Genomic DNA, 72,089 nt, shown 5'->3' with positions numbered 1-72,089 from the left:
CTGAACCTCTCATGATAACATTTGTCTGAGGGACAGTGGAATCCTTTTTTTTTTAAGAACATCTATAAAATTGATTCCCAGTATATCACCATCTCATCAAATTAAAGATGACACAGCCCTGGGCGTAAATATCAAATTCAGGGTAAATAAGATTAAAATAAGATTTAGGACACAAACTGTAACAAACTGGGGCTATTTTAACCAAACTCATAATGCTTGTGGTACTGTACTGTATATTTAAGGGGAAATAATCAATAAATACAAAAATACATTTTTTTGTAGTTTGTGTATATACTATTGTCACTGTTAGGCCTAGTTATATTCCATTCTCTCTCTCTGCTGAAGACAAGCAACCTGAACCACATGAACACTGACCTGGAGCTCTCACCACAATGATCTCTCTCTCTCTCTCTCTCTCTCTCTCTCTCTCTCTCTCTCTCTCTCTCTCTCTCTCTCTCTCTCTCTCTCTCTCTCTCTCTCTCTCTCTCTCTCTCTCTCTCTCTCTCTCTCTCTCTCTCTCTCTCTCTCTCTCTCTCTCTCTCTCTCTCTCTCTCTCTCTCTCTCTCTCTCTCTCTCTCTCTCTCTCTCTCTCTCTCTCTCTCTCCTCTCTCTCTCTCTCTCTCTCTCTCTCTGTCTCTGTCTCTGTCTCTGTCTCTGTCTCTGTCTCTGTCTCTGTCTCTGTCTCTCTCTCTCTCTCTCTCTCTCTCTCTCTCTGCGCATCTAAACCACACTCTCTTCTCACCAATCAGGCCTCACATCTCTTTCCATCCATACCGCCAGACTAAAAATACCTGAACAAAACCAAACTACCCCAGGCTCTAGACTACGTGGGAGGAGTACAAATAAAGACAAACACTTATCTACTGTTGTTATCAAAATACAGTTGGATTTAATTGAATGCATTACGTACAATAATACTGTATGGTGGACACCTGGGGTTTGGGACACCTGCACACCGCCATCTTCTGTTTAGTACAATTACCATATTTAGCGGGCTATGTTCAAAAAGACCATAAAATATGTTATATTCGAGATCTTGAGCACTAGTAGGTCTACTTTAATCACAGTGAATTCATCCATAAACAATAGACCTACTGCTCTAATGTTGAGTGTACAGAGGCAGGTGTCAATGCTCTCTGCAGACTCTCATCTGATGCATTCGCTGCAGACACAACATCCTCGACCTGTGGTCAGTGTCACCTCGCTTGTGTGAACAGGGATGGAAAACAACACACATCAAACAAAGATCTCTGTGGTCCGAAGTTTCCACTCAACAACTAAACAAACAGACATCATGCCTTCGCACATTTGGCATATACTTTTCCTTCTTAGGTACTTTTGAGTTTACACCTCATATTTCCAGTGACATTGTGTTATCGTTTGCTACCAAGGCAGTTTGATGACATATTACACTTACAGCCCATGGTTTTCATGTCATCATTGTTTAGTAGAATAGGAGGGTGCATTAAGGCCATGCACTTATCAAGGCTTAGTTTACTTTTTCTAAAACCGTTATCTACCTACAGCATCAACCAAATGACAAGTTTGCTTCCAAAATAGCACCATATGTGCCCTGGTCAAAAGAAGTGCACAATGTACTGTAGGGCAGGGATCATCAACTAGATTCAGCCGCAGGACAATTCTTTCTTGAGCGGATGGTCGGGGGGCCGGAACATAATTACAAATACTTTGTAGACTGCAAATTGACCGCAAGAAGCCCAAACAGATATAATGTTTGCCTTAAACATAATCATTTCAAACCTTGCTTACATTTGTATACAATCATTTTGTGTCCCTTTCTTATGCATGGGCATATTTGGTAACAGAGTTCTTCAATTAAAATCACTTGGAGCTGATTTCCTGGTGTTTTCTTACTATTTTTTATGTCCAACAATGAAAATTCCACACAATATTTATTATTTTTTATTTTTTGTATTGCTCAGAATACTTGGGGAGCCAAATAAAGCCAGATGGGGAACCCTGCTGTAGGGAATATGGTTCCCTTTCAGATGGAACCAAGGTCTCCAACACAGTTTCACAAACTCTCTGAGCTGAACCACACTCATCCCACATGTTTAAAGAACACAACCTGTTGTTGTCATGACTTTCATCTTGCAGATGACATAGTATGGTACAAATGGCAAAACTGGAGACAGTATTGGGAGTATATAAATATGAAGGAGTATCCTTATAGGTGTAAGCTATAGAGTAGATTTGAGGGAGCATAGAGCAAGATTCCCCCTGTTGGTGAGGGCCTATATTGGTAATTTTGAGATCAATAGAGGGATAAATCATGTAAGGAATTGTGGAAACACTCCTCAATGTATGCATTCAACCATATAATATCACAAAAAACTGCATGAATAGTAATCTTTCTGTCTGATAGAAAATAATTTTCCACAATGTCCAAGACTCTTGATTTAAAGTACTGGAGAAGGCATTCATAAGCAGTTGTCATTCGTATGAATAATGTTAATGCTACATTCAAGAACTGAAATGAGGACAAGGATATTTCATTTGGTCCATATGGTGTTCATATCTCGATAGCTTTTCTGAAGAATATGGAAACTGTTGTTGCGTAACATGAGGACAGAAAAAAGTCAGAGGGGAGGGTAAAGTTGTCCTGTTCCGTGTCTTTATAGTTCACAGAGCAGCCAATCAGCCCTGTGGACCATCACCCAACCCAAGTATAAAAAGACACCCGTAACCCTCTGATTCTCACTCTCATCTGACACACAGGATGACTAGTCTACGCATGAGATGCTATCATCAGAGAAGGAATTATACAATGACCCAACTATTTCTCATATTTCTACTGATGTTTAAAACAGGTAAGGCTGATCTTGGTTAGTGCATAAGGTTGGGGTTCAATTTTCATTCGAAATTGCAGACACAAACCCTGTAAAAAGTTGGTAAGAAAAAGTAAGTTGTGAATGTTTTATTATTTTTAAGGGTCTCTTGCTAAGATCAGCCAGAGTGATGCCTTAAAGACTTTCCTGCCTGGAGACAGAGTTCATTTGGAATGCCTCATATCAGAAGAAGATGGCAACTACTACATCTGGATCAAGATGATAATAGGACGAGCCCCAGTAACGATGCTGTCTCTTTACACTCACTCCAACACTGCAAAGTTGTTTGGAGAGTTTAACAACAGCACCCGGTTTATGGCAACTAAGAGTGGAACCAGTTTTGTGCTGACTATTTCAGATGCTAGACCATCAGATATGGGGATGTATTACTGTGCTGCACGCGATTATGATGCCATGACCTTCGGGAAGGGTGTGTTTCTGATGTATGGGGGTAAGTAACATACTGAGTGTACAAAACATTAGGAATATCTTCCTAATATTGAGTCGCACCCCCTTTTGCCCTCAGATGAGCCTCAATTCGTCGGGGCATGGACTATACAAGGTGTCGAATGCGTTCCACAGGGATGCTGGCCCATGTTGACTCCAATGCTTCCCACAGTTGTGTCAAGTTGGCTGGATGTCCTTTGGATGGTGGACCTTTCTTGATACACACGGGAAACTGTTGACCAAGAAAAACCCAGCAATGTTGCAGTTCTTGACACACTCAAACCGATGCGCCTGGCACCTACTACTATACCCCATTCAAAGGCACTTAAATATTTTGTCTTGCCCATTCACCCTCTGAAAGGCTCACATACACAATCCATGTCTCAAGGCTTAAAAATCCTTCTTTAACCTGTCTCCTCCCCTTCATCTACACTGATTGAATGGATTTAACAGGTGAAATCAATAATGGATCAAAGCTATCACCTGGATTTACCTGGTCAGTCATGGCAAAAGCATGTTTTGTACACTCAGTGTATATTTCTTATCATGTGACTATCATGTGGTTATATTGTAATATAACAAACATTTATTAGAACCTTGGTTTTATTGTGTAAAAGGTGCAGATTCCAGGAACCAGCATCTTACTCAGCAGTCTGTGTCTGAGTCAGTCCAGACAGGAGACTCTGTGACTCTGAACTGTACAATACACACTGAGACCTGTGCAGGAGAACACAGTGTCTATTGGTTTAGACATGGCTCAGGAGAATCCCGTCCAGGAATCATTTACACCCATGGAGACAGGAGTGATCAGTGTGAGAAGAGCCCTGATGCTGGGTCTCCTACACAGAGCTGTGTCTACAACCTCCCCAAGAGGAACCTCAGCCTCTCTGATGCTGGGACTTACTACTGTGCTGTGGCCTCATGTGGGGAGATACTGTTTGGGAACGGAACAAAGCTGGATGTTGGAGGTATTTTGATTTTAAACTCTGAATTTAGATTTGAATCTGTCATAATTCAAGAGCAATCAAACTAAAATAAATGTGCTGATGCAACTCTAAATTGTAAAAGGGTCTAAGGCTAAGCTTACAATTGAAACATATATAGCTGTTTAACTGAGAATGAATATCAACAGCTTATTTTAAACCACAGGTCCTAGCCCTGCTGATCTGGTGGACCCCAAGCTCCTGGCTTTAATCGTGTCCAACATCTTGAGCTTGATGGCCATCGTTGTCCTCCTCATCTGTATGAGAAGGAGGAAAGGTTCTGTATCATTAAGGCCCTTTGTTTCTATTAAAATGGCTTCGGCCATTTTGTGTGATCATTCAAATCAAATCAAATCAAATTGTATTTGTCACATACACATGTTTAGCAGATGTTATTGCGGGTGTAGCGAAATGCTTGTGCTTCTAGCTCTGACAGTGCAGTAATATCTAACAAGTAATATCTAACAATTTCACAGCATATACCCTATACACACAAATCTAGTAAGGAATGGAATTTAAGAATATATACATATATGGACAAGCAATGACAGAGCGGCATGGACTAAGATACAGTAGAATATTATAGAATAGAATGCAGTATCTACATATGAGAAGGGTAGTGCAAGATATGTAAACATTATTAAAGTGACTAGTGTTCCATTTCTTAAAGTGGCCAGTGATTTCAATAGGCCAGTGATTTCACATACCTTTCCAATATGATTGCATGCAATGTGATGATCATTACGGTAAAATGTTGCCGCAATAACAACCATAAAAGTGATTGAGGGGTGTTTTAAGGAAGAGTGTGGATGAATTAGCGGTTTTTATCTCAATATACAATTATTTCTGGGTAACAATTCAGCACCATACTGTGATTGTGGTAAATAAGAAACAAAAAATGCTTTTTAGCAAAGAGCAATTTCTGTCAGAGTGGTCTGAGTGGGGAGGGGAAAACAAAAATGTGCTGTTATTGGCAGAGAGGTTTGGAACTCTCTCTCTTATTGATCTATTACCTCATTTACTGCTTGGTGATGTCACGAGGCAGGCCAAAATTCCATCCCATCAAAATAGGCTGACATTTCATGCAGTCTTTTCAAACAGCTCTTACACTAAAAAGGCATTGTTACAATTTTCTGAATTTCAAAGTATTATTCCAAGCTCATAGTGTGGAAATATACACTGAGTATACAACATATTAGGACCACCTTCCTAATATTGAGTTTCACCCGCTTTTGCCCTCAGAACGTCCTCAATTCGTCGGGGCATGGACTATACAATGTGTCGAAAGCGTTCCACAGGGATGCTGGCCCATGTTGACTCTAATGCTTCCCACAGTTGTGTCAAGGAAAAACCCAGCAGCGTTGCAATTCTTGACACACCTTCTATCATACCCTGTTCAAAGGTACTTAAATATTTGGTCTTGCCCATTCACCCTCTGAACGGCACACATACACAATCCATGTCTCAATTGTCTCAAGGCTTAAAAATCAGTCTTTAACCTGTCTCCTCCTCTTAATTTCTACACTGATTGAAGTGGATTTAACAAGTGACATCAATAAGGGATAATATCTTTCGCCTGAATTCACCTGGTCAGTCTATGTCATGGAAAGAGCAAGTGTTCCTAATGTTTTGTACACTCAGTGTATATATAAAACACAGGAAAATCATATTTTTGACTGCACTGGGCCTTTAATAAATCCACCAAGTGTAACTTCTGTGCTATAATGCCATTTTTATAGAGGTGAAAGGCAGTGGCACTGGCACATCCTGTCCCCAAAATGAACACTGTCTTAATAATACTCATTTTTGTCAAGCAGGTTTGCCTCAACAGCCTCAAAGTAGTGTTACAGCCCCTTCCTGTCCTGAAAATGAGGTAGACTATGGTACCTGTTTACTTAAAATGTTATTAACAATTTAACACACTAAAAAGAACATAACATCTGAAAAGGATGTGAAAACTTGTGTAAGTAACAAAATTATATATTTCCACAATGAAATTGCATTTTATCATTTAAATGAAAATGACTAGCAGGCTAGTATTGTAACTCACTTTCACACATATTTTTCAACTGTACACAGCACTCTACCTTGTGAGGTAGACTATCTGACTAATTCTCATCTACAGAGAGACGAGGGAGAGGAGCTGAACTATGCTGCCATGAGTTTCTCCTCGAGGAAGACCAAGAGGAGAGCAGAACCAGAGAGACAGACCAGAGAGAGAGACATGAATGTGGTTTACTCTGGGGTGAGAGGTCATCATGAGTGGAACTGGGATTCATGATTTATAATGCAATAGTTTCATAATGCACTTTTTAAATGCCATTTAGAGTGCATTGTAAAAGTAATATGCTGTGAACATAATTAACTGAAATTCTGCTAAATATTTTAATAAACTTAAAAAACTCTAAAATATATCTATATTTTAGATGACTATTAGTGGGAGCATGTGTTGTGTGTGTGTAAGGGGACTTTGAGAAGGATGTACCATCCAGTGCCAGAGCTGTCTTGCCTTCTTTGATCTGTATGTACACCAAATATCCAGCAGAGGGCAGTAGGCTTCCATAAAGGGAACAGACCACAGACACAACAAAAGGAACTCATCACCTGTCAGTCATATGATGATGGCTACATCTTAGTAATTTAGCAGACGCTCTTATCCAGAGCAACTTACAGTAGAGTGTATACATTTATCATACTATTTCGTACTGGTCCGCCGTGGGAATCAAACCCACAACCAACCCTGACATTGCAAGCACCATGCTCTATCAACTAAGCCACATGTGACCTGCTACAATATAGTGGGACAATATTTGCCATATATATGGGTTTATAGAAAAGGATACTATCTTTAGGATACCCACAAAAGAACATTATAAATTATCTCGACCCTTGTTTGGAAAGGACACTCAAACCAGCGTGAACAATCAAGATCATGGTTTAAAATATTTTATTATAGACTCACTTTTAAAACCAAGTTTTCAGAAGTACAGTTGTACAAAACAATACAACTATTTACAGTATAGGTTTTAATACATATGAATGCTCAACTAATGATATACTGAACAAAAATACAAATGCAACATGTAAAGTGTTGGTCCCGTGTTTCATGAGCTGAAATAAAAGATCCCCACATTTTTCCATACGCACAAAAAGCTTATTTCTCTACGATTTTTGGCACAAATTTGTTTACATCCCTGTTAGTGAACATTTCTCCTTTCTAAAATAATCCATCCACCAGACAGGTATGGCATATCAAGAAGCTGATTAAACAGCATGATCATTACATAGGTGCACCTTGTGCTGGGGACAATAAAAGGCCACTCAAAAATTTACAGTTTTGTCACACAACACAGATGTCTCAAGTTTTGAGGGAGCATGCAATTGGCATGCTGACTGCAGGAATATCCACCAGAGCTGTTGCCAGAGAATTTAATGTTAATGTCTCTACTATAAGCCGCCTCCAAAGTCGTTTTAGAGAATTTAGCAGTACGTCCAACCGGCCTCACAACCGCAGACCACGTGTAACCACGCCAGCCCAGGACCTCCACATCCAGCTTCTTCACCTGTGGGATCATCTGAGACCAGCCACCCGGACAGCTGATGAAACTGAGGAGTATTTCTGTCTGTAATAAAGCCCTTTTATGGGGAAAAGCTCATTCTGATTGGCTGGGCCTGGCTCCCCAGTGGGTAGGCCTGGCTCTGCCCCTGCCCAGTCATGTGAAATCCATAGATTAGGGCCTAATGAATTTATTTCAATTGACAAGATTTCATTATATGATTTGTAACTCAGTACAATCGTTGAAATTGTTGCATGTTGCGTTTATATTTTTGTTCAGTATACTTTTGCAACTTACCAGGGGCCTATAAAATCGAACCAGGGGTGCATTCACTAGGAACCAAGCGTGCAGAAACACGAACCTGAACTTGTCTAATAAGAAAAACTTGTTTTCGTAGCAAAATGTTTAGCTTCCGCGTACACTAATGAATACACCCCCACAACAATATGAACCTGCTGACCTGAAAATACTTTGTGCCTGCTTGCTTATGGATGGATTTATATCTAAAACTCCTTTCACAAATCACACCACACAAATTTCAACCCAAATCATGTTTATATTTAAAGGGAAATCTGGGATTCAAACAACAAAGACCCCGCCACTTCTTTTGGTTAACAGCTGAGGGATGGGGTTGGAGAAATGTAACCACTGAAATCCAAAGACAAGAGTTTTGATACAAGGACTGACATTTACATTTTAGTCATTTAGCAGACGCTCTTATCCAGAGCGACTTACAGTTAGTGAATACATCTTTTTTTATACCTTCCCCCCGTGGGAATCGAACCCACAACCCTGGTGTTGCAAACACCATGCTCTATCAACTGAGCTACATCCCTGCCGGCCATTCCCTCCCCTACCCTGGACCAATTGTGCGCCGCCCATGAGTCTCCCGGTCGCGGCCGGCTGCGACAGAGCCTGGATTCGAACCAGGATCTCTAGTGGCACAGTTAGCACTGTGATGCAGTGCCTTAGACCACTGCGCCACTCAGGAGACCGACCATCTATGAGCTCAACATTATAATTTTGACCATGTTTTGAAGCTATAGTTTGTTTACAATTACATTGTTTAAAAACAATGCTGTAAAACAAGCGTAGAACTAAGGTCATGAGGTATTTCAGTTATATTCTTCAAGAGTCAATGGCTATATACAGTGCATTCGGGAAGTATTCAGACCCCTTGACTTTTTCCACATTTTCTTACATTACAGCCTTATTCTAAAATGGATTAAATAAATAAAAATCCTCATCAATCTACACAAAATACCCCATAAAGGCAAAGCAAAAACAGGTTTTTAGAATTTCTTGCAAAAATATATATATAAAAAACGGAAATACCTTATTTACATAAGTATTCAGACCCTTTGCTATGAGCCTCGAAATTCAGCTCAGGTGCATCCTGTTTCTACAACGTTATTGGTGTACACCTGTGGTAAATTCAATTGATTGGACATTTATCATTATCAAGCATATATCCCCCTTCACATGACCACGACTCAGTAGATAGTGTATTGTGAAGCAACTGATCATCCGCCATTGAATCACTGATAGTGATATAAGAATCTGCTATAAGATTATGATTTAACAAGAAAATATAAAAAAAGTAAAATGACTGTATTATTAAAATCATGTCCTTTGTGATGACAAATAAGAATGTTACACGCCTATGGGGTAACTAGCTACTATCAGCAAACATTTGTCGAACTAACAAATTAACCAACTAGTCGATTGTTGTAGTCCGTCATAGTGGTTTTATTACGCCGTTGTACATTGTCCCAGAGCACAACCTTTCATAATCCATAACTTGTCATAATTTCAGACGTAGCTTGAACAAACGTGCTGGTTTAATTTTAAAGTAAACACATGATGGTTTGTATTAAAATGGGTATAGTCACTATTATTTCATATTAATAACATCCTCTTCGTAATAACGTGTTGCAGATTCCATTCATCAAATGTTGCTGTTAGATTTCATTTTTCAGCAAAATATCGTATCATGTCTCACATTACAGTATATCAAGAGGACTAAATATTGGAACATAAAATAAAACAAGGTAGCTAAAGCACAATACTAAAACAACACAAAACAAAAAGGCCAAAACAATACCAGTGTAATAAAAGTGTTTTAGATGACGGGACGTCGTGCATTACAATTCCTCCTGAGAGTGTTGCAGGAGAAGCAAACGCGCCCACGCTGTGATCACCGACAGGATTTGCGTTTTGTACATCAGAAGTACACTACATAATCAAAAGTATGTGGACACCTGCTCGTCATACATCTCATTCCAAAATCATGGGCATTAATATGGAGTTGGTCCCCCGCTTGCTGCTATATCCACTCTTCTGGAAAGGCTTTCCACTAGATGTTGGAACATTGCTGCTGGGACTTGCTTCCATTCAGCCACAAGCAGTGGTGACCCATCATTCAGGGCCCCTGTTCATTTTGAGCCAGTTTAGCTAACAAACAAAAAAAATCCAACTAAAAATGTTATTTTGGCATTAATACGTGTCACATATCAGTTTGCAAACAATGTAAAAAACAACAATATTGAGTTAATAAAGCCACATACAAACATGGTCTCTTTTTTGCTTTCTTGAGTAAAGCAGCTCCAAAATGCAAGTGTTTCAGCCTAGCTCAGTGCTTTCTGTGGTGGTGGGGCAGCCAGCGGAAAATACAGAGCGTAGGGGTTGGTAATGTTTTCTAGTTGCGCCGTGATTGGCTCAGTGTTCTGTCACTCATGGGGACACTACGTCACTGCAAAATCTACGGGGAGAGCTCGGAAATTCAAGCCCCTTGGGTGCTGCCATAGAGTTACATTAGAAGTGCCCATCCATGAAGGCTCAAGGTCATTGGCCACAGATAAAATGACGTCAAATCACGTTAAATCTACCGTAGCTTTGATTGGACTGATTATGTCAACATAATACTTTCAAAATCTTATCTAGCAAGCTACACAAACAGTCATCATCATGAATCAAGTCGACAGTCTACTGGCAAATCCTTTTCAATTCTTGTCATATGAAGAGAAATTATAGATAAATGTATCGGTGCTCATCGGCCATTGGACATAAACATTACACAACAAGTTGGAAATCGCAAATTCAATAATGAATGGTTTGGAAGGAATCAGTGGCTAATTGCAAGTGTTGCAAAGCAATCACTAGCCTGCCATTCAGTGGAGAGGGTGTATGGTCCAAGTCTGGTTTTAAGGGTCTATTTTCCAAGCTTAAAAGCATAAACATTCAACATTCAACACCATGGGCCAGAAAAGTTTGAATACATTGGCCATGCTGTCAATCCAACATGAATTCTGCCGAGATCACAACAACTGGAATCTCGGAACTGGGAAATCTCAGACTTCAGTTAGTTCAAGACAACTGGGAACTCGGAAGAAACCGCGCTCCGACTGGGAAAATACGCTTTGAACGGTCATCCAACTCAGAATTCCAAGTCGGGAACTCTGGCCTCTTTCTTCAACTCCGACCTGAAGATCACTGACGTCATGATTCGACCTTGTTTTTTTCAGAGTTCCCAGTTGTCTTGAAAGCACCATAAATCCAGAGAATTCCAGACTTCGATGACAAAGTTTGATGACAAAATTTGCCCACAAGAAGGACCTTCCTGTTCAAGTGAGCACAGCACAACATGGTGTGTCCAAAAATGTATTGTATGCTGCTGCATAAATGATGTAATATGCCAGGGAGATATGTATACTATAGCTAAGAAAGTAATATTGTGTGTATGTTGTGTAGTAAGCTGTTAGTAGCCCATGTGCTTCACCCTAATAATTTGGTCACTTTCCCCCTTATAACTTAGCCTACTGTTCTGACTTGGTGGTGCACATGTAGCCTATAGCCTGTTTTGGAGAAATGTCATCATCGAATATTGTAAGAGCTTTCATTGTCTGCTTATATGTCCCATTTATTCATCCTACGGTTCTGACTTGGTGTACAGGGAGAATACTGTAAGAATGGCACATGTTCTGAATTCTGTTGCTGTACATTTCAAAAGTGCTGAACAAATAGTTATATTGGCTACGTCCGTCTTAGCTCGCTCATTAATGTCTTAATCGAAATTACGGATTGCCTCATATCCGCTCATCGTCCCCTTATGCCATAGTTTGTACATCTCAATTGTCAGTAGAAACCACATTTGTTTAAGCATGTCAGCCATATCAGCTATGTTTTTTATGAGGCAGTAAATGAGGCTGAGTGAACTGTTTCGCTGCCAGACAAGGCTCCGCTGAAAGCTAGGTGTAGCGGTGGTAAGGATTCACTCCATGGTGCTGAAAAGAAAGCTCTGCTGTTGGGACAGGTCGGCACTGATGTTGGGCGATTAGGCCTGGCTCGCTGTCGGTGTTCCAATTCATCCCAAAGGTGTTCGATGGGGTTGAGGTCAGGGCTCTGTGCAGGCTTGTCAAATTCTTCCACACCGATCTCGACAAACCATTTCTGTATGGACCTCGCTTTGTGCAAGGGGGTATTGTCATGCAGAAACAGGAAAGGGCCTTCCCCAAACTGTTGCCACAAAGTTGGAAGCACAGAATCGTCTACAATGTCATTGTATGCTGTAGCGTTAAGATTTCCCTTCACTGGAACTAAGGGGCCTAGCCCGAACCATGAAAAACAGCCCCAGACCATTATTCCTCCTCCACCAAACGTTACAGTTGGCACTATGCATTGGGGCAGGTAGCGTTCTCCTGGCATCTGCCAAACCTAGATTTGTCCATCGGACTGCCAGATGATGAAGCGTGATTCATCACTCCAGAGAACGTGTTTCCACTGCTCCAGAGTCCAATGGTGGCAAGCTTTACACCACTCCAGCCGACGCTTGGCATTGCGCATGGTGATGTTAGGCTTGTGTGTGGCTGCTCGGCCATGGAAACCCATTACATTAAGCTCCCGATGAACAGTTCTTGTGCTGACGTTGCTTCCAGAGGCAGTTTGAAACTCGGTAGTGAGTGTTGCAACCGAGGACAGACTATTTTTACACACTAAGCGCTTCAGCACACGACGGTCCCATTTTGTGAGCTTGTTTGGCCTACCACTTCGCGGCTGAGCCATTGTTGCTCCTAGACACTTCCACTTCACAATAACAGCACATACAATTGACCAGGCAGCTCTAGCAGGGCAGAAATTGGATGAACAGACTTGTTGGAAAGGTGGCATCCTATGACGGTGTCACGTTGAAAGTCACTGAGCTCTTCAGTAAGGCCATTCTACTGCCAATGTTTTTCTATAGAGATTGCATGGCTGTGTGCTCAGTTTTATACACCTGTCAGCAACGGGTGTGTCTGAAATAGCTGAATCCACTAATTTGAAAGGGAGTCCACACATTTTTGTATATATAGTGTACATTCATTTTCAATGGAACGCTGCGTTTGTCTTGCAGCATTGCATTGCAGAGGCAGTTGCAGTGCGTTCTGTGTGGTGCATACATTGGATTTATCGAACGTATGCATCAAACTGTATGCGTAGACGGCTTGACAGAAATGGTAGCAGAAGGGGAATGTTGATCTTTTGTTGCACACATATCCAGATGATGCTGCTTCCCATTTTGCGCAATGACGCTATCGGTGTGATCAAGGCATAGGTGTGTTCGAGTTGAGAAGCATGCGGCCACCTTTACGGTCATCCATGTGGAAAAAAGCAAAGTTCTTAACGATGGCGTATTCTGTGACGGCACCGTACTGTGAGAACAATGCCTGGATTTCATACTTGTCAGCCTCCCGAGGGAGGTTCCCAATTTAGATCTTGACCATCCTTGAAGCAGGGTTGTAGAAAGCCTGAGGTGAGAGGGGGGAAAAGCTCAATGATGAGACAATGAGTCCCAACCCCCCCTCCCTAGGGCCACTTATCCAGACAATGTTGTTGGCCCATTTACTCAAAACCTTTCAATTACTTACTGACTAGATAGCTAGCTAACCGGGCGAGAGGAGTAGGGGATAAAAGTGAGGGAGAGGCTGAAAGGTGTGGCTAGCGATCAATCGTTGATAAACAATCAAACTTTACTCGGTTTGGCGGCGGTTCGGCACAGCTGTGCTGTGACTGGGTCAGAGATGGAGAAGAAAGCGAAGCAAGTATGGAGCATTGTGGTACAAATAAAAGGGGGAGTAAGAAAGAGAAAAAGAAAAGGCAGGAGGGGTTTGAAGGGGAGCGAGAGGTCTATGGAGGCAGAGAGGAGGCAGAAAAGGAAGTTTGAGGAGAGCAACAGTTTCCAACGCTAGCGGCAGTTCGGAGGTAGAGAGTGCCGAGGAAGGGCAAGATAAGTGGCGAGGGGAGCATGGAGGTGAGGAGGAACATAAAGTGATTCTGAAGTTTAGGGAGGAAGGGGGAGTTGGGGCGATGAGTCCGATAAGGTTGACGGCTGTGATAAAATAGTTGATTGGGGAAGTTGTCAATGCTAAAGTGTTAAGAGATTGGAGCTTGTTGGTGTTCTGTAAGGACATGGCGTAGAGGGAAAAAGCTGTCAGAGTGAAGCAAATAAAAAAAGTGTAAGGTGGTGTCGAGCAGCTGGACTGATCAAGCAGGTAAGCAGTGGATTAAAGGGGTGATAACAGGAGTGTCTGTGAGTGTTAACACTAAAGAGGTAAGCGACAACTAGAGAGGAGGCGTTCCAGTGAATGTTCAAAGATTGCAAGCAACAAGGGGTGGAGTTAGGGTAGATAGCCTGTCTATTCTGTTACACTTCAAGGACTGGGTACTGCCAAATAAAGTAAACATAGGATATATGAGTTATTATGTGAGGGCTTATGTACAGAAGCCTTTAAGATATTATAGCTGCCAGAGGTTTGGGCATGTGGCAACAGTCTGTAAAGAGAAAAAGAGGTGTGCCAGGTGTGGAGGGGAGCATGATTATGGGAAGTGTGGGGATGGTGTACAACAGCTGTAGCTGTGGGGGTGCTCATAGTGTGGCATATAGTGGGTGTGAGGCAATGAAGCAGGCAGTGGAGGTGCAACAAGTGAGAGTGGAGAGAAGGGTGTCATATGCTGAGGCAGTGAGGGTGGTCCAGGTCCAGGGAGATATAGGCTCAAGAGAGAGATGGGTAGGAGCATCTAGACTGGGGATTACGAGGCAGGTGGGCGGTGATATGGTATACATAGATAAGAGAAAGCTGGTGACGTTCATAGCAGGAGCTATCAATAGCACTGCTAAAGTAGAGTCTAAAACAGAGAGGATTCAGCTAATAGTGAAAGCGGCTGGGAGACATCCGAGTATGACAGGGTTGACATGGGAAGAGGTTCGAGATGACCTCAATCAGCCGAGGGTGGAGTCATGTATTATTGGATCTTAGTTATGGTGGTAGTACAATGGAATCCTCGAAGCTGGTTGGCTAATGGGCAGGAGTTCAAGCAGTTCATTATAGATAAGCCAGCTAAACCTGATGTGATTTGAGTACAGAAAACATGTCTCAAACCGACTGTGGAGTTTATCATACAGGGATATGTAGTGGTTCGTAGGGACAGATATGTAGGGGGGAGCACCCCTCCTCTCAACCACACCTCAACCACACCTCCACCACCACATAAAGCACGGACTTCCTTACAGGATGCTAGGCAATGGTATTGAACAGGAATATGTGGTGGTGGAGGTGTGGTTGAGAGGAGGGGTGCTCCGTGTCAGATATTGGACCTGGAAGTGCTGGCGAAGGTGGAGGGCCAGGATAGAAGTAAGGTAATGTGGTGTGGGGATTGTAATGCCCACAACACGCTCTGTGGGGAGGAAACGGATGTATAGCAATGGCCAAGTGATGGAAAATCTGATAAAAATGAAAGATCTGGTATGCCTGAATGATGGCCGAGGGACCAGGATTGATGTAGCCACAGGGAAAGAGTCTGCCTTGGACCTCACTCTGGTATCTAGTGCGATGGCAGGAATCTGTGAGTGGGAGTTTTTCACAATTCCTGACATTTCATCCTAGTAATAATTCCCTGTCTTAGGTCAGTTAGGATCACCACTTTATTTTAAGAATGTGAAATGTCAGAATAATAGTAGAGAGAATGATTTATTTCAGCTTTTATTTCTTTCATCACATTCCCAGTGGGTCAGAAGTTTACATACACTCAATTCGTATTTGGTAGCATTGCCTTTAAATTGTTTAACTTGGGTGAAACGTTTCGGATAGCCTTCCACAAGCTTCCCACAATAAATTGGGTGAATTTTGGCCCATTCCTCCTGACAGAGCTGGTGTAACTGAGTCAGGTTCGTAGGCCTCCTTGCTCGCACACGATTTTTCAGTTCTGCCCACACATTTTCTATAGGATTGAGGTCAAGGCTTTGTGATGGCCACTCCAATACCTTGACTTGGTTGTCCTTAAGCCATTTTCCCACAACTTTGGAGGTATGCTTGGGGTCATTGTCCATTTGGAAGACCCATTTGTGACCAAACTTTCACTTCCTGACTGATGTCTTGAGATGTTGCTTCAATATATCCACATCATTTTCCTTTCTCATGATGCCATTTATTTTGTGAAGTGTACCAGTCCCTCCTGCAGCAAAGCACCCCCACAGCATGATGTTGCCACCCCCGTGCTTCACGGTTGGGATGGTGCTCTTCGGCTTGCAAGCTACCCCCTTTTTCCTCAAAATGTAACGATGGTCATTATGGCCAAACAGTTCAATTTTTTGTTTCATCAGACCAGAGGACATTTCTACAAAAAGTATGATCTTTGTCCCCATGTGCAGTTGCAAACCGTAGTCTGGCTTTTTTATGGCGGTTTTGGAGCAGTGGCTTCTTCCTTGCTGAGCGGCCTTTCAGGTTATGTCAATATAGGACTTGTTTTACTGTCGATATAGATACTTTTGTACCTGTTTCCTCCAGCATCTTCACAAGGTCCTTTGCTGTTGTTCTGGGATTGATTTGCACTTTTCGCACCAAAGTACGTTCATCTCTAGGAGACAGAACGCGTCTCCTTCCTGAGCGGTATGACGGCTGCGTGGTCCCATGGTGTTTATACTTGCGTACTATTGTTTGTACAGATGAACGTGGTACCTTCAGGCGTTTGGAAATTTCTCCCAAGGATGAACCAGACTTGTGGAGGTCAACAAAACAATTTCTGAGGTCTTGGCTGATTTCTTTTGATTTTCCCATGATGTCAAGCAAAGAGGCACTGAGTTTGAAGGTAGGCCTTGAAATACATCCACAGGTAAACCTCCAATTGACTCAAATGATGTCAATTAGCCTATCAGAAGTTTCTAAAGCCATGACATCATTTTCTGAAATTTTCCAAGCTGTTTAAAGGCACAGTCAACTTAGTGTATGTAAACTTCTGACCCACTGGAATTGTGATACAGTGAATTATAAGTGAAATAATATGTCTGTAAACAATTGTTGGAATAATTACTTGTGTCATGCACAAAGTAGATGTCCTAACCAACTGGTTGAAAAACTAGTGGTTGAAAAACGAGTTTTAATGACTCCAACCTAAGTGTATGTAAACTTCTGACTTCAACTGTATGTAAGATTATGGAACATATGATTATAGAGAGGCTAACTTACTTCCTGGAGAGCAGGGGGCTAGTATAGCCACATCAAAGTGGGTTCAGAAAGGGTAGGGGAACTATGGACCCAGTGCTCTGCTTAGAAGCAGAGGTCAGGAAGGCTCAGGTGAACAAGGAGACTGTTGTAGCTGTCTTTTTTGATGTGGAGAAGGCATATGATATGATGTTGAAGGAAAGGTTGTTAATCAAGCTTGATATTATGGGGTAGAAGGAAGAACTTACAACTGGATAAAAGGTTTCCTGTTTGGAAGGTCTATCCAGATGAGGGTGGGGAAGTCTCTATCAGGCAGCTACCTGTTGGATAACGGTACACCGCAGGGTAGCGTGATTAGTCCTCTGTTGTTCTCAATCATGATCAATTATGTTTACTCTCAGGTACCACCGGATATTGGGAGGTCGTTATTTGCAGATGATGGTGTTCTTTACCAGGAGGAAGGTGGGAGATGAGTTATGCTTGAGGTTATATGGGAGAAACTTGGAGAGGGTGGGGGCCTTCGGGTTCCTTGGGGTATACTTTGACACTAGACTGACCTGGGCAGAACACATTGAGAGAGCAGTGGGAAAGTGTAAGAAGGTGCTAAATGTGATGCGGGACCATGTATGTTGAATTGATCTGATCTGTAATAGACTGTGGGGTGGCAGTCAGGAAACGTATTACAGATTCTCTGGCTGTATATACCGTGGAGCCATACTGTTGGCCTTGCAGTAGGTGGAGGAAGTCAAGCCAGACAGAGTAGTTATTTGCACTGATTCATGTGCAGTGTTGATGAGTCTCCAGTCCTTTAGCACATGTAGCAGACAATACCTGCTTTATGAGGTGCTACAAACCCATTTCAGGATTAGACAGATAGGTATACAGATAAGATTTACTTGGGTCCCAGCCCATGTGGGGTTGGAGGGGAATGAGGCAGTTGATGTACTGGCTAAACAAGCACTTAGTAGTGGGGATGTTGATGTTGTAGTTTCAATGAGCAAAGCAGAGGCAAAAAGCCTGATATGGACAGTGATGGCAGGAGCAGTGGAATAGAGATACTAAGGACCGGCATTTATTTCAAGTACAGAGGAAAGTCGGGGAGGACGGCAGGAAGTGACAGAAGAGAGGAGGCTATTTTACAAGATTAAGGTTGGGACACAGCCGGTTGAATAAGACCTTAAATGTGATAGGAAAGCATCCAACAGGAAAGTGTGATTATTGCCAGGAAACAGAGACCGTGGAGCATGTATTGCTACAGTGTGGGCAGTATCAGAGGGAAAGAGAGAGGCTAAGATCTAGTATGAGGGAGAAGGGGATACAGGACATTAGTTTAAAGAGTATATTGAGTAGAACGTCATTAGATATAGTCTCAAATATTTGGTGATCTTTTTTAAGAGCAACGGTGCTGGCAGGTAGGATTTAGTTTCTCCCCGTCTCTGGCCCACACTCCAGTACAGTAGGTGGCGCTAATGCACCATAACGTTGGATGCCAACCGTCGATAAACCCCACCGAAGAAGAAGTAGCTAGCTAACCATATAATCAAATCCCCTTGCTACTTACTTGTAGATGCTAGTTAGTTAACATTACAAAGTGCAGTGCACTGGTTTGGGGCATCATCAAGGGGGCTAGCTATCTAGCATGCTAGCTAAGCACTTTGGCCAGAAACCGGTCATTTTCAAATTTCGAAAACGCAGATAAGTATATAATTTCAGCAACATGATAATGCCAAGGCAAACCAACTTTTCTGCAAACCGAAACGCCGTAAAATATTGAGCTAATGTTAGCTAGCCAGCCCCAGCGTATTTATCCAAGAAGAGAGGCACTCTATATTCATATAAAAACAAACAGAGAATATTATTTAGTACATTATAAACTGGGTGGTTCGAGCCCTGAATGCTGATTGGTTGAAAGCCGTGGCATATCAGACCTTATACCACGGGTATGACAAAAAAAATTGTACTGCTCTAATTACATTGGTAATCAGTTTATAATAGCAATAAGGCACCTCAGGGTTTTGTGGTATTTACCACCGCTAAGGGCTGTATCCAGGCACTGCGTTGCGTCGTGCATAAGAACAGTCCTTAGCCGTGGTATATTGGCCATATACTTCAACCCCTCGGGCCTTATTGCTTAAATATAGACTTCATGTAGATTTAAAATGTTAAAGTACAGTTATTTATAGCAACAAAATATCGACTAAGAAAGATAGAATGGGACACTTGCCTCAATCAGCTAGCTGAATCACAGGCAATGAAAGTACAGTATAGCTAAAACTGCTTCTCCAATAGAAATCCCCTATCACACTTGTTGGCGATAGATTTCGTAAAGGGGTCAAATCAAAGGCACTCCTTTGATATAACGTTTTTTTTTGACGAAAATGAAAACGTGTCAGTTTGTCATTTTCACGAGGTTGGAGTAATATCATGTTCAACTACTTAAGATAGTGGATGTTGCGATAAACTTAATTTACAAAAATTCTGCAAACGTTTTTAATAACCTTTTGAAATATATACATGTTTTAGATTACTTTTTATTGGGTAAGAGTGGGAAATGTGTTGTTGTGTAGGTAAGGGTATTTTGAGAAGCATACCATCCTGTGCCACAGCTGTCTTTACTTATTTGAGCTGTATGTACACCAACTATCCAGCAGAGGGCAGTAGGCTTCCACAAAGGGACCTGAGACCACAGACACACCAAAAGGATCTCATCACCAGTCAGTCATGATAATGGCTATATATGGGTTTATTTAAAAGAAATGATAGATTATCTATAGGCTAACCCCCAACATAAATTATACATGATCTATAACCACATCTTTAGTCACGTGTGGCCAGCCCTCCCAACATTGCATGTACAGTACCCTTGTTTGGAAAGGGCACTATCAACCCAGAGTGAACAAACAAGATCATGGTTTTAAAACATTTATTCGGAGATGACACAATCGGGGAGGGGGATTAAGGTCAGGCGTCCTTTCCTTAACAACACAAAAATATAGATCTTGCAATGGAATTTTATACTTACTGAACACTTTTTTTAAGTGGATGTGGTCGTTTTTAACATGTCCCCAAGTCTTATTCAACTTCTACGAGAAATATAAGCTGTAAAATATTTTAAATCTTTCATAATCATTGTATTTAAACTATTGTGTGCCCTGATATCACTTTCTACCGTTAGAGTTTGTTGTAATTCTCCTGAAAACATGCCCCTCCCATAATCACCTTCAGGATATGTTTTGGTGGAGAAACAATGGTGCAAAGCTAAATAAATATAAACACTCGGTTTTAACTTTTTTTTCATGTTTCATTATGGTAGTCTGTTTGTCGCACTCATACGTTTCCACCCTGTTAAACTAAATTATAGAGAAAATGTATCCAATTTCAAAATACATTTCATAAAGAAAATAAAATCCTTTAAATGTTTACCAATATGCCATCTTAATCTCAAAACACCCACAGAGCTATGGCTAATTTAGGCTACAAAATTGCCACCCTGTTAGGATTATGCAATGACTGTATGGGATTATGCACCCAACAGCGATTAATCTTGTGAAAGTCAAACACGTCCTTTTTCTGATATATATATATATATATACACACACACTACCAGTCAGAAGTTTGGACACACCTACTCATTCAAGGATTTTTCTTTATTTTTTTACATTGTATAATAATAGTGAAGACATCAAAACTAAAAAATAACACGTATGGAATCATGTAGTAACCAAAAAAGCGTTAAACAAATCAAAATATATTTTATATTTGAGATTATTCAAATAGCCACCCTTTGCCTTGATGACAGCTTTGCACACTCTTGGCATTCTCTCAACCAGCTTCATGAGGTAGTCACCTGGAATGCATTTCAATTAACAGGTGTGCCTTCTTAAAAGTTAATTTGTGGAGTTTCTATCCTTTGTGTTATGACAAGGTAGGGGGGGTATACAGAAGAAAGCCCTATTTGGTAAAAGACCAAGTCCATATTATGGCAAGAACAGCTCTAATAAGCAAAGAGAAACAGTCCATCATTACTTTAAGACATGAAGGCCAGTCAATCCGGAAAATTTCAAGAACTTTGAAAGTTTCTTCAAGTGCAGTCGCAAAAACCATCAAGCGCTATGATGAAACTGGCTCTCATGAGGACCGCCACAGGAACAGAAGACCCAGAGTTACCTCTGCTGCAGATAAGTTCATTAGAGTTACCAGCCTCAGAAATTGCAACCCAAATAAATGCTTCAGAGTTGAACAGACATCTCAACATCAACTGTTCAGACGAGTGTGTGAATCAGGCCTCCATGGTCTATTTGCTGCAATGAAACCACTAAAGGACACCAATAAGAAGAAGAGACTTGCTTGGGACAAGAAACACGAGAATTGGACATTAGACCGGTGGAAATGTGTCCTTTGGTCTGGAGTCCAAACTGGATATTTTTGGTTCCAACCGCGGTGTCTTTGTGAGACGCGGTATGGGTGAACGGATGATCTCCACATGTGTCTTTCCCACCGTAAAGCATGGAGGTGTTATGGTGTGGGGGTGCTTTACTGGTGACACTGTGATTTATTTAGAATTCAAGGCACACTTAACAAGCATTGGCGACCACAGCATTCTGCAGCGCTACGCCATCCCATCTGGTTTAGGCTTAATGGGACTATCATTTGTTTTTCAACAGAACAATGACCCAACACACCTCCAGGCTGTGTAAGGGCTATTTTACCAAGAAGGAAAGTGATGGAGTGCTGCATCAGATCCCCTGACCTCAACCCAATTGAGATGGTTTGGGATGAGTCGGACTGCAGAGTGAAGGAAAAGCAGCCAACAAGTGCAAAGCATATGTGGGAACTTCTTCAAGACTGTTGGAAAAGCAGCTGGTTGAGAGAATGCCAAGAGTGTGCAAAGCTGTCATCAAGGCAAAGGGTGACTACTTGAAACACTTTTTTTGGTTACTACATGATTCCATGTGTCATTTCATAGTTTTGATGTCTTCACTATTATTCTACAATGTAGAAAATATTAAAAGATAAAGAAAACCCCTGGAATGAGTAGCTGTGTCCAAACTTTTGACTGGTACTAATATATATATAAAACACACACTACCGTTCAACATTTTGGGGTCACTTAGAAATGTAATTTAGAAAAGCATTTTTTTTGTCCATTACAATAACATCAAATTGATCAGAAATACAGTGTTGGCATTGTTAATGTTGTAAATGGCTATTGTGGCTGGAAACTGCACATTTTTAATGGAATATCTGCATGGGCGTACAGAGGCCCATTATCAGCAACCATCAGTCCTGTGTTCCAATGGCACGTTGTGTTTGCTAATCCAAGTTTATCATTTTAAAAGGCTAATTGATCATTAGAAAACCCTTTTGCAATTAGAACAGCTGAAAACTGTTGTGCTGATTAAAGAAGCAATAAAACTGGCCTTCTTGAGACTAGTTGAGTATCTGGAGCATCAGCAATTGTGGGTTCGATTACAGGCTCATAATGGACAGAAACAAATAACTTTCTTCTGAAACTCGTCAGTCTATTCTTGTTCTGAGAAATTCCATGCGAGAAATTGCCAAGAAACTGAAGATCTCGTACAACTGTGTACTACTCCCTTCACATAACAGCGCAAACTTGCTCTAATCAGAATAGAAAGAGGAGTGGGAGGCCCCGGTGCACAACTGAGCAAAAAGACAAATACATTAGAGTGTCTAGTTTGAGAAACAGACGCCTCACAGGTCCTCAACTGGCAGCTTCATTAAATAGTACCCGCAAAACACCAGTCTCAACGTCAACAGTGAAGATGCTGACCTTCTAGGCAGTGTTGCAAAGAAAATATATCTCAGACTGGCCAATAAAAATAAAAGATTAAGATGGGCAAAAGAACACAGACACTGGACAGAGGAAGATTGGAAAAAAGTGTTATGGACAGACGAATCGAAGTTTGAGGTGTTCGGATCACAAAGAAGAACATTTGTGAGATGCAGACCAAATGAAAAGATGCTGGAGGAGTGCTTGATGCCATCTCAAGCATGGTGGAGGCAATGTGATGGTCTGGGGGTGCTTTGGGGGTGGTAAAGTGGGAGATTTGTACAGGGTAAAAGGGATCTTGAAGGAAGGCCATCACTCGGACGGCGCTTGATTGGAGCCAATTTCCTCCTACAACAGGACAATGACCCAAAGCACAGCTCCAAACTATGCAATAACTATTTAGGGAAGAAGCAGACAGCTGGTATTCTGTCTATAATGGAGTGGCCAGCACAGTCACTGGATCTCAACCCTATTGAGCTGTTGTGGGAGCAGCTTGACCGTATGGTAAGTAAGAAGTGCCCATCAAGGCAATCCAACTTGTGGGAGGTGTTTCAGGAAGCATGGGGTGAAATCTCTTCAGATTACCTCAACAAATTGACAACTAGAATGCCAAAGGTCTGCAAGGCTGTAATTGCTGCAAATGAAGGATTCTTTGACAAAAGCTAAGTTTGAAGGCCACAGTTATTTCAATTAAAATCATTATTTATATGACTACATTTCCTATTCATTTTGCCATATTTCCTATTCAAACTCATTTCATGTATGTTTTCATGGAAAACAAGGACATTTCTAAGTGACCCCACATTTTTGAACAGTAGTGTGTATATATATATATATATATATATATATATATATATATATATATATATATACACACATATATATATATACACACACATATATTTACACATATGTACAGTGGGGGAAAAAAGTATTTAGTCAGCCACCAATTGTGCAAGTTCTCCCACTTAAAAAGATGAGAAATGCCTGTAATTTTCATCATAGGTACACGTCAACTATGACAGACAAATTGAGAATTTTTTTCTCCAGAAAATCACATTGTAGGATTTTTAATTTATTTATTTGCAAATTGTGGTGGAAAATAAGTATTTGGTCACCTACAAACAAGCAAGATTTCTGGTTCTCACAGACCTGTAACTTCTTCTTTAAGAGGCTCCTCTGTCCTCCACTCGTTACCTGTATTAATGGCACCTGTTTGAACTTGTTATCAGTATAAAAGACACCTGTCCACAACCTCAAACAGTCACACTCCAAACTCCACTATGGCCAAGACCAAAGAGCTGTCAAAGGACACCAGAAACAAAATTGTAGACCTGCACCAGGCTGGGAAGGCTGAATCTGCAATAGGTAAGCAGCTTGGTTTGAAGAAATCAACTGTGGGAGCAATTATTAGGAAATGGAAGACATACAAGACCACTGATAATCTCCCTCGATCTGGGGCTCCAATCAAGATCTCACCCCGTGGGGTCAAAATGATCACAAGAACGGTGAGCAAAAATCCCAGAACCACACGGGGGGACCTAGTGAATGACCTGCAGAGAGCTGGGACCAAAGTAACAAAGCCTACCATCAGTAACACACCATGCCGCCAGGGACTCAAATCCTGCAGTGCCAGACGTGTCCCCCTGCTTAAGCCAGTACATGTCCAGGCCTGTCTGAAGTTTGCTAGAGTGCATTTGGATGATCCAGAAGAGGATTGGGAGAATGTCATATGGTCAGATGAAACCAAAACAGAACTTTTTGGTGAAAACTGAACTCGTCGTGTTTGGAGGACAAAGAATGCTGAATTGCATCCAAAGAACACCATACCTACTGTGAAGCATGGGGGTGGAAACATCATGCTTTGGGGCTGTTTGTCTGCAAAGGGACCAGGACGACTGATCCGTGTAAAGGAAAGAATGAATGGGGCCATGTATCATGAGATTTTGAGTGAAAACCTCCTTCCATCAGCAAGGGCATTGAAGATGAAACGTGGCTGGGTCTTTCAAAATGACAATGATCCCAAACACACCGCCCGGGCAACGAAGGAGTGGCTTCGTAAGAAGCATTTCAAGGTCCTGGAGTGGCCTAGCCAGTCTCCAGATCTCAACCCCATAGAAAATCTTTGGAGGGAGTTGAAAGTCCGTGTTGCCCAGCGACAGCCCCAAAACATCACTGCTCTAGAGGAGATCTGCATGGAGGAATGGGCCAAAATACCAGCAACAGTGTATGAAAACCTTGTGAAGACTTACAGAAAACGTTTGACCTGTGTCATTGCCAACAAAGGGTATATAACAAAGTATTGAGAAACTTTTGTTATTGACCAAATACTTATTTTCCACCATAATTTGCAAATAAATTCATAAAAAATCCTACAATGTGATTTTCTGGATTTCTTTTTCTCATTTTGTCTGTCATAGTTCACGTGTACCTATGATGAAAACTACAGGCCTCTCATCTTTTTAAGTGGGAGAACTTGCACAATTGGTGGCTGACTAAATACTTTTTTCCCCCACTGTATTTACACACACACACACATACATATATATATATATATATACACACACACACATACAGTGAGGGAAAAAAGTATTTCATCCCCTGCTGATTTTGTACGTTTTCCCACTGACAAAGACATGACCAGTCTATACTTTTAATGGTAGGTTTATTTGAACAGTGAGAGACAGAATAACAACAAAATAATCCAGAAAAATGCATGTCAAAAATGTTGTAAATTGATTTGCATTTTAATGAGGGAAATAAGTATTTGACCCCTCTGAAAAACATGACTTAGTACTTGGTGGCAAAACCCTTGTTGGCAATCACAGAGGTCAGACGTTTCTTGTAGTTGGCCACAAGGTTTGCACACATCTCAGGAGGGATTTTGTCCCACTCCTCTTTGCAGATCTTCTCCAAGTCATTAAGGTTTTGAGGCTGACGTTTGGCAACTCGAACCTTCAGCTCCCTCCACAGATTTTCTATGGGATTAAGATCTGGAGACTGGCTAGGCCACTCCAGGACCTTAATGCGCTTCTTCTTGAGCCACTCCTTTGTTGGCTTGGCCGTGTGTTTTGGGTCATAGTCATGCTGGAATACCCATCCACGACCCATTTTCAATGGCCTGGCTGAGGGAAGGAGGTTCTCACCCAAGATTTGACGGTACATGGCCCCGTCCATCGTCCCTTTGATGCAGTGAAGTTGTCCTGTCCCCTTAGCAGAAAAACACCCCCAAAGCATAATGTTTCCACCTCCATGTTTGACGGTGGGGATTGTGTTCTTGGGGTCATACGCTGCATTCCTCCTCCTCCAAACACGGCGAGTTGAGTTGATGCCAAAGAGCTCGATTTTTGTCTCATCTGACCACAACACTTTCACCCAGTTCTCCTCTGAATCATTCAGACGGGCCTGTATATGTGCTTTCTTGAGCAGGGGGACCTTGCGGGCGCTGCAGGATTTCAGTCCTTCACGGCGTAGTATGTTACCAATTGTTTTCTTGGTGACTATGGTCCCAGCTGCCTTGAGATCATTGACAAGATCCTCCTGTGTAGTTCTGGGCTGATTCCTCACCGTTCTCATGATCATTGCAACTCCACAAGGTGAGATCTTGCATGGAGGCCAAGGCAGAGGGAGATTGACAGTTATTTTGTGTTTCTTCCATTTGCGAATAATCGCACATACTGTTGTCACCTTCTCACCAAGCTGCTTGGTAATGGTCTTGTAGCCCATTCCAGCCTTGTGTAGGTCTACAATCTTGTCCCTGACATCCTTGGAGAGCTCTTTGGTCTCGGCCATGGTGGAGAGTTTGGAATCTGATTGATTGATTGCTTCTGTGGACAGGTGTCTTTTATACAGGTAACAAACTGAGATTAGGAGCATTCCCTTTAAGAGTGTGCTCCTAATCTCAGCTCGTTACTTGTATAAAAGACACCTGGGAGCCAGAAATCTTTCTGATTGAGAGGGGGTCAAATACTTATTTCCCTCATTAAAATGCAAATCAATTTATAACATTTTTGACATGCATTTTTCTGGATTTTTTTGTTGCTATTCTGTCTCTCACTGTTTAAATAAACCTACCATTAAAATTATAGACTGATCATTTCTTTGTCAGTGGGCAAACATACAAAATCAGCAGGGGATCAAATACGTTTTTCCCCTCACTGTATGCATGTATGTATATATATGTATGTATGTATATATATATATATATATAATGTGTGTATGTATGCGTGTATGTGAATATATATAATATGTATCTATCACACACACTTGTTTTTAAAAAAGTTATGAGGACCAAAAGGCACTGGATAGTAGGAATGACAGCTCTACAAACCAATATAACTATTTCCAGTATAGGTTTCAGTACATATGAATGCTCAATTAATTATAATTTTTAAATTTAACAGGGGCCTAGAACATCGAATGCAGGAATGCATTCATTAGGAACCAAACAGGCCAAAACGGGGAGACTCACTAACCTGAACTTGTCCAATAAACGCATGTTTTCGTTGCAAAAGGATTTTCTTCTGTGCACACTAAAGAATACATCCCCACATCACTATGAACCTGCTGACCTGGAAAGATTTGGTCCCTGCTTGCTTATGGAAGGGCAATCTTGGATTCAAAAAACAATGTCCCCTCCAATTGTTTGGTTAACAGCTGAGATGGGGCTGGAGAAATGAAACCACTGAAAATCATAGACTGAGCTATTGATACAACTGAGCTCAAAAGGATAGTGCTGAACAGGTTTTGAAGCTAGTTTGTTTACAATTAAAAACATTGTTTACAAACAATAGAGTAACAAGCTTATATTTGGGGCTCTGAATTTTTTGTTGTTGGGTAGGACAGCTGAACTAAGGTCACGAGGCACTAAAGCTATATTCTTTAAGAATCAATGGCTAGGCATATATATAATTAATTTAATTCCCAAAATGTTGACGAATCCCAGATTGCCCCTTTAAAGACACATACATTTAGTTTGGAAAGGAATAACATAAAACTGCATTACCTGTCCATGCCCGGCCTAAATCAAGCACACAGAGGTCTTTTGCCATTTTCCTGTACTAAATTCGGAAAACACCTCTTGGCCAAAATACCTTGACTCCTGTGTACCTAAATTCATCACATCTTTAACCCTGAGTTTCATACAACCCACAACTGATCCGATTCCCATCTTACCTGGTTAGGTTACTGCAGGCTGTGCCAAGAATATCTCTCCAAAGACTCTTCCAGAGTAAGGGTGCTCAGAACACCATCATGCCAAGGGGCGGCAGGTAGCTTAGTGGTTAAGAGTGCTGGGCCAGTAACCCAAAGGTCGCTGGTTCGAATCCCCAAGCCGACTAGGTGAACAATCTGTCGATGTGCCCTTGAGCAAGGCACTTAACCCTAATTGCTCCTGTAAGTCGCTCTGGATAAGAGCGTCTGCTAAATGACTAAAATGTAATATGGTGAGAACTGGGAACATGACAATAAAGCCCTGTAAATCCAACCCTTGACATCTAAATAAATTAATGGGCAGTGAAGGGGCATATTGATATAGTTCAATTGTGATTGAGTGCTTGAAGTTGAGGGAAGAAATAAGTGATGATAACATTATTTCACATTGGTAGAAGACGATTCTTAATTTATATATCCCCTTTACATGATCACGATTCAACGGTTAAAGTATATCGTGAAGCAACTGATCATCCGCCATTGAATCACTGATACTGATATAAGAATCTGTGATACGATTATGATTTAACAAGAAAATATCAAAAAAGTTCCAAATGACTATACAATTCAGTTTATTTTATTTACTAAAATCATGTCCTCTGATGACAAATAAGAACGTTGTCCACCTTGGTAAACTAGCTACCATCAGCAAATATTTGTCCAATTAAGTTAACCAACTAGTCGATTGTTGTAGTCCGTCGTAGTGGTTTTATTACGCCGTTGTACATTGTCCCAGAGCGCAACCTTTTCATAATCCATAACTTGTCATAATTTCAGACGTAGATTGAACAAACGTGCTGGTTTAATTTCAAAGGAAACACATGAGGGTTCGTATTCAAGTCGATATACAGTCACGATTATTTGATATTAATAACATCCTTTTCATAATAACGTGTTGCAGCTTCCATTCATCAAATTTCAGAAATTTGATTTAACAGCAAAAGTTTGTATCATGACACGTTACAGTATATCAAGAGGACTAAATATTGGAACGTAAAATAAAAAAACGTCTGACTAAAAGGCTTCTGGGAGCCTGAGACTAAAAAGGTACCTAAAGCACAATACTAAAATAATGCAAAACAAAAAGGCCAAAACAATACGAGTGTAATAAAAGTGTTTTAGATGACGAGAGGTCATGCATTACAATTCCTCCTGAGAAGGAAACGCGCTCAGCCACAGACGAGGGGGGTAAATCGCTGCGTGCATCAGGAGACGACGGCGGTGACGAGGACGCAGATCTTGTTGAAATATTTAAACCTGGAAAGAGAGCAAACCACACACACAAGTCAAGCGCCTGTTACACCCCCAGCGAACATGTTTCCATTTATAGACGATCTACATTAATTGTTCCATTATCATCATCAGCAATATGTGAAATATTTCAATCTAAATGGTGAAATGAATACTCTATATCAGTTCCTCACTTTTACCAATACATGATTTCTGTTTAGCTCAATCCTTGCCTATACACCAGCAGTGCCAAGGAGAGGATTAAGAATTACGATTTGACGCAGAGCAATCTTATACGCATGCTTTTTCTCCCAATTCAAGCATTTCACAGTTATTCTGGAGGTTTAGCGAAGAGCAACTGTCAGACCATTCCTCACTCAGAACTGAGGCATGAAGCCCGTCTAAAGAGTGCATCGAGTGACCTTGGACCCTCCATATAGAGGATAGGTACTACTTCGCCTCCCATTTCCCATTAGAATGTTTGTAGCGCAGGCCTATTCTCACCTTGAGTCAAGCGCCGGTGTGCGCTGCTTAGTAATAGCGGGCCGGTGGTGGCGGTGGCAACCTGTCGGCGTAGGGGTCCCTGGTACGGGGTAGGTTGTACATCGCGGGCCGAGAGACGGGGGAGAGTCGGGAACGCTCATAGGAGTAACCGTTACCGGAGGGGGGCATGGTGGGAGGAGGGGCTCTACGAATGGGACTGCGGTCCCTGGCGTAGTACGCGGACGGGGGAGGAGGGAGGGGGCGACGCTCGTATGGGTCGAGGCCAGAGGTCATGAAGCGCTCCCTGACCATGGAAGAGGGGGGCGGGGGAGGAGGGGGTAAGGAGCCTACACGCCTCTCATCATAGGACATTATGCCGTAAGTGGCAGGACGAGCCCTGTATTTCTCATAGTAATCCACCACAGCATAGCTCTCCCTCTCGCGCTCATAAGCACGCTCTGGGTAAGGGGCTCGTCTAGGGGGAGGGGGTGGTGGAGGTGGGGCAGGGTACCCGTGATGAGGGGGTGGGTGACGACCTCTTAGATAGCTAGGGGGTGGAGGATCATGCCTCTCCCCAGGGTAGCCACGGGGGGGCCAGTATCCCCCCCTTTGAGGTGGGGGGTAGTCTTCTTCCTCCTCATACCTGGGACGGCTCTTTGATATCTGGACATGGATACGTTTCCCTATTAGGGAGAAAAATGCCAAAAAACATGATTAGGTGGAAGAGAGGTAGTAGCCAAATGTTTTAAAGTGTAACCTTCTTAAACAGCATAAATCTTACCCTGGAATTCAACGTTGTCTAATCCCTTGATGGCATCCAAAGCCTCATCGGAGTTGTCCATGTGCACAAATGCAAAGTTTTTGACAATAGCACATTCAGACACTGTGCCATACTCCTCGAACAAGGTGCGGAGCTCATCATCATTGCCTTTCTCCACATTTGTCACGTGGAGTTTGATGGCTCCCTGGTTCTTCCCGTGACTAGCCTCAACGTTTATCGCCGTGCCGTGCAGCTTGTAGAGGTGCAGGCTGCGGATGGCTTTGGTGGCAGACTTACGGTCATCCATGTGGACGAAAGCAAAATTCTTGACGATGGCGCATTCTGTGACAGCACCGTACTGTGAGAACAATGCCTGAATTTCATCCTTGTCTGCCTCCCGAGGGACATTCCCGATGAAGATCTTGACCATCCTTGAAGCAGTGTTGTAGAAAGCCTGAGGTGAGGGGGAAATATCATTGATGAGACAACGAGCCCCACCACCCGGGCCACTTATCCAGGTAATGTTGTTGGTCCATTTCCTCAAAATCTTTAAATTACTGACTGGATATACATCTCAAAATTGACTAGATAGCTAACCACATTATCATCAAATTCCTTTGCTACTTACTTGTAGATGCTAGTTAATTAACATTACAAAGTGCAGTACACTGGTTTCAGGTATTAACAATTGAGGGATCGGAAGTAATTTAGCCATTCATTGTAGTCATTGCGATCTGTGATTTTGCTATTTCCTTGAGTTTCCTCGTGACATTCCTGGATTACTCGTTATGTTAATAAAGTCCGATTTAATCAACAAATATGATAGTTAGTTGAAAAAAGGTTAAGGGTACAAGACCGTGTACATATCTGCCTGTCTTGGCAAAATCACTACATATCCCATCGAGCCAAGCGGGGAGAGGCTGCCCGTTGTCACAGTTCCAAGACCATTCAGAAACGTCCAGCTAACCCTACGCCAATGACGCCGGTGGATCTCAAAACTGAACTTGGATCCGCGTTAAGTAGCAATGGCAACGATATCCTTCGCCACTATCGTCATACCACATATCTCGAAGCAGTCGTGACTATTCAACAAAAAACACAATTTTCAAGTTTCTTTCCAGAACATTTTAGTTATATGACTGTATAACTACCAAAGCAGTTTTGAAGTTGAGGAAAACCAGCATAGTTCAGCTAGCTTAGACGGAAAAGGGTTAAACGAGCTAATTCAGGAGACCCGGCCTAACCCTAGTTTTAATGCCCTTATTTAAGAGCTGGAGGCGAAAAGACTTCAACGAATAAATCAGATGACATATTTAAGGAGAACAAATCGATATACAATCTCGAATTCAACTGTAACTGTGAATAGTAAAACAACGCTTAAAACGATGTTTTGAGTGAACCCTGAATACAGAAAATGTATGGTGAATTCGCTTCCGGACACGGTAGACTCCTCCTCACCACTATGTAGTTAGCTGTCTAGCTAACTAGCATGCTAGCTAACTACTTTGTCCAGAAACCGGTCGTTTTCAAACTTCGAAAACGCAGATAAGCCGCGTATTATTTCCTCAACATGATAATGCCAAGGGAAACTAAATTTTCTGCGACCGAAATTAGACATGCCTAGAAAACGGCAAAGAATATTGTATATCTTGTCTAGCTAGATAGCTAAAGCAGCTAACGTAGCTTAGCAATTGCGCTAACGAGATTGCCACCAGCTCACACGTATCCGTCCGAGAAGAGGAGCACTCTAAAAACCCTTTTGCTACTGCAAAACACTGAGAATATTACTTAGTACTCGTAGGCATTACATTAATATACACTTTGTATCGATTTCAAATGTTTTAGTAAAGTTATTTACATTTGTTTTATCGACCAAGAAAGATTGAATGGGACTTACCTCAATCAACTATCTACCTCACATTCACACAAGAAAAAATGGCTACTCCAGCGTTCTAAGAAGCGGATAAACCCTGCCTACTGAGATGCTTTGTCAAAGCTGATTGGTTAGACAAGCATTGTTGGGCGGTAGGCATGAGTTTCGGTCGTCACTAGTTAACACAGCCACAAAGTCCTAATTGTGTCTAGACACAGTACATTACATTTACATTTACGTCATTTAGCAGACGCTCTTATCCAGAGCGACTTACAAATAGGTGCTTTCACCTTATAGCCAGTGGGATAACCACTTTACAATATATATATTTTTTTATGGGGGTGGGGTAAGGGGGGGGTAGAAGGATTACTTTATGCTATCCCAAGTGTCATTTCTACAATTTATGTGAGAGCATTGTAAAAATGTGTTTTTAGAGCATGCTTTATTTATATATAAAAACACAGCATCTGTATATATAAATAAAAACGCAGCATGCTCTGTATCTGCGATTAACATAATTTACTAATACATTCTGCTACACAATAGCGGGCTACATTTGATCTACAGAGCCTCTACAATAATTTCTCTCATGAAAAAGGCCTAGATGCACTGGAATATTACCTATAGTAACGTGACAGAGAAATGTCACTACTTAGTGAATTCATCTGTGAATTGGCTTCTCTAGTTCTCAAGCTCAACTACCTTGCCTTCGTAAAATAAATGTTCCTTCAAGTTAGTGGAGTTGCGATGGCCTCCACCTTTGCCCGTAATTATTCCAATTTATATGTGGGCTATTTTGAGCAAAAGTTTATCTATGATGAGACCAGGAGCCCTTACTTCTCCTCAAATGGTTCAGGTATATTGATGATATTCTCTGTGTGTGGATTGGCACTGAACAAGAACTCCATGAATTCACTTCCTTTTTTAACATTATGAACACTGACCTGAAGTTCTCTATTGAATATGACCATAAGCGTGTCCATTTCTTGGGCATGTGAATAGAGGTTGCTAATGGGGAACTTATCACCACTCTGTATCAGAAAGAGACTGACAAACGCTTTTCTCCTAGCAAGTAGCACTCATCCTAGTGCCCTTAAAAAAAGGCTTACCCAAGAGCCAGTTCTATAGGACTTTATTGATAAAGCTGTCAACATGAAACAATGTTTTCTGGACAGGGGTTACTCCACCCTGTGTGTGGAAGAGGCATACCAAATTGCGCTCTCTAAACCTTGACAGGATATACTCAAAAAAAGTGTTACAATTTCGAAGGAGTTCTCTGTTACTTGCATTACTACGTTCACCCCCAAAGCTTTAATGATTAAAAACATAGTGATGAAACACTGGCATATGCTCACCTCCGACCCAACGCTCAGCCAGGATCCTATGCTGTGTTTGTGACAACATGTGGGCAAGACATCCAGATGCTTGAAACAGAAAATAAGCAAACATAAGAGTTCTATAAGATGTAAGGAGGAAAATTACAGTTGCTTGTCACTTTGTCAAGTGTCACAGTGTGTATTCCCTACAATTCCAGGGCATTGAGAAGGTGGAAGTGTCAGCAAGAGGAAGAGATAACGACCGTACTCTGCCAGAGAGAACTCTTCTGGATTCATACTTTAGGCTCCCTACAGACATTAGGATTTAATGAGGATTTTGACATGAGGGTCATGTTTAAAATTCCTATTGTCATTTTCTTAGCTTCACACACACACACACACACACACACACACACACAAACACAAACCCTGGTATTAGAGTGTTCTGTATTCATGACAGCCCTAGTGGGCCGAAACTTCCCCAACAGGTTACCTTAACCTTCATCTAGATTTCTCCTGGTTCTACATATGTACAGTGCCTTCAGAAAGTATTCATACATCTTATTCCACATTTTGTTGCGTTACAGCCTGAATTTAATCTTCATTTTTTTCCTCACCCATCTACACACAATACCCCATAATGACAAAGTGAAAACATGTTAGCAAATTTATTGAAAATTGAATACAGAAATATATCATTTACATAAGTATTCACACCCCTGAGTCAATACTTAGTAAAAGCACATTTGGCAGTGATTACAGCTTTGAGTCGTCTTGGCTATGTCTGTATCAGCTTTGAACAGGATTTGGGGATTTGGGGGATTTTCTCTCATTCTTCCTTGCAGATTTTTTCATGCTCTGTTAAGTTCTTGTTCTGAAGCCATTCCACCATTGCTTTGACTGTATGCTTGGGGTCATTGTCCTGTTGGAATGTAAATCGTCACTTGCACTCTGAAGCAGGTTCTCATCATGGCTCCACTCATAGTTCCCTTTATCCTTACCAGTCTCCGCCACTGAAAAGCATCTCCATAGCATGATGCTGCCACCGCCATGCTTCACAGTAGGGATGGTGTTAGACGGGTGAGGAGCTGTGCCTGGTCTTCTCCAGACACAGTGCTTTACATTCAGGCCATATAGTTCAATTTTAGCCTCATCAGACCACATAATCTTTTGCCTTGTGCGCTGTCTTTCACGTGCCTTTTTGTAAACTCCAGGCGTGCTGTCATTTTCCTTTTTCTCAGGAGTGGCTTCCGTCTGGCCACTCTCCCATAAAGCCCAGATTGGTGAAGTGCTGTAGAGACTTGTCCTTCTGGCAGGTTCTCACATCTCAGCCAAGGAACTCTGTCGTTCTGTCAGAGTGGTCATTGGGTTCTTGGTCCACCTCCCTGACCAAGGTCCTTCTTGCACGGTTGCTCAGTTTAGTCGGACGGCCAGCTCTAGGCAGTCTGGGTAGTTCCATATTTTTTCAATTTCCCAATTATGGAGACCACTGTGCTCTTGGAAACGTTCAACATTCTAGAAATTGTTTTATACCCTTCCCAGATATATGCCTAATCACAATTCTAATTCGGAGATCTACGGACAGTTCCTTGGACTTCATGGTATAGTTTCTGCTATTACAGCGCTTCTTCTTCTTCTTCTTTGGGATTGGGTTTGGCGGATCGCATCCAACTTAAAAGGTGCATACACCGCCACCTACTGTACTAAAGTGTAAGGCCAATCACGGCCTACCTACATTAAATTATCTTCATTATTCCTGTTTCTAAAAGGAAAAAAAGCATAATAATTGCACCACCAACTAACCCTACACCTATATACCACTTTTCATAAAAAATATAAATCACCACCCCATTAACGCTTCTGCAGTAAAGTATCACACACCCAGGTACTTCTCTGCAGTTGCCACTCACAGTCATTAAAAACCCACCACCCCATAGCATGACCATACTTATTCCTGTCCTCAACCGTAGCCTCAGGGTTGTCTACGATAGCTCTGCGTGCGATAGCCCTGTCCTTTAGTTTAGCGCCAACCTTGGTGTTAATCCAGGGCTTTTGATTGGGGAAGCAGCAAACCCTCACTGTTGGGACAATGTCGTTGATACATTTTCTAATGAAGCCGGTGAAGGAGGTGGTTAGCTCGTCAATGTTATCGGCGGAGTCTCGAAACATATTCCAATCAACGCTAGCAAAGCAGTCCTGTAGCATAATCTCTGATTCTGATTAACATTTTTCAACGGAGAGAGTCACACGTACTTCCTAAATTAGTTCCTGCTTGTAAACAAGAAGTAGGAGTACGGGAGTCATGATGTGATTTGCCGAATGGCGGAAGAGGGAGGGCCTTGTATGCTTGTGGGTAGAACAAAAGTGGTCTTTATCGCCCCTAGTGGCGTCGGAGACGTGTTGTTGGAAGTTGGGCGTCACGTGTCTTAGTGACGCGGAATTAAAGTTGCCGGCAACCAGAAAAGCAGCTTCAGGGTGTAGGTTTTCTTGCTTGTTTATAGCCTTGTACAGTTCGTTAGGTGCCAGCTTGTTCTTTTTTTATCCTGAGGTGGAATGTATACAACAGTCATGATAACAGCTGAAAACTCCCTCGGGAGGTAGAAGGGTCGGCATTTGACCATCAGGTATTCCAAGACGGGTGAACAGTAGGTCGATACTTCCACCGCGCTGGAGTTAGCACACAAGTTGGAGTTGATGTAGAGGCAAACCACTACTTTGACCCCATCTGCTCCTGCCAACAGCCTGGGAGGATAGGACACCATCCCTCAACACACCCTGTAACTCTTCTGAAGTCAAATCTTACATACTTACATTTATTTTTACATTTTGTCATTTAGCAGATACTTCTCAGCAGCTGCCACCACAACATCTATTTTCTGTTATTTACTTTCCATTTCTGTGGTACAGTTGATAACCATTGCTATGAGCGCTAAGAAGCCATCCTTACTGAAACATAACTCACTCGTTACCCTATCCCTCTGTGCTGGCACCAATCTACTACTCACTGGGATCCTCTCAGGATCCCTCACCCTTGACCCATCCTCCTCCACCTTCTTCATTGCCTAAGCATACGACACCCTCTGCACTACTCTGACCACTTCAATCTGCCTCTTTCGCACCGGACACTTCCGATCCCCAGCAACATGAGCACCCCTACAATTGTCACACACAACTTTATCCACCAACACTACACATTTACATTTTAGTCATTTAGCAGACGCTCTTATCCAGAGCGACTTACAGTTAGTGAGTGCATACATTATTTTTCTATTTTTCATACCCCCGTGGGAATCGAACCCACAACCCTGGCGTTGCAAACGCCATGCTCTACCAACTGAGCTACATCCCTGCCGGCCATTCCCTCCCCTACCCTAGACGACGCTGGGCCAATTGTGCGCCGCCCCATGGGTCTCCCGGTCACGGCCAGCTACGACAGAGCCTGGATTCGAACCAGGATCTCTAGTGGCACAGCGCCACTCGGGAGAATACCAGAGTGGGAATACCAGAGTGGGATCAGACGATCATGTATTCAACTGGTTTGACAGCTGGAATGCCTTAGAAATTCCAACCCTGAGAAATCAGAGGACATTGTGGGACAAGAGCAAGTCTTCCCATTTGAGAAGAGTATCTCCACTCACTTGGCTCCTGGCTGTGAGTGGGTCATGTGACCAGGTGTGCTGTAGAGGGATCATGGAATTACACAATCCTCTGTCCAATGCCCTACTGCACACTTCCCACATATTGGAATCTGCCTCCTACACAATGCTGCAACATGACCATAAATGTTGCACCTGAAACACTGCAGTGGGTTCGGCTCAAACAAGATAACTGATATATCCTAACATGACTTTGTCTGGTAGACTGACTCAAAACTCAAAAGGACTGACAATGACTCATCTGTTTCACCACACCACGCACCCCCCGGGTCTGTGTCGCACCAAACGGCGGGCATCAAAAACACCAGGAATTTTCAACTTCAATTACTCCACCTCCACACTTAACATTACCCCAGAAATCCCTCCTTTCAATGGTGCCCTATTCCTAAGAGCAAAGCAAGAAACAGATCTTGACCCAAGTTGCGTGACAAGTTCTTCTCCCTCTGGTCTGAAGAAACACAAACAAATATCACAAGTCCCTACAGGTTACCTTCACTGATTTAACTACACCCAACACCTTTCTCACCCATCCTGAAACCACAAATGGATCCGCCAAAAGGCAAGGGTCCACTTTCACCAAAAATGTCACTCCTACTGGTCCAGATTCTTCCTCAACACACATCTTCCCACTACACTCAGCTCTTTTTCTTCGCTGTCCATAACCACGTTTATCCGTTCACCACTCTCTTGCCCTGCATTCATCCGCTGCATTGCTTGCAAAGCACACACTGAATGTGTTTCTCCAAAACCCAACTTGTGTTCCTTAGCCCACTTTACAAGTCTGGCTATCTCTGACTTCTCCATACTTCCTCCGTCTCTTTCCGAACCAAAGTTTACATTTACATTTACATTTTAGACATGCATTGTCAATTGTGGGACCTTATATAGACAGGTGTGTTTCTTTCTAAATCATGCCCAAACAATTGAATTGGCCACAAGTGGACTCCAATCAGGTTATAGCGACGTCTCAAGGCTAATCAAAGGAAATTGGATGAACCTGAGCTCAATTTGGAGCGTCATAGCAAAGGGCTGTGAATACTTCTGTAAATTAGATTTATATGTATTTAATTTTCAATACATTTGCTAACATTTCTAAAAACATGTTTTCGCTTTATCATTATGGAGTATTGTGTGTAGATGGGTGAGAAAAAAATCCATGTAATCCATTTTGAATTCAGGCTGTAACACAACAAAATGTGGAAATGTCAAGGTGTGTGAATACTTCCTGAAGGCACTGTATATAGTGTTGTATATGTTGTTTGTTTTTGTTTTGTTTTTTTCACCTTTATTTAACCAGGTAAGCCAGTTGAGAACAAGTTCTCATTTACAACTGCGACCTGGCCAAGATAAAGCAAAGCAGTGCGATAAAAACAACAACACAGAGTTACATATGGAATAAACAAAACGTACAGTCAATAACACAATAGAAAATATATATACAGTTTGTGCAAATGTAGTAAATGATGGAGGTAAGGCAATAAATAGGCCATAGTGCAAAATAATTACAATTTAGTATTAACCCTGGAGTGATAGATGTGCAGAAGATTATGTGCAAATAGAGATACTGGGGTGCAAATGAGCAAAATAAATAACAATGTAAATAACAATATGGGGATGAGGTAGTTGGGTGGGCTAATTACAGATGGGCTGTGTACAGGTGCAGTGATCGGTAAGCTGCTCTGACAACTGATGCTTAAAGTTAGTGAGGGAGATAAGTGTCTCCAGCTTCAGAGATTTTTGCAGTTCGTTCCAGTCATTTGCAGCAGAGAACTGGAAGGAATGGCGGCCAAAGGAGGTGTTGGCTTTGGGGATGACCAGTGAGATATACCTGCTGGAACGCATACTACGGGTGGGTGTTGCTATGGTGACCAATGATCTAAGATAAGGTGGGGATTTGCCTAGAAGTGATTTATAGATGACCTGGTGACCTGGAGCCAGTGGGTTTGGCGACGAATATGTAGTGAGGGCCAGCCAACGAGGGCGTACAGGTCACAATGGTGGGTAGTATATGGGGCTTTGGTGACAAAACGGATGGCACTGTGATAGACTACATCCAATTTGCTGAGTAGAGTGTTGGAAGCTATTTTGTAAACGACATCGCCGAAGTCAAGGATCGGTAGGATACTCAGTTTTACGAGGGCATGTTTAGCAGCATGAGTGAAGGAGGCTTTGTTGCGAAATAGGAAGCCGATTCTAGATTTAACTTTGGATTGGAGATGCTTAATGTGAGTCTGGAAGTAGATTTTACGGTCTAACCAGACACCTAGGTATTTGTAGTTGTCCACATATTCTAAGTCAGACCCGCCGAGAGTAGTGATTCTAGTCGGGCGGGTGCAAGCAGCGTTCGATTGAAGAGCATGCATTTAGTTTTACTAGCGTTTAAGAGCAGTTGGAGGCCACGGAAGGAGTGTTGTATGGCATTGAAGCTCGTTTGGAGGTTTGTTAACAGGTGTTTTCCTTAGCTTTCTTTTATGGGCGCTTTTCAGCTGTATTGCTCCCTTTTTGAGAGTATGGGTTCCTTATACTAACACCACATTTTTTATTTGTACATGTGTTTTGTTCTAGTAGAAAACATCTAGTGGCCCTTTGGGATACTTTAGATTAGTGGTCATTATCTCTGGCTCACTGTGTGGCCTTATCTGTCCCACTATTGTCTGTGGAAACATGCTCTGATGAAGGTCGACTGAGCGAAAGCTCAGCCACAATTACATACATTTGCATCTAACCGGAAATGTGCTGAGACTTTTTCCTGTTTCTCCAGTTTTGCCTTCATCACCTTCACTAATAGATTCTGGCTTTTATCGAATAAATTATACTAACATTTGTAATAATCTTTTTAAATACATACAGATGGTTTAGATTACTTTTTATTGGGTAAGAGTGGGAGCATTGTGGTGTAAGGGGATTTTGAGAAGCACATAATATCCTGTGCCACAGCTATGTCTTGACTTCTTTGATCTGTATGTACACCAACTATCCAGCAGAGGGCAGTAGGCTTCCACAAAGGGAACACACTACAGACACACCAAAAGGATCTCATCACCAGTCATGATGGTGGCTATAAATGGGTTCATAGAAAATGATAGATTATGTGTTGGCTACCCGGCAACGGAAATTACACATGATCTGTAATCACATCTGTAGTCTCGCGTGGCCAGCCTTCCAACGTTGTATGTACAGTACCCTCGTTTGGAAAGGGCACTATCAACCCTTAGTGAACAAACAAGATCATGATTCTAAACATTTTATTAGGATATATTTTATTGGGGGGAGAGAGTTGTCCAGCTATACAAACCAATACAACTATTTACAGTTTAGGTTACAATACATATGATTGCTTAATGAATTATACTTTTGTAACTTACCAGGGCCCTAGAACATCAAACGAAGGGGTGCATTCACTAGGAACCAAACGGTCTGAAAAGGAGAGGGACTCAGTAACATTAACTTGTCCAATAAGAAACGCTTGTTTTCATTGCAAAATGTTTCGCTTTGGTGTCCACTAATGAATACACCCCCACAACAATATGAACCTGCTGACCGTAAGACTTTGTCTCTGCTTGCTTATGGATGGAATTACACTGAGCAAACATATAAACACAACATGTAAAGTGCTGGTCCCATGTTTCATGAGCTGAAATAAAAAACCAATACATTTTCCATACACACATATTTCTCTAAAATGTTGTGAACACATTTGTTTACTTCCCTGTTAGTGATAATTTCTCCTTTACCAATATAATCCATGCACATGACAGGTGTGTCATATCAAGAAGCTAATAAAACAGCATGATCATTACACAGGTACACCTTGTGCTGGGGACAATAAAAGACCACTCTAAAATGTGCAGTTTTGTCATTCAACACAATGCCACAGATGTCTCAAGTTTTGAGGGAGTGTGCAACTGGCATGCTAACTGCAGGAATGTCAACTAGAGCTGTTGCCAGAGAACTGAATGTTCATTTATCTACCATAAGCTGCCTCCAACGTCGTTTTAGAGAATTTGGCAGTACGTCCAACCGGCCTCACAACCGCAGACCTTGTGTATGGCGTCTTGTGGGCTAGATGTTTGCTGATGTCAAGGTGGAGGTGGGGTTATGGTATGGGCAGGCATAAGCTAGGGACAACGAACACAATTTCATTTTATCAATGGTAATTTGAATGCACAGAGATACCGTGAGGAGATCCTGAAGCCCATTGTCGTTCCATTCATCCACCGCCATCACCTCATGTTTCAGCATGATAATTCACGGCTCCATGTCACAAGGACCTGTACACAATTCCTGGAAGCTGAAAATGTCCCAATTCTTCCATGGCCTGCATACTCTCCAGACATGTCAACCATTGAGCATGTTTGGGATGCTCTGGATCGACGTTTACGACAGCGTGTTCCAGTTCCCGCCAATATCCAGCAACTTTGCACAGCCATTGAAGAGGAGTGGGACAACATTTTACAGGCCACAATCAACAGCCTGATCAACTCTATGCGAAGGAGATGTGTCGCGCTGCATGAGGCAAATGGTGGTCACACCAGATACAGACTGGTTTTCTGATCCACGCCCCTACCTTTTTTTAAGGTATCAGTGAACAACAGATGCATATCTGTATTCCCAGTTATGTTAAATTCATAGATTAGGGCCTAATGCATTTATTTCAATTGAGTGATTTCCTTATATGAATTGTTAAACTCAGTAAAAAGCTTTGTATATATTTAAAACAAATCTGAACCCTTCACAATGATGCCAAACAACATTTCCACAACCAACATCATGTTTACAGTGCATTCGGAAAGTATTCAGACCCTTTGACAAACTGGATTAAACAGTTTTTTCCCCTCATCAAGCTATCCACAATACCCCATAATTACAAAGCAAATACAGGTTTTTAGACATTTTTGCAAATGTTCTACAAAAATATATATATATATGACATTTACAAAAGTATTCAGACCCTTTGCTCAGTACTTTGTTGATGCACCTTTGAAAGCGATTACAGCCTCGAGTCTTCTTGGGTATGACGCTACAAGCTTGGCACACCTGTATTTGGGGAGTTTCTCCCATTCTTCTCTGCAGATCCTCTCAAGCTCCGTCAGGTTGGATGGGGAGAGTCGCTGCACAGCTATTTTCAGGTCTCTCCAGAGATGTTAGATCGGGTTCAAGTCCGGGCTCTGGCTGGGCCACTCAAGGACATTCAGAGACTTGTCCCGAAGCCACTCCTGCGCCGTCTTGGCTGTGTGCTTAGGGCTGTTGTCCTGTTTGAAGGTGAACCTTTGCCCCAGTCTTAAGGTCCTGAGCACTCTGGAGCAGGTTTTCATCAAGGATCTCTCTGTACTTTGCTCCGTTCATCTTTCCCTCGATCCCGACTAGTCTCCCAGTCCCTGCCGCTGAAAAACATCCCCACAGCATGATGCTGCCACCACCATGCTTCACCGTAGGGATGGTGCCAGGTTTCCTCCAAACGTGACACTTGGCAAGAGTTCATTCTTGGTTTCATCAGACCAGAGAATCTTGTTTCTCATGGTCAGAGTCCTTTAGGTGCCTTTCGGCAAACTCCAAGCGGGCTGTTATGTGCCCTTTACTGAAGAGTGGCTTCCGTCTGGCCACTCTACCACAAAGGCCTGATTGGTGGAGTGCTGCAGAGATGGTTGTCCTTCTGGAAGGTTCTCCCATCTCCACAGAGGAACTCTGGAGCTCTGTCAGAGTGACCATCGGGTTCTTGGTCACCTCCCCGACCAAGGCCCTTCTCTCCTGATTGCTCAGTTTGGCCGGGCGGCCAGCTCTAGGAAGAGTCTTGGTGGTTCCAAACTTCTTCCATTTAAGAATAATGGAGGCTACGGTGTTCTTGTGGCCCTTCAATGCTGCAGAAATTGTTTGGTACCCTTCCCCAGATCTGTGCCTCGACACAATCCTGTCTCGGAGCTCTACGGACAATTCCTTCGACCTCACGGCTTGGTTTTTGCTCTGAGATGCACTGCAACTGTGGGACCTTATATAGACAGGTTTTTGCCTTTCCAAATCATGTCCAATCAATTGAATTTACCAAGTGGACTCCAATCAAGTTGTAGAAACATCTCAAGGATGATCAATAGAAACAGGATGCACCTGAGCTCAACTTCAAGTCTCATAGCAAAGGGTCTATATACTAAGGTATTTCTGTTTTTTATCAATTTGAAAAATGTTCGAAAAAACCTGTTTTCGCCTTGTCATTATGGGGTATTGTGTGTAGATTGATTGAGGGCAAAACATAATTTAATCCATTTTAGAATAAGGCAGTACTGTAACAAGATGTGGAAAAAGTCAAGGGGTCTGAATACTTTCAGAATGCACTGTATGTTTAAAGTGCAATCTGGGATAAAAACAGAAAAACACCACTTGTTTGGTTAACAGAGTCTTGAGAAATGTAGGCTAACCACTTTGAAATTCATAGACGGCGCAAATGATACAAGGACAAAATTGCAGTTTTGACCATGTTTTGAAGCTACAGTTTGTTTACAAACAATTGAGTAAGACAAGCTTATATGTGGGGCTCTGATGAACTTATATTTTTGGGTAGGACAGTTGAAGGTCATGAGGCATTTAAGTTATATTCTTCAAGAATCAATGGCTAGGCCTATACCTCATTAATGTAAAAGTCCCAAAATGTTGATGAATCCCAGATTGCCCCTTTAGACGTTTGGTTGACAAAGGCTGCGTTTATGCACGCAGCCCAAATCTGATCTTTTTTTCACTCATTTGTCTTTTGACCAATCAGCTCAGCTCTGAAAATGATCTGATGTGATTGGTCAAAAGACCAATTAGTGGGGGAAATATATAAAAATTGGGATGCCTGTCTAAACGCAGCCATATTGCTAATTTAGTTTTGGAAAGGAAGTACATAAAAAACTATTACCCATCCATGCCTGGCCTAAATCAAGCAAACAGAGGTAATTTGCCATTCTCATGTACTAAATTGGAAAATACCTCTCGACTCATGTGTACCTAAATTCATCACGTTTAACCCTAAGTTTCATACAACCCACAACTGATCTCGATTCCCATCTTACCTGGTTAAGTTACTGCAGGCTGTGCCAAGAACATCTCTCCAGAGATGCTTCCAGAGTAAGGGTGCTCAGAACACCATCATGCCAAGTGTACTATGGTGAGAACTGGGGACATGACAATAAAGCCCTATCAATCCAACCCATGACACCGAAATAAATAAAATCGTCAGTGAAGGGGCAGATAGGTATAGTTCAATTGCGATTGAGCGCTTGAAGTCGAGGCGATACACAAGAGATGACCACGTTATTTGACATTAGTAGAGGACGATTCTTAATGTATTATATCAGGCATATAACCCCCTTCACATGATCACGATTCAATTATTAAAATGTAATGACAAGCAACTGATCATCCGCCATTGAATCACTGATTGTGATATAAGAATCTGCGATAAGATGATTTAACATCTTTTGGAGAAAAAAAATTACATTTAAATAATGTCTTCTGATGACAAAAAAGGATGTTATCCACCCTTGGGGTAACTAGCTACCATCAGCAAATATTTGTAAAATTTAGAAATTAACCAACTAGTCTGTCGTAGTGGTTTTATTATGCCTTTTCTACATTGTCCCAGAGAGACTAAATATTGGAACGTAAAATAAAAACGCACAACTAAAAGGCTTCTGGGAGCCTGAGACTAAAAAGGTAGCTAAAGCACAAAACTAAAACAATGCAAAACAAAAAAGGGCAAAACAATACGAGTGTAATAAAAGTGTTTTAGATGACGAGAAGTCATGCATTACAATTCCTCCTGAGAAGGAAACACGCTCAGCCACAGACGATCGCTGTGCGCATCAGGAGACGACGGCGGTGATGAGGACGCATATCTTGTTGAAATAAATAAACCTGGAAAGAGAGCAAACCACACACAAGTCAAGTGCCCGTTACACCCGCAGCGAACACGTGTTTCATTTATGAATGATCTACATTCATCATTCCATTCTCATCAGCAACTTTGGTGAAATACTTCAATCTAAATGGTGAAATTAATTCTCTATATCAGTTCCTCACCTTTACCAATACATGATTTCTGTTTAGCTCAATCATTGCCCATACACCAGAAGTGCAGATGAGGATTAAGAATTACGATTTGTCACAGAGCACTCTTTTACACATGCTTTTTCTCCCAATTCAAGCATTTCAGTTATACTGGAGGTTTAGCGAAGAGCAACTGTCAGACCATTCCTCACTCAGAACTGAGGCATGAAGCCCGTCTAAAGAGTGCATCGAGTGACCTTGGACCCTCCATATAGAGGATAGGTACTACTTCGCCTCCCATTTCCCATTAGAATGTTTGTAGCGCAGGCCTATTCTCACCTTGAGTCAAGCGCCGGTGTGCGCTGCTTAGTAATAGCGGGCCGGTGGTGGCAACCTGTCGGCGTAGGGGTCCCTGGTACGGGGTAGGTTGTACATCGCGGGCCGAGAGACGGGGGAGAGTCGGGAACGCTCATAGGAGTAACCGTTACCGGAGGGGGGCATGGTGGGAGGAGGGGCTCTACGAATGGGACTGCGGTCCCTGGCGTAGTACGCGGACGGGGGAGGAGGGAAGGGGCGACGCTCGTATGGGTCGTGAGGGGCAGGTCGAGCCCTGTATTTCTCATAGTAATCCACCACAGCATAGCTCTCCCTCTCGCGCTCATAAGCACGCTCTGGTAAGGAGCTTGTCTCGGGGGTGGAGCAGGGTACCCGTGATGAGGGCGTGGGTGACGACCTCTTAGATAGCTAGGGGGTGGGAGATCTGGCCCCCCCGTGGCTACCCACGGGGGGGCCAGTATCCTCCCCTCTCAGGTGGGGGTGGGGGGTAGTCTTCTTCCTCCTCATACCTGGGACGGCTCTTTGATATCTGGACATGGATACGTTTCCCTATTAGGGGGAGAAATGCCAAAAAACATGATTAGGTGGAAGAGAGGTAGTAGCCACATTTCTAAATGTGTAACCTTCTTAAACAGCATAAATCTTACCCTGGAATTCCACGTTGTCTAATCCCTTGATGGCATCCAAAGCCTCATTTGAGTTGTCCATGTGCACAAACGCAACGTTTTTGACGATCGCACATTCAGACACTGTGCCGTACTCCTCGAACAAAGTGCGGAGCTCATCGTTGTTGCCTTTCTCCACGTTAGTCACGTGGAGTTTGACGGCTCCCTGGTTCTTCCCGTGATTATCCTCGACGTTTATCGCCGTGCCATGCAGCTTGTAGAGGTGCAGGCTGCGGATGGCTTTGGTGGCAGACTTATGGTCATCCATGTGGACGAAAGCGAAATTATTGACGATGGCGCATTCTGTGACGGCACCGTACTGTGAGAACAATGCCTGAATTTCATCCTTGTCAGCCTCTCAAGGGAGGTTCCCAATGAAGATCTTGACCATCCTTGAAGCAGTGTTGTAGAAATCCTGAGGTGAGAGGGGGGAAATATCAATGATGAGACAATTAGGCACAACCCCCCTCCCCAGGGCCACTTATTCAGTCAATGTTGTTGGCCCATTTACTCAAAACCTTTAAAGTTACTTACTGACTGGATATGTATCTCAAACTTGACTAGATAGCTAGCTAACCATATTATCAAATACTTACTTGTAGATGCTAGCTATCTGACTAGCTAGCGAGCAGGTTTACATGACAAAGTGCAGTGCACATATCGGGCATCAAGGCGGCTAGCCATCTAGAATGCTAGTTAACCACTTTCGCCAGAAACCGGTCGTTTTCAAACTTCGAAAACGCAGATAAGCTTATTATTTCAGCAAACCAACTTTCATGCAACCACAAACAAACATTCCTAGAAAACGGCGTAGAATATTGTATATCTTGTTGTCTAGCTAACGTTACCTACCTAAAGTAGCTAGCTTGGCAAATGAGTTAGCGTAGCTAGTTACTAGCCACCCCCAACACGCGTGTATACGTCCGAGAAGAGGCACTCCAAAAGCTTGTTACTGCAAAAACCTGAGAATATTCTTCCGTACGGGTAGACATTCCACAAGGATAAACCTCGCGTCAAATGTTTTAGTACAGCAGCTATTTAAAAATGTTATCGACCAGAAAGATTGAATAGCTCAGTTGGTAGAGCATGGCGCTTGCAACGCCAGGGTTGTGGGTTCGTTTCCCACGGGGGGCCAGTATGAACATGTGTGCACTCACTAACTGTAAATCGCTCTGGATAAGAGCGTCTGCTAAATGACTAAAATGTAAATGTAAACACTCACCTCAATCAGTTAGCTAATTCACTATAGTAAAAAAAAAGTGTACACCGCGTTCTAAGAAACGGAAAACCCCCGCCTACTGAGATGCGTTAGCACAGCTGATTGGTTAGACAACCATTGTTATTTGATTAGCCTGTGAATTTACCAATGGCATTTTAAGTTGTTACAGCGTAGCTAACACCATGAGTAGGAAAGTGATGCAGACCATCAGTCACATGAATTAGTTAGCTACAATATAACAAACAGTGAATAGCTTGAAACTGCCTTGGCAAGTTAAGGTTATTTATTAGCCAAGTACATAATATTATGATTATGCTACTATTCGAACCAACTAATTCGAATGGTATAACTTGTGATATTAGCTTGCCTGGTATCCGTATTTTAACACATATAGCCACATTTTTCTTCACTTTATTATCACCATTATCTGTAGAACTGTGTTGCATGCAACCAAGATTAGTTTTACTGCTTCAGGGTTGTTTTGGCATGCTGATTACAGATGGCAGTCGATGATTGAAATAAGCCCCCCTTTCCCAGAACAGTTCATTTGGCAAGCAATAAGAAGCTATTTGGTTTCATTGATACTGCTTCTTTATAGACTGTACTCACACCGTCATAAAATAGCCTTATGATCCTGCCTGTTACTGAAAATCGTAAGGAAGTTGCATGGAACCTGCCAAGGTGAAAGCATAACCAGACGTTCCCTAACCATCTAGTGCTAAAACAGGATAATGGCAAGCAAGTGTGGTGCTGCTGGCTGACGTAATGATCGTCCCCGTCCTGTTTTTTTTTTTTTTGCTCTCGGCAGTGTCCTCCAATACCCGTTATAGTTGACACAACACTTGGTGCGCCAGTAGGCAACAGTTGTACGCGTTCTAGTAAACAAAGCAAATCAACGGTCGGAGACAGCCTACTGTATCCTGTAGCCTGATCTTTCGAGACGCTGCGAGCAAAATAAATAATCCTACAGCCTACCCAACTTTACAGGTAAGAAATAGCAAGTTTGGAAGTGAACATTCAGAATGGTTTTGTTGTTTGAATGAATGTCATGATATGTAATTCTCATTCAAATGTTAGACTAGCCTAGTATTGTTATTAGTGCTTAAGAACAACATAAGTGTGGAAGACAAAAGCAGATGATATGATATCTAACATGTTCTTCACCTCTCTATGACAATATAGACTTTGACGAAAAAGCAGTCTATCCAAAGCTGTTTCCCTGTATATACTTGTATGAACAAGTCTACATTTACATTTAGCAGACGCTTTTATCCAGAGCGACTTACAGGAGCAATTAGGGTTAAGTGCTTTGCTCAAGGGCACATCGACAGATTTTTCACCTAGTCGGCTCGGGGATTAGAACCAGCGACCTTTCGGTTACTGGCACAACGCTCTTAACCACTAAGCTACCTTCATAGCACAGTGGAATTACTTTAAGCCAGTGAACGTTTTAGAGGAAATGGTGACTGAGGCTGGGTGTGTGGAATGTTGATGCAATTCTGACACAATTCTAAGAACTACAAATGTAACTGCTTTATGGAAATACTCTGAACATTCCCTCTATGGAATAGAGCAATAGAATTGTGTTTTTCATTCCATCACCCTCTGACATCCTCTATCTGAGCTGTTATTCTCTGTCTAGTAATGAGACTTATTTAGTGCCAGAATAACAACAAGTAATCAATTGAATATTCCTCTGTTTTTCTCTTAGACCAAGTGAACCTGAAAGTGAAAGACAACCCCCCTTCAATTGCATCAGCCATCATAAGACCCATCATGGAGGTGTCTCAAACGGTGGAAACAGAGGAGCTGATGACCTGCCTCCAGATCCAGCTCTACCACCCCCAGCAGGCCTCCAGGGCTCTGTACTGCATGTTGCCTCTGGACACCAGACACAAGCACCAGGCTGAGGACCCAATGAGGCTGGGTAGGGATGCCCAGGCCTGCACCTTCGCTCTGGCCGACCCCCGGGTCTCCCGCAAGCAGCTGTCCCTGCAGGCCTACCGCACCTCCAACAGCCCGGACATGATATTTTCTGTGCAGAACCTGAGCCAGAAGGTACGCATGAAGGTCAATGGGTCTGAGCTGGGGTTCCTGGAGAGGGCAGAGCTGCCAGATAAGGCCCTGATCCGGTTCGGGGAGTACGAGATGCTGATACGCCGTGAGAATGGAGAGGCGAAGGGGAGCTTTGAGGTGGAGTTTGGGGTGCTGGCAGTGCCCCCTTCCAGAGAGATGGGCATGGGCGTGCCAAGTATGATGCCAGTCATGGACACAGGCTCAGACCTTTCAACAAATGGCATCCCACCACTCATGAGCCATGGGCCAATGGAGATGGATGAGACAATCATGTACCAATCATGCACTGCACTTTCATAGATTAGTTTTACTACAAACATTCTGAAATTTTAATCAAACTGTTGACTGTATGTGGCGCCAAGCCATTACTACCTCAAATGTTGGTTTTATATTCTCCATTATATCCCACTCCAAGTGTTATTCAGACTGTTACGTTATTTTATAAAATGTGAAACTAAAGCTTGTGAATATGACCCTTTTTCATGATACCCAAATAAGAGCAAGTATCAGAATTCAATGAAGGATGGGGTTAGGGTGGGGAAGGATACTGTTTTGTCAGTTTTGTAAAATGTTGATTATAATAATAAAACGGTTTTATTTGATTATCGTGTTACACATCGTGTACTTGCCAAAACGTTTCACAACTAACTCAACCAAGGCACATTCTGAAAAACCGGCTATACCTGTATACGTTTGTCTACCTACGTGTTTGATGAGATATGACCCCTATTTTCTCTATTATCTTGGAGCTGAAGTTACAGTGAGCCAGTCAAACAATGTAAGAATTCAGTCGCTCGTATCTTTTCTCACAATCATATTTATTCATTGTATACTAACCTGAATCTAAATAGGCCATAGTAACTTCAAAAGAAAGGACTTATAGTCGGTGAAGACATATTGGTGAGGTCCCCTATCCCTAGGCGACTATCCAACCCCTCTTCCTCTCTCTACTCTTGCCTGGCAAATGTCACCAGCCACAGAACAACTATGAAGGCAGAGAAGGAGAAGAGAGACATGGCCACTAGCTCCGAGGCCGGTATGGCCCAGCGGGACTTGGGCCTGGACCTGACAGCTCTCTTGTGCTCATCTACCTGCAGGAGGTAACCCCCACTCAGCCGCCCCTCCTGGAAACAGCGGTAGCCTCCAGAGTCGGACAAAGAGGCCTGGTGGATGAGATAGCTCTTTCCCCCATGTGAGAGATCCAGGGAGTGGGAGCTGTTCTTCTGGAGAAGGTACAGTTGGGTTAGAGGCAGTGCATCTCATTCCTAGGGCTGTGGGCAGGGAAGTCGACAGAAATAATATAAAGAGAGAGATTTGAATCTGAAATATCCAGTTATACTTGGATATCACCCATTATAAATGCATAAATGTGTCGTGATTGAGTGGTGTGTTGTCAGTTGCTTATTGTGACCTCACTAAAGAGCCCCTGAAGTGGAAAGGGGCATCAGCTCACCTGTACACAGAGACAGAGGGACACAGCAGCACAGTGTCCAAGGAGGCTGTGATGTCAACAGGCAGAGGTCGGACAGTCCTGCCGACATGTTTGTATGATGACCTCTGGGCCCCGGACAATGGAGAAACCTTGTAATCTCTCTAGATGTCTCGGAACCACCCCACAGGGAAGGGCCTCACTGGGTATCCCCTCTCTTGTGCTCACATTGAGGGTGTGTGCATAGCACAACCTAGGTAGAACAGAGGAAGTTAGGAATCAGCACTTCTCAGTGGATATAATAGGACACTACACCTCTCACTGTTACATGTAGAGAAATGTAATGAAACGTAAACCTGTAGTAGTCTCCTGCTCTGGTCTCTATGGGGCAAATTGTAACATCCATTTAGTTAAAACTTTCACTTAGCAACGCATTAATGATAATGGGACGTGAATGAAAATGGTACTTTCATAGAAATAAGGATTTGTCTCCAATGTAACTACACTCACCCAATCCTCTTCCTCACTCCAAGTTTCCCAGAGCGATTGCGTCCCTTCCAGGCACCCCATACTGTGAACACCTCCCCTAGCACCTTCCCCAGCCTCACTGTCAAGTTCTCCCTGGGCAATTGCCCGTGGTGGGAGGCATGGGATATTTGCACTCCCTGCCTAACAGGTATAGAGTCCAGAGTCATGAATCAAATTTTGAGCACAAATTTGTTTACATCCCTGTTAGTGAGTATTTCTCCTTTGCCAAGATAATCCCTCCACCTGACAGGTGTGGCATATCAAGAAGCTGATTAAACAGCATGATCATTACCAGTGTTGTGTTCGAGACCTAAAGCAAGACCATTTCAAGACCAAAGCGGAGCAAATCGATTCCATGTCAAGACCGAGAACGGGAGGGGGACAAGGGGTCCGAGACGAAGTCAAGACCGAGACCAGAAAATATTATAATTTTGTCAAATCACTACCATAATAAGAGTTCAAAATGTCAGGAGAACATATGGATTCTTTAGACATTCAGAATGGTGAACAAATTGCATGCTGAGGGCAAATAGAGCCACTCTACAAATTATTACTAACCCAAACACAGTGGGGAACAATGAGGGCCTTCTACGCCTTCAGAGAAGGGCTAAGGGTTTATAAAATAATAATAATAATAACAATAATAATTATAATTATAAATTATATTATTATTTTCAATGATGTACTAATTTAATCTCATCAGTTTTTGTTGGAAAGGAAAGGGTTAAACACTGAAGAGAAAAAACATCCAATCAGGATTTTTATTTGGTCATCTCTGGGGAGATACATCTAGCTAGCTAAATCAGCCATTGGCTAGGCCATGAGAAACTAGATTGAAGGCATCTGCCAAAGGATGTAGCCAAAGGATGTTGTTGCTAATTTGTTAGCTTCTCCCTTTTCAAGAATAACTTTCAACAAGAAGTTAACCGTTTACTGCAGTGGGCTAAATCAGGGTCACAGAGTGATTCTTGATAGTCTCAAACAAATCTAATTTGAAACAAAAGTATATACCACACACACATGGTTATGGGCTTAAAAAAATACACCTGTACCATGTCAGATATAGAGTTGAAATGAATTCAAATTTCATCCATTTTTTTTAAAATAATCGTTATTAATTATGAAATTATGAAAAATATTAACATTCCACCCATGAGGCCAAAGAGGGCGCTTTTGTTCATTGACTGCAGGAAAGGGTTGTTTCAAATGATCATCATCTGGTGAGTGGAACTTTTTTGTCATAATAATGTATTATATTTTTGTTTTTGCTCAATCTGATTGGGTGGGCCTGGCAGGGCCTGGCTCCCCAGTGGGTGGACCTGTGTCCACCCAGGCCCACTCATACCTATGCTCCTGATGCAAACAGCACATGATGATTGAATTGCACATCACAAATATAGCCTACTAACAAAGACTTCAGACCAAACCTTTTCAATACCTGGCTTGCATACCCATTGTTGCCTTGGTTAGCATTTACTGGTAGACATAATACATTTAAACATCTTTCCAACCTACGAGCTACAGATTACATTCTTCTGTGAGCTGCTCCATCCCAAAACCAGTTGAGAGCTGCGCGCTCTTGCTGCCTGCAGATGATATTCTGTTTAAACTAGGCCATGTGTGCGGCGCTCATGTGAATATATTTCACGTGCTTTGCGATTGTGTAGGCTACTTTCTGCATGATTTCACTATTGTACTAAGTAAATCGTATACCTCCACTACACTACTTTGATACGCATCCGTGGGGATTAAGAAGTGAGTATATGAAATGCCCACTGGAAAGAAAATGCGTAAAAGGCGTATATCTGCATATAGCCTCCACTACACCACTGGCCCTTTGTATTTTACAAAAAGTGAACTCTCCTACATGAGTGCGCTGGTATTACCTTTGCTGTCCTTTCAGCATCACGAACCTGTCACACACTAAAGGCCTAGGTTCGCCACTGCGCAAACATGTCTATAAGATATATAAAGACTGTTCAGGTGTTAATGTTTCAAGAAAGGACTGTATATATTTGGCCTGGAGAAGCGGTTTTATGCGCTTATTGAATGGAAGCTGATAATTCGGAGTTTTTTACTCTGCTGGTCTCGGGAAGAAATTAAGAATCCTTACTGTCGGAGACCGAGGACAAATGTATCAGAGACCAAGACAAGACCGAGACACTCAAAATGTGGTCTCCAGACTGGACTCGAGTACTACAACACTGATCATTACACAGGTGAACCTTGTGCTGGGGACAATAAAATACCACTCTAAAATGTGCAGTTTTGTCACACAACACAATGCCACGGATGTCTCAAATGTTGAGGGAGCATGCAATTGGCATGCTGACTGCAGGAATGTTCATCAGAGCTGTTGCCAGAATTGACTGTTCATTTCTCTACCATAATCCGCCACCAACGTCATTTTAAAGAATTTGGCAGCACATCCAACCAGACTCACAGCCCAGGACCTCCACATCCGGCTTCTTCACCTGCGGGATCGTCTGAGACCAGCCACCCGGACAGCTGATGAAACTGTGGGTTTGCACAACCAAAGAATTTCTGCACAAACTGTCAGAAACCGTCTCAGGGAACCTCATCTGTGTGCTCGTCGTCCTCAACAGGGTCTTGACCTGACAGCAGTTTGGTGTCTTAACCTACTTCAGTGGGCAAATGCTCACCTTCGATGGCCATTGGCACACTGGAGAAGTGTGCTCTTCACGGATGAATCCTGGTTTCAACTGTACCGGGCAGATGGCAGACAGTGTGTGGGCGAGCGGTTTGCTGATGTCAACGTTGTGAACAGAGTGCCCCATGGTGGCGCTGGGGTTATGTTATGGGCAGGCATAAGCTACGGACAACGAACACAATTGCATTTTATCAATGGCAATTTGAATGCCCAGAGTTACCGTGAGGAGATCCTGAGGCCCATTGTCTTGCCATTCATCCGCCGCCATCACCTCATGTTTCAGCATGATAATGCACAGCCCCATGTCGCAAGGATCTGTACAAAATTCCTGGAAGCTGAAAATGTCCCAGTTCTTCCATGGCCTGCATACTCACCAGACATGTCAACCATTGAGCATGTTTGGGATGCTCTGGGTCGACGTGTACGACAGCGTGTTCCAGTTCCCGCCAATATCCAGCAACTTCGCACAGCCATTGAAGAGGAGAGGGACAACATTCCACAGGCCACAATCAACAGCCTGATCAACTCTATCCGAATTAGATGTGTAGCGCTGCATGAGGCAAATGGTGGTCACACCAGATACTGACTGGTTTTCTGCTCCACTTCCCTACCTTTTTTTAAGGTACAGTATCTGTGACCAACAGATGCATGTCTGAATTCCCAGTCATGTGAAATCCATAGATTAGGGCCTAATTTATTTATTTCAATTGACCGATTTCCTTAAATGATCTGTAACTCATTAAAATCGTTTAAATTGTTGCATGTTGCATTTCTATTTTTGTTCAGTGTAATTTCACTTCACAGAGACAATTAGTTCTTCAAGTTTAGCACTATATCCACACATATTTGAATTTTCTGAATGATGATGAGGATGATAATGACGGTGAAGGGCTTGATTGAATTTACAATATACAACTGTGGTTGGCAACAAGGTTTGGCCTCCAGCCAATTTGTTCCTGAGCTTGTAGCTAGTCTGCCAGACATTACGTTTAGCCTATTAGCAAATAGGCTATAGCTGCCAAATTCATAGCCTACACAGTGGCTACACTACACATTTAACACATGTGGTTAGTGGGCTAATCAATTCTATGACAATAACATAATAATTTTGATCGGATTACAGTGGTAAAATCACCAATGTCTATATTAATAGGCCTACCTACTCTATTAAAATATATTAATTGTACCCAGTAGTGTAAAGTACTTAAGTAAAAATACTTTAAAGTACTACTTAAGTAGTTTTTTATGGTATCTGTACTTTACTTTACTATTTTTATTTTTGACTACTTTTACTTCACTACATTCCTAAGGAAATTATGTACTTTTTACTCCATACATTTTCCCTGAGACCCAAAAGTACTTGTTACATTTTGAATGCTTAGCAGGACAGGAAAATTGACCAATTCACGCACTTATCAAGAGAACATCCCTGTTCATCCCTACTACCCGATCTGGCTGATTCACTAAACACAAGTGCTTCGTTTGTAATCACGCACTTATCAAGAGAACAACCCTGGTCATCCCTACTACCTGATCTGGCGGATTCACTAAACACAAATGCTTCGTTTGTAAATTATGTCTGAGTGTTGGAGTGTGCCCCTGGCTATCCGTAAATTAAAAAAACAAGAAAATCTTGCTGTCTGGTTTACTTAATATAAGGAATTTGAAATTATTTATACTTTTACTTTTACTTTTGATACTTAAGTATATTTCAAACCAAATACTTTTAGACTTTTACTCAAGTAGTATTTTACTGGGTGACTTGAGTCATTTTCTATTAACGTATCTTTACTTTTACTCAAGTATGACAATTGAGTACTTTTCCCACCACTGATCGTACCATATTTCTCCAATGCCAAACCATTGTCTCTTGTTCGCAACGAAACGGTCGCTGTTGGCAAACAATTCAATCTGAGATGGTATTATGAATCTAAGCATGGTACAGTGAGGGAAAAAAGTATTTGATCCCCTGCTGATTTTGTACGTTCGCCCACTGACAAAGAAATGATCAGTCTATAATTGTAATGGTAGGTTTATTTGAACAGTGAGAGACAGAATAACAACAAACAAATCCAGAAAAACGCATGTCAAAAATGTTATGAATTGATTTGCATTTTAATGAGGGAAATAAGTATTTGACCCCCTCTCAATCAGAAAGATTTCTGGCTCCCAGGTGTCTTTTATACAGGTAACGAGCTGAGATCAGGAGCACACTCTTAAAGGGAGTGCTCCTAATCTCAGCTTGTTAACTGTATAAAAGACACCTGTCCACAGAAGCAATCAATCAATCATATTCCAAATTCTCCACCATGGCCAAGACCAAAGAGCTCTCCAAGGATGTCAGGGTCAAGATTGTAGACCTACACAAGGCTGGAATGGGCTACAAGACCATCGCCAAGCAGCTTGGTGAGAAGGTGACAACAGTTGGTGCAATTATTCGCAAATGGAAGAAACACAAAAGAACTGTCAATCTCCCTCGGCCTGGGGCTCCATGCAAGATCTCACCTCGTGGAGTTGCAATGATCATGAGAACGGTGAGGAATCATCCCAGAACTACACGGGAGGATCTTGTCAATGATCTCAAGGCAGCTGGGACCATAGTCACCAAGAAAACAATTGGTAACACACTACGCCGTGAAGGACTGAAATCCTGCAGCGCCCGCAAGGTCCCCCTGCTCAAGAAAGCACATATACAGGCCCGTCTGAAGTTTGCCAATGAACATCTGAATGATTCAGAGGAGAACTGGGTGAAAGTGTTGTGGTCAGAAGAGACCAAAATGGAGCTCTTTGGCATCAACACAACTCGCCGTGTTTGGAGGAGGAGGAATGCTGCCTATGACCCCAAGAACACCATCCCCACCGTCAAACATGGAGGTGGAAACATTATGCTTTGGGGGTGTTTTTCTGCTAAGGGGACAGGACAACTTCACCGCATCAAAGGGACAATGGATGGGGCCATGTACCGTCAAATCTTGGGTGAGAACCTCCTTCCCTCAGCCAGGGCATTGAAAATGGGTCGTGGATGGGTATTCCAGCATGACAATGACCCAAAACACACGGCCAAGGCAACAAAGAAGTGGCTCAAGAAGAAGCACATTAAGGTCCTGGAGTGGCCTAGCCAGTCGCCAGACCTTAATCCCATAGAAAATCTGTGGAGGGAGCTGAAGGTTGGAGTTGCCAAATGTCAGCCTCGAAACCTTAATAGGCCTAGCCAGTCTCCAGACCTTAATCCCATAGAAAATCTGTGGAGGGAGCTGAAGGTTCGAGTTGCCAAATGTCAGTGTCAGCCTCGAAACCTTAATAACTTGGAGAAGATCTGCAAAGAGGAGGGGGACAAAATCCCTCCTGAGATGTGTGCAAACCTGGTGGCCAACTACAAGAAACGTCTGACCTCTGTGATTGCCAACAAGGGTTTTGCCACCAAGTACTAAGTCATGTTTTGCAGAGGGGTCAAATACTTATTTCGCTCATTAAAATGCAAATCAATTCATAACATTTTTGACATGCGTTTTTCTGTTTTTTTGTTGTTGTTATTCTGTCTCTCACTGTTCAAATAAACCTACCATTAAAATTATAGACTGATCATTTCTTTGTCAGTGGGCAAACGTACAAAATCAGCAGGGGATCAAATATTTTTTTCCCTCACTGTACATTTTTAGAAGTTGATTTTCCAATCCATACATGAGGCAGGCCTATTTAAGGAGTGAATTGTGACAGTATTTCAGGAAATCGCTATCGGTCTACCGACAAATACAGTGGGGAAAAAAAGTATTTAGTCAGCCACTATTTGTGCAAGTTCTCCCACTTAAAAAGATGAGAGAGGCCTGTAATTTTCATCATAGGTACACGTCAACTATGAAAGACAAATTGAGAAAAAAAAATCCAGAAAATCACATTGTAGGATTTTTTATGAATTTATTTGCAAATTATAGGGGAAAATAAGTATTTGGTCACCTACAAACAAGCAAGATTTCTGGCTCTCACAGACTTGTAACTTCTTCTTTAAGAGGCTCCTCTGTCCTCCACTCGTTACCTGTATTAATGGCATCTGTTTGAACTTGTTATCAGTATAAAAGACACCTGTCCACAACCTCAAACAGTCACACTCCAAACTCCACTATGGCCAAGACCAAAGAGCTGACAAAGGACACCAGAAACAAAATTGTAGACCTGCACCAGGCTGGGAAGACTGAATCTGCAATAGGTAAGCAGCTTGGTTTGAAGAAATCAACTGTGGGAGCAATTATTAGGAAATGGAAGACATACAAGACCACTGATAATCTCCCTCGATCTGGGGCTCCACGCAAGATCTCACCCCGTAGGGTCAAAATGATCACAAGAACGGTGAGCAATAATCCCAGAACCACACGGGGGGACCTAGTGAATGACCTGCAGAGAGCTGGGACCAAAGTAACAAAGCCTACCATCAGTAACACACTACGCCGCCAGGGACTCAAATCCTGCAGTGCAAGACGTGTCCGCCTGCTTAAGCCAGTACATGTCCAGGGCTGTCTGAAGTTTGCTAGAGTGCATTTGGATGATCCAGAAGAGGATTGGGAGAATGTCATATGGTCAGATGAAACCAAAATAGAACTTTTTGGTAAAAACTCAACTCGTCGTGTTTGGAGGACAAAGAATGCTGAGTTGCATCCAAAGAACACCATACCTACTGTGAAGTATGGGGGTGGAAACATCATGCTTTGGGGCTGTTTTTTCTGCAAAGGGACCAGGACGACTGATCCGTGTAAAGGAACGAATGAATGGGGCCATGTATCGTGAGATTTTGAGTGAAAACCTCCTTCCATCAGCAAGGGCATTGAAGATGAAACGTGGCTGGGTCTTTCAGCATGACAATGAACCCAAACACACCGCCCGGGCAATGAAGGAGTGGCTTCGTAAGAAGCATTTCAAGGTCCTGGAGTGGCCTAGCCAGTCTCCTGATCTCAACCCCATAGAAAATCTTTGGAGGGAGTTGAAAGTCTGTGTTGCCCAGCGACAGCCCCAAAACATCACTGCTCTAGAGGAGATCTGCATGGAGGAATGGGCCAAAATACCAGCAACAGTGTGTGAAAACCTTGTGAAGACTTACAGAAAACGTTTGACCTGTGTCATTGCCAACAAAGGGTATATAACAAAGTATTGAGAAACTTTTGTTATTGACCAAATACTTATTTTCCACCATAATTTGCAAATAAATTCATTAAAAATCCTACAATGTGATTTTCTGGATATTTTTTTCTCATTTTGTCTGTCATAGTTGACGTGTACCTATGATGAAAATTACAGGCCTCTCTCATCTTTTTAAGTGGGAGAACTTGCACAATTGGTGGCTGACTAAATACTTTTTTTCCCCACTGTATATGGATAGCATAATTCAGTCTGTCAAACCGGTAAGCCTACATCTTATTTCTTAAATAATGCTCCAACAAAGACCTCTTGTTAGTAAATGTGCCTACTCAACGTTCAGCACCGGGCGCTGTCCATATTGATTTTAGAAATAGCAATCCACACGAGAGTTGTGGCTGCATCTCAACTAATATTTTTTCTAATTTATCAAATTAAATTCCGTTCTCTTGTTTTTATCATTTACATATTCCCACTAATATTGTAATTAAGCTTTCACGTGTGTGTTTTACACATTTTATCAAGCTGTTGGTGCTTGCTTTTAGTTATGCTAAATAATTTGACCGCTGTAGTTTGAGATTCTTCTTTCCTATTGCTTTCCAATTTTCTGTAGCGAATAGAGAAGACCATATACCCACCACATCCCCATTATGTTAATGAGCCCCCATGTGTGTGAACTCAAATGTGTTTAGGGGTCTGGTTTTGGGAAGGTGTGAAACCTATCAACTAGAGAAAGAAGCCAATCAATTTTATCGTACAAATTCTCTCCAGCTATTGCACTCCTCGTGCCATGAAGGATAAAAACAATACCAGCATTAAACTTTGAGTCATTGATTGAATTAAACTATATCAATGCATTTGAATCATGATGGTCATATAATGGAAAACAGAAAACAATTCAGATTCACGTTTACCCTACAAGAGGACATCTTAACACGTTTCACACATCAGTGTGAACATATAGAACACACAGCAGGAAACAAACAATAGGAACAGTCAGACAAATACCTTTCATACACTCCCACCCTACCCCTTCCCATATGGGGAGTTCATAATAGTGATAGCCCCTGGGATGAAACTCTTGCCGAAGCGTGCAGTGCGCGCCATTTAATTGTCTGATTTCTCCGACCTGATGGGAGATCAAAGTAGTGGTGGAGTGGGTGGTCTGCGCTGGAGAACATGTCACGGGCTTTGCGCTGTAGCGCGTTCATTCTGTAGGTGAGGGGGAACCCATCAGTTTAGATCCCGTGAAAAAAAATGAAATGTAGGCCTTTAGGCTAGCCTACTGCAGTGATATGAAATAGGCTATATACATTATTTTTATACAAACCTTCAGAACACACAGTGCGAAACTTTAAATAACTCGTAGTTCTCATGTCAAGCGAAATGATACAATGTATCACTTGTGCACCAGTGCGCTCTGAAGAGTAAACAATTATACAACCAGTGGCGACCCGTCATTCAGTGCAGGTGGGGTAGTCCTGTTTTGAGCACCACCTGTTTAGCCAATAAAAAAAATATATATATATGTATATATTTATATAAACAGTACCAGTCAAAAGTTTGGACACAGCTACTCATTCAAGGGTTTTTCTTTATTTTTACTATTTTCTACATAGTAGAATAATAGTGAAGACATCAAAACTATGAAATAACACATATGGAATCATGTAGTAACCAAAAAAGTGATAAACAAATCCAAATATATGTTATATTTGAGATTCTTCAAATAGCCACCCTTTGCCTTGATGACAGCTTTGTACAATCTTCACTGACGTTTTGAAAGGTCATCAAACTCAGAATTCCAAGTTGAGAACTCGGGCCTCTTTCTACAACTCCGACCTGAAGATCACTGACGTCATGATTCGAGTTGTCTTGTTGTCTTGAAAGCACCATAAATCCAGAGAATGCCAGACTTTGATGACAAAGTTTGATGACAAATTTTGCCCACAAGAAGGACCGCCGCGCCACGTTCCTGTTCAAGTGAGCACAGCACAACAAGGTGAATCCAAAAATGTATTGTATGCTGCTGCATAAATTATGTAATATGCCAGGAAGATATGTATACTGTAGCTAAAAAAGTAATACTAAGTGTATGTTGTGTAGTAAGCTGATAGTAGCCCATGTGCCTCACCCTAATAATTTGGTCCCTTTTTCCCTCATAATTTAACCTACTGTTCTGACTTGGTGGTGCACATGTAGCCTATAGCCTGTTTTAGAGAAATTGCCTGTTTTAGAGCTTTCATTGTCTGCTTATATGCCCTCTTTATTTATCCTACGATTCTGACTTGTTGTACAGGGAGAATACTGTAAGAACGGCCCATGTTCTGAATTCTGTCGCTGTACATTTCAAAAGTGCTGAATAAATAGTTATACTGACTACATCCATCCTAGCTCGCTCATTAATGTCTTAAGCAAAATTACGGATTGCCTCTCATCCGCTCATCGTCCTCTTATGTCATAGTTTGTACATCTCAATTGTCAGCAGAAACCACATTTGTTTAAGCAAGTCAGCCATATCAGCTATGTTTTTAAAAGGCAGTAAATGAGGCTGAGTGAACTGTTTCGCTGCCAGACAAGGCTCCGCTGATAGCCAGGTATAGCAGTGGTAAGGTGTTGGGACTGCTGTTGGGGCTTTGCTGTTGGGACAGCTTTACGTAGGCCCTAACAGTTTGTGGGCACTGTTTGTCACCGTTATAGTGCAATTAATGTATTGATTAGTGTTGTGTTGTGTTGTGTAGTGGCTTTGCTGGCATGCATCTAAAAAAAAGTTTGTCCCACCAACATTTACATGCTAAAATTGCCACTGGAGGCAGTGAACAGCAATCTTCAAGTCTTTCCACAGATTGTCAATGGGATTTAAGTCTGGGCTTTGGCTGGGCCACTCAAGGACTTTCACATTCTTATCCTGAAGCCATTCCAGCGTTGCTTTACTGTATGCTTGGGGTCATTGTCCTGTTGAAATGTAAATCTTCGCCCCCAGTCTATGGTCGTTGGCACTCTGAAGCAGGTTCTCATTTAGGATTTGCCTGTATTTAGCTCCATTAATTGTTCCCTCTATCATTACCAGTCTCCCAGTCCCTGCCGCTGAAAAGCATCCCCATAGCATGATGCTGCCACCACCATGCTTCACAGTAGGGATGGTGTTAGACGGGTGATGAGCTGTGCCTGTTCTTCTCCTGACATAGCGCTTTACATTCAGGCCATAGAGTTCAATTTTAGTCTCATCAGACCATAATCTTTTGTGTTATGTGCTGTCTTTCACGTGCCTTTTTGCAAACTCCAGGCATGCTGTCATGTGCCTTTTTCTCAGGAGTGGCTTCTGTCTGGTCAGATTAGTTTAGTGCTGTAGAGACATGTCCTTCTGGCAGGATCTCACATCTCACCCAAGGAACTCTGTATTTTTCTGTCAGAGTGGTCATTGGGTTCTTGGTCACCTCCCTGACCAAGGTCCTTCTTGCCCGGTTGCTCAGTTTGGTCGGACGGCCAGCTCTAGGCAATTCCATATTTTTTCAATTTCCCAATGATGGAGACCACTGTGCTCTTGGAAACTTTCAACACTCTAGAAATTGTTTTTTTTACCTTTCCCCAGATATATCTCGGAGATCTACGGACAGTTCCTTGGATCCCTTGGTATAGTTTCTGCTCAGAACTTAATTGTCAACTGTGAGACCTTATATAGACAGACAGGGGCACAACTTTGGTTTTAGGGGGAACAGGTGTGTTTCAAGGATGATCAAAGGATGTTTTCTCTTTTTCATTATGGGCCATTGTGTGTAGATGTGTGATCCATTTTGAATTCAGGCTGTAACACAACTAAATGTGGAATAAGTCAAGGGGTGTGAATACTTCCTGAAAGCATTGTATATAGTGTTGTATGTTTTCCTTTGGGCGCTTTTCAACTGTATTGCTCTCTTTTCGAGAGTATGGGTTCCTTAAACTTGTGACGCGTACAGAGTATACGAAGAGGCAGGACGCAGACGCAGGAATTAACAAGGTCAAGGTTTCCTTAACAATGAGAAAGAGAAATAACACAGATAGAGGAAACGACACAAAGCTTAACAATCACAACCAACGTCATACAGAACAGTCCAGGGCTAAATAGGGGTGGTGATGAAATGACGAGGTGCAGATGCGCTGGAGGTGATTAGGGTGCGTTGGGTTTCCATTCCGGTGTAGCCGAGGTGGTGCCCTCAGACCGGTGGCTCAGTAGACCAGAGCGCCGGAGGAGAGCAACGGGAGGAGACGTGACAGTACCCCCCCCCAGGTAATGGAGCCATCCCCCACAGAACCTGGAGTCCAGCAGGTCCCTCACCGCATACGCCGGACTCCCGTCAATGTCCAGGGGCGGAGGAGGCGTACTCCTGGGGACGGCATCTGCCAGAGGACCAGGAACCACCGGCCTGAGGAGAGACACATGAAAAGATGGAGCAGCCAGTATGATACCTCATTTATCCGGAGGACCTTAAACGGCCCCACAAACCGGGGGCTCAGTTTCTTGCACGGTAGGCGGAGATGGAGGTTTTTTGTGGACAGCCAGACACTATCCCCATGCTGGAATACAGGGGCCTCACTGCAGTGGCGGTTGGCTTGGTCCTTCTGCCGACGATTGGCCCTCTGGAGATGGACATGGGCGGCGTCCCAGACCTGTCCGGGCCTGTGGAACCACTCGTCGACAGCGGGCGCATCAGTCTGGCTGGGTGTCCAAGGGGCCAGGGCCGGCTGGTACCCCAGGACGCACTGGAAGGGAGTGAGCCCCGTGGAGGAGTGAACAAGATAGTTCTCGGCATATTCTGCCCAAGGAAGAAACCTCGCCCACTTACCCTGCCGGTCCTGACAGTGGCAACGAAGAAACCTCCCAGCTCCTGGTTCATGCGCTCCACCTGCCCATTCGACTGAGGCCTATACCCGGAAGTGAGGCTGGCCGTGGCCCCGATCTTCTCCAAGAAAGCCTTCCACACTTGGGAGGTAAATTGGGGGCCACGGTCCGAGACGATGTCCTCCGGAAGTCCATAATGCTGGAAGACCTGTTGGAACAGGACCTCAGCGACCTGGAGAGCAGAAGGAAGACCAGTTAGTGGCAAGAAACGGCATGATTTGGAGAACCGATCTACGACCACCATGACTGTGGTGAAGCCGTCAGAACGTGGAAGGTCGGTGACAAAGTGTATGGACAGGTGTGACCAAGGTCGCTGAGGCACTGGGAGAGGAACTAGTTTGCCTGCCGGGGCGTTCCGAGGTGTCTTCGTTTGGGCACATACGGAACAGGAGTTGACGTAGCGAGAGACATCAGAAGCCAAGGTGGGCCACCAGTATTTTTGGGCTCGAGAATGCAGGGCGCACGTAATACCAGAGTACCCTGCCGTAAGGGATGAGAGACGAGGGCAGGATAGGACCCCCCAGATCCCTCCTTTCTCCAGTATGGTCCATCCTGGAGAGTGCGTTGGCCTTCACATTCTGGGATCCTGGGCGGTAGGACAGAATGAATTGGATGCGAGTGAGAAATTGGGCCCACCTGGTTTGACGAGAGTTCATCCGTTTCGCTGCCCGTATGTGCTCCAAATTCCGGTGGTCAGTAAGAATCCGGAATGGATGGACTGCGCCCTCCAGCCAGTGTCTCCATTCCTCCAGAGCGAGGACCACCGCCAACAGCTCCCTGTCTCCAACTCCATAGTTCCTCTCTGTGAGGGTAAGCTTTTTAGAGAAAAAGGCACAGGAATACATTTTCTCTGGCTTACTGTGCCGCTGGGAGAGGACCGCACCCACGTCCTCCTCCGATGCGTCCACCTCCAGGATGAAAGGACGAGATGGATCTGGGTGTTTTTAGGATGGGCGCTGTGGTGAACCTCTCCTTCAGCCTCTTGAAGGCAGCATCAGCCTCAGGGTTCCAGGCCAGCTTCTGAGGCCCACCCTTAAGGAGAGAGGTGAGCTATGGAGCTGAAGGACCTGATGAAACACCGGTAGAAATTAGCGAAGCCCAGGAAGCTCTGTACGCCCTTGATGGTGGTGGGAACTGGCCATGACCTGACGGCGTCCGTCTTCACTCCTCCATCAACACCCCCTGAGGACTGATCCGGTATCCCAGGAAGGAGATGGCCTGTTGGTGGAATTCGCCTTTCTCCCCCTTCACCAACAGGCTGTGTTCCCGGAGGCGGAGTAGGACAGCTCAGACGTCCCTGACGTGCTCCTTGAACGTAGCCGAGTAGATCAGGATATCATCGATGTACACCACCACCTGTCTACTCAGCATGTCCCGGGAATACGTCATTGACGAAGGACTGGAACACAGATGGTGCGTTGGCGAGGCCGTATGGCATGACGCAGTATTCATAGTGGCCTGAGGTAGTGCTGAATGCCGTCTTCGACTCATCTCCTTCCCGGATTCGGATCAGGTTGTAGGCACTCCTCAGGTCCAACTTGGTAAAGTACCGGGCCCCTCGTAGCTGCTCGATGGCCGACGGAACCAGAGGGAGTGGGACCGGTACTTGGTGGTGACTGCGTTCATGTGTTTGTGTCTTCGGTTCTACTTTCTTATCAGTGACTGAAACTAGGTTGAACCCTTCGTCTCTCCTTGAGCATCTTCCTGATTAAATTATAGCGTTACGGGCTGGGACAGAGGGGTTAGGCTTGGGTATGTTTCAGAGATTGATTGTGGGCCTGCCATGTTGTCCACAATCCAAAGCCAGGGTTGAACAAAGTTCAAACTGAACATGATTATTTTTACATGACAGGGCTGTTATTTGTGCATGACAAAGCTTGATTGGTCACACCACCATTGTTTCCAAACTGAATAAAAGTCAGATTGCGCTAATATCATAAACTAAGGAAGTGGGCGGAGCAGTCAAGAGGGGAAACTGAAGACAGTGGTGGAGGAACCAAAGAGGGAGGGGGATTAAGATAAAAATGTATGTAAAATTACTATATAAACTGACTGCTGGGAGGTGGACAATCAGATACTCTGCAGACCACCTCGGCTCTATTGCTTGTGTAATAAAGTCTATCTTAATTCTACAAAAACTCTGAAATACTTTGTGTTTGACTGAGGACAAAGACAATTTGCTACAACATAATTGGTGAGACCATAAGGGGTGCAATGCCATCTGGAGGAAGCTGAGCGAATCACACAAGTATAGTGGCCGCTATGAACAAAGGTAAGCAACGTTCTTGCTTTTAGTGTAGAAATTGTGTGATTCGCCCGTCTGATTCTGGAAGGTCAGGTACCGAGGGTCTCTCCAGTATTAAGGGCTAAATTTAGGAGTACAGAGTTTTTGTTGGAATGAGAAATAAGCATGCATGCAATGTTGTTGATTATTGATGTTTAAGCAGGCTAGCAGAAACACAGGCTAGTAGACAAGCAGGGTAGTAAACAAGCAGGGTAGTAGACAAGAAGTTTAAAAAGTAGTTTTGCTCATCCAGAGTAGGTGGGCAAAAACTAAATGAAAAAGCTTGTGGATACAGCCCAGGGGATGCAATACATAGGGAGTTAGTTAAAAAGTAGTTTTGCTCGTCCAGAGTATGTGGGCAAAAACAAAATGAAAAATCCTGCGGATACAGCCCAGGGGATGCAATACATAGGGAAAAGTTAGGTAAAAAGTAGTTTTGCTCGTCCAGAGTAGGTGGGCAAAAACAAAATGAAAAATCCTGCGGATACAGCCCAGGGGTGCGCTACATAGAGAGAACGCGAGGTGGAGTAGTAGTTCTGCTCAGCCCGTGCGGATGGATAGTTTGCTTGGACGAGTGTGATTCATTCAGTTTGATTAAATTGGGTTGTTCATTTGTCTCATTCAGGTTGCTCATTTGGTCAGTTTGATCAATCTGTTTGATTCGATTGTTTTGTCTGACTCGTTTTGTACAATACTGGTTTTATTGGACCCGATCAAGTTTGCGAAAGCAATCCGTTCATCCTGGTCAACTGGTCTGACTCAATTCGGGCATTCAATTCATCGAGGTCACTTAATTGTTCGTCTGGTGCATTTGTTCAATTCGTCTGATTCATTTGTTTGTCCTGCTGGCCATTCTGTTCGATTCATGTCGGTACGAGCGGCTGCTCATCTGTACTGGTATGGGTATATGGCGTTTAGACATTGTATTTCGGCCAGTCATTTAGGGTGGGGTCAGGCTATTATAGCTCGGTGAGACCGATCCCTGCATGTTTCCTAGATTTGGAAACTTTAGAGGAGATTCAGGATTATGGGAAAATTGGTTATAGTAAAATGTTAATGTTATAGATTAGACATTCCAAGTTTGGGCCCTTTTATAGAAGAAAATATTCCTGCAGGTTATACGAATATTGATTAAGTGTGTTGGGAAATAGTATTGTGTGAATGTGATATGAGAGTTGTGTGAATATGGGAATGAGTTTTAATATAAGTTTGGATAATACGTTTTGATATATAACAGACTTAGGTCATAGAAGATCAAGGAGTGGTATTGAGAGCGGAAAGGTGTTTTACAAAGTAGTGGAAAGTCGGTATTTTCTGGGTGGATCCCATGACAGGCAGAGCAGTGTCCTGGAAACTACAGTCTGTTTTTTTAGTTCCGCTGGGAGTATGTTTGTAGAAGTTGATTTGTGTCAATTGAGAATCGTAAAAAAATAAGAATTGATTGGTTGATGTGAGTATATGACGATATGGTGAATTTTTATGTGTGTAGAATCGGTTACTAGAGATTTGATAAGGTTAAGCATTATATGACTGTCTCTCATTGTGGAGCTAAGGGGGTGTAAAGGAATGTTATTATGTCGCAAGGGAAAACATAATCCATTTGATTAAACTTGTTAGATCTGTTTCCAAATCACTGAATGTAGATTTGTCTCGTTGACTGCTAATTTATTCTCTTTGAGCATGGGAGATCTCTGCAAAGAAACACTTGGACGACCTTTAAGGCTATTTTCTGATAATTGTGTTATGTGACAGATGTTAAGACTACAAACCATAGTAATTGGGATATTTGCGGGATTTATTTGTCATTTGAATAGGCATAGGTTCTGTGTTACTGACTAAAATCTGGGTTTCTGATTATAATTTCACTATGGCAATGGGTTGCTTAGATTGATATAGCAGCCAGTGTTTATTTTAAGAGATTGGAACGATTTCGAGGTAATGCATTTTTTGTGTGACCTAATGGTTTGCTGGAGGAACCTACTAGGAAACGGGGTTGTAATTTTAAGTATTGAATGGAATATGGAAATTAATTGAATATATGCTTGTAAACTACAACAAGTGTTTGTTTTGTTACCTGTAGCCTAATCAGAAAGGACAGTTACCTAAATCTACTGACTTCTAATAATAGCGGACTAGCAGTTGCGATAGAGCTGTGGCCAATGTCTTAATTGATAACATTATCGGAAAGGGGCACAATCTAAAGCAGTGTCTATAGTATTGAAAGAATTTTAGTGGGTTATTCCAAAATGAGTGACAGTAATAAGGAAACAAATAGGCACAAATAAGAATAATAAGAAGGAAAAGTTAGGGAATAAATGCCAAGACGAAGATTAGAACGAGATCCAGACACATTTAAGTATAAGGTAAGGGGATATACAATAGTGGATTACACAGTGACAGGAAACATCAAAATTATAACGTGTGATTTAGACATACTGAAGGACAGGAAAATAAGGTATAGGAAGATATATTAGGGATACCTAGAGTACGAAAATGGAAACATTGGAATATTAGAGAAAATAGATTGTGAATATTATTAGGGGAAAATAGGGGGTGGTCTAGCGAGCTAAGACTGAATAGACCACTGGGGAAATACCTAAGGACAGGAGAGTGAGGGGGGTATCTTATCGGTTTGAGATAAGATAAGGGAACAAAGAAAAATAAGAATATAATACCGAAGCACAGGGAAGTGAGTGTGTTATCTTAATGGGAAGTGGAGCAAGGGGACAAAGATAATCCAATAATATTAAGATTAGGTGCATAAGGGATAAAAACGCATTTTTGGAAAGAAGCAGAGTATGAAGATATATTAGGGAGAAAGATACCATGAACGGAGGGATGTAAAAACTTTTCGCTGAGCTCACTACAGAAACATCCTAACCTAGACACTGAACCACACATAGGGATGGCAGGAACTCTGTCACGATCGTCTAAAGAAGCGGACCAAGGCGCAGCGTGTTGAGCGAACATGTTACTTTATTTAAATAAGGCAACCACGAAAAACAACAAATGAATGACGATAGTGAAGTCCTCTGTGACACTGACAGAACAATGGAACAAAAACCCACAACTCCCACAAGAAAACATACAGATTAAATATGGCTCCCAATCAGAGATAACGAGCTGACAGCTGACACTCGTTACCTCCGATTGGGAGTCATAGACCAAACCTAGACATGAACCCAACAGAAAGGCAAACCTAGAAATACACACAACAGAACTACCAACATAGAAATACACCCCAAATAATGAAAATGAACAACCCTGGCTCAACAATCAAAGTCCATGGAGCCAGAGTGTCACAGTACCCCCCCCTAAAGGTGCGAACCCCGGGCGCACCAACATAAGGACTAGGGGAGGGTCTGGGTGGGCGTCTGTCCACGGTGGCGGCTCTGGCCCCGGTCGTGATCCCCACCCCACCACAGTCACAACCTGCTTCAGTAGCCTCCTCCCAATGACCACCCTCCAACTAACCCCACCTGGACTAAGGGGCAACACCGGACTAAGGGGCAGCACCGGACTAAGGGGCAGCACCGGGATGAGGGGCAGCACCGGGATAAGGGGCAGCACCGGGCTAAGGGGCAGCACCGGACTAAGGGGCAGCACCGGGCTAAGGGACAGTACCTGACTAAATGGCGGATCCTGGCTGGCTGGCTCTGGCGGATCCTGGCTGGCTGGCGGATCCGGGCTGGACGGCTCTGGCGGATCCTGGCTGGACGGCTCTGGCGGATCCTGGCTGGACGGCTCTGGCGGATCCTGGCTGGACGGCTCTGGCGGATCCTGGCTGGACGGCTCTGGCGGATCCTGGCTGGACGGCTCTGGCGGATCCTGGCTGGACGGCTCTGGCGGATCCTGGCTGGACGGCTCTGGCGGATCCTGGCTGGACGGCTCTGGCGGATCCTGGCTGGACGGCTCTGGCGGATCCTGGCCGGACGGCTCTGGCGGATCCTGGCCGGACGGCTCTGGCGGATCCTGGCCGGACGGCTCTGGCGGATCTGGCTGCTCATGGCTGGCTGACGGATCTGGCTGCTCATGGCTGGCTGACGGATCTGGCTGCTCATGGCTGGCTGACGGATCTGGCTGCTCATGGCTGGCCGACGGATCTGGCTGCTCATGGCTGGCTGACGGATCTGGCTGCTCATGGCTGGCTGACGGATCTGGCTGCTCATGGCTGGCTGACGGATCTGGCTGCTCATGGCTGGCTGACGGATCTGGCTGCTCATGGCTGGCGGAAGGCTCTGGCTGATCCTGTCTGGCGGAAGGCTCTGGCTGATCCTGTCTGGCGGAAGGCTCCAGCGGCTCCTGTCTGGCGGAAGGCTCTAGCGGCTCCGGTCTGGCGGACGGCTCTGAAGGCTCATGGCAGACGGGCGGCTTTGCAGGCTCAGTACAGACGGGCGGCTTTAGCGCCGTTGGGCAGACGGGCAGTTCAAGCGCCGTTGGGCAGACGGGCAGTTCAGGCGCCGTTGGGCAGACGGGCAGTTCAGGCGCCGTTGGGCAGACGGGCAGTTCAGGCGCCGTTGGGCAGACGGGCAGTTCAGGCGCCGTTGGGCAGACGGGCAGTTCAGGCGCCGTTGGGCAGACGGGCAGTTCAGGCACCGTTGGGCAGACGGGCAGTTCAGGCACCGTTGGGCAGACGGCAGACTCTGGCCGGCTGAGACGCACTGTAGGCCTGATGCGTGGGGCCGGAACTGGTGGTCCCGGGCTGAGGACACGCATCTCAGGGCTAGTGCGGGGAGCAGCAACAGGCCGGGCTGGGCTGGCGACGCACCCCGTAGGCTTCGTGCGTGGAGCAGGAACAGGCCGGGCTGGACTGGTGACGCACCCCGTAGGATTCGTGCGTGGAGCAGGAACAGGCCGGGCTGGGCTGGTGACGCACATCGTGGACCTGGTGCGTGGAGTAGGAACAGGCCGGTCCGTACCGGGAACACACACCACTGGCCTTAACTGGGGATCAGGAACGGGCCGGACCGGACTGGTAACACACCTCAGTCTCTCACGCCGTGCCACAACAACTTCCCTCCCTCTACTCGCCAATGGCTCCCGTAATCCGATAGCCTTCTCTCCACATCTCCCTGTGGCAGCCTCCTGCTGCCCAGGCGCCAAGCCATGTGCCCCCCAAATTTTTTTGGGGGTTGCCTCTCGTCCTTCCGACGATGGCCCTGCTGATGCCGTTGCTCCTCTCCTGCCAGGTTCTCCCCCTTCATCGCCCTCCGGTACCGGACGGCCT

General features: G+C 43.3%; 3 protein-coding genes, 1 long non-coding RNA gene and 1 pseudogene across 5 annotated transcripts; 2 read left to right on the top strand and 3 right to left on the bottom strand.

Annotated features, from left to right (window-relative positions):
- Window positions 1-2,583: 2,583 nt before the first annotated feature.
- Window positions 2,584-6,650, top strand: LOC121554500. The gene is made up of 7 exons (XM_041868103.2): window positions 2,584-2,612; window positions 2,740-2,831; window positions 2,953-3,300; window positions 3,914-4,264; window positions 4,446-4,556; window positions 6,097-6,152; window positions 6,405-6,650. Exons 1-7 carry the CDS (start codon window positions 2,584-2,586, stop codon window positions 6,558-6,560), a joined length of 1,143 nt encoding a protein of 380 aa, XP_041724037.2. The 3' UTR covers window positions 6,561-6,650.
- A 22,219-nt stretch (window positions 6,651-28,869) lies between these two features.
- Window positions 28,870-32,770, bottom strand: LOC121554125 (RNA-binding protein 4B). Of its 2 annotated transcripts, none has more exons than XM_041867570.2 (4): window positions 32,685-32,770; window positions 30,809-31,241; window positions 30,049-30,710; window positions 28,870-29,571 (listed from the first exon to the last, which is right to left on the bottom strand). In XM_041867570.2, exons 2-3 carry the CDS (start codon window positions 31,215-31,217, stop codon window positions 30,076-30,078), a joined length of 1,044 nt encoding a protein of 347 aa, XP_041723504.1. In that variant the 5' UTR covers window positions 31,218-31,241; window positions 32,685-32,770; the 3' UTR covers window positions 28,870-29,571; window positions 30,049-30,075. The 2 variants fall into 2 exon arrangements, with proteins under 2 accessions (XP_041723504.1, XP_041723505.1); XM_041867571.2 differs by having other exon boundaries at window positions 30,671-30,710.
- A 1,006-nt stretch (window positions 32,771-33,776) lies between these two features.
- On the bottom strand, window positions 33,777-36,295 carry LOC123482878. The gene is made up of 2 exons (XR_006657993.1): window positions 35,925-36,295; window positions 33,777-34,084 (listed from the first exon to the last, which is right to left on the bottom strand). It is a non-coding gene; the product is annotated as an uncharacterized LOC123482878 (long non-coding RNA).
- Window positions 36,296-45,204: 8,909 nt separating this feature from the next.
- LOC121554126 lies at window positions 45,205-47,043 on the bottom strand (annotated as a pseudogene).
- A 1,648-nt stretch (window positions 47,044-48,691) lies between these two features.
- On the top strand, window positions 48,692-50,549 carry LOC121554435 (TRAF-interacting protein with FHA domain-containing protein A). The gene is made up of 2 exons (XM_041868023.2): window positions 48,692-48,858; window positions 49,583-50,549. Exon 2 carries the CDS (start codon window positions 49,648-49,650, stop codon window positions 50,245-50,247), a length of 600 nt encoding a protein of 199 aa, XP_041723957.2. The 5' UTR covers window positions 48,692-48,858; window positions 49,583-49,647; the 3' UTR covers window positions 50,248-50,549.
- Window positions 50,550-72,089: the final 21,540 nt, after the last annotated feature.

The sequence above is a fragment of the Coregonus clupeaformis genome, chromosome 39, assembly GCF_020615455.1.
Source record: "Coregonus clupeaformis isolate EN_2021a chromosome 39, ASM2061545v1, whole genome shotgun sequence".
Classification (NCBI taxonomy): Eukaryota; Metazoa; Chordata; class Actinopteri; order Salmoniformes; family Salmonidae; genus Coregonus; species Coregonus clupeaformis.
The sequence above is the reverse complement of the archived record's forward strand: the minus strand, read 5'-3'. Positions and strand labels throughout refer to the sequence as shown.

Coding starts and splice junctions, on each gene's coding strand:
- LOC121554500 (XM_041868103.2), top strand. CDS start 2,584: ATGAGGACAGAAAAAAGTCAGAGGGGAGG. Junction 3,301..3,913: donor TGTGTTTCTGATGTATGGGG/GTAAGTAACATA, acceptor ATTGTGTAAAAG/GTGCAGATTCCAGGAACCAG. Junction 4,557..6,096: donor CTGTATGAGAAGGAGGAAAG/GTTCTGTATCAT, acceptor TTTGTCAAGCAG/GTTTGCCTCAACAGCCTCAA.
- LOC121554125 (XM_041867570.2), bottom strand. CDS start 31,217: ATGGTCAAGATCTTCATCGGGAATGTCCCTCGGGAGGCAGACAAGGAT. Junction 30,711..30,808: donor AGACAACGTTGAATTCCAGG/GTAAGATTTATG, acceptor TCTCCCTAATAG/GGAAACGTATCCATGTCCAG.
- LOC121554435 (XM_041868023.2), top strand. CDS start 49,648: ATGGAGGTGTCTCAAACGGTGGAAACAGAGGAGCTGATGACCTGCCTC.